Consider the following 72,089-nt stretch of genomic DNA (forward strand, 5'->3'; position numbering starts at 1 on the left):
TTTTGACCTTGGGTTTCTTCCGAGCTCTTAGCCTCGAGTCTGCTTTAGAGCATTTTTGCTCCTATGCGTCTTCTGGGGTGTTTGCCTTGGACATTAGTCCGAGCTTTTTTGCTCCGTGACATCTTCTGAGCTCTTGGCCCTGGGTCTTCATCTAAGGACTTTGGCTCTTAGGCATCTTTCGAGCTCTTTGCCCTGATTTTTTCGCCTAAGCTCTTTAGCTTTCCGGTTAGCTTCCGGGCTCTTAGCCTTGATTTTTCCACTTGAACTCTTTGGCTTTTTGGTCGGCTTTCAGGATCTTAGCCTTGATTTTTTTATCAAGGATTCAGGCTCATGGCCTTACTAGTGACTTTAGGGACTCAAGCTCATGGCCTTACTAGCGACTTTAGGGACTTAGGCTTATGGCCTTACTGGCAATTCCGAGATTTAGGCTCGTGGCCTTATTGGCAATTTTGAGATTCAGGCGCGTGGCCTTACTGGCAATTTCGAGATTCAGGCTCGTGGCATTACTGGCTATTTTAAGATTTAGGCTCATGGCCTTATTAGCAATTCCGAGATTCAAACTCGTGGCCTTACCGGCTATTCCGAGATTCAGGCTCGTGGCCTTATTGGCGATTTCGAGATTCAGGCTTGTGGCCTTACTGACAATTTCAAGATTTAGGTGCGTGGCCTTATTAGCGATTTTAAGATTCAGGCTCGTGGCCTTACTGGTGATTTCAAGATTCAGGTTTGTGACCTTACTAGCGATTTTGCGATTTAGGCTCATGGACTTACTGGCGATTTCAAGATTTAGGCTCATGGCTTTTGTAATATCCGGCTAAACTCCGGCATCGGAATTCCAATCTTCCGACGGAATCCCCGTTAGAATCCGGAATCTCGATGCTGGAATCTCTTAGAAGGGTAAGTTAAGGTTTTCATAAAATGAATTTGAAAATTTTTTTAGAATTGTATTAAGGAAATAAAAGAGAAAAGAGTTTAGAGGAATCCCTAGGTTCGGCCGCCGAACCTTCAAGTTCGGCGCTGAAGGTGGTTCCTCCAGCCGCTTATAAGAGGTCTTCAGCCTGAAAATGAGAGAGCTTTCTCTCCATTTTCGGGCAGAGGTAATTTCATGCCCTTCCTTTGATGTTCTTGTCGAAATTCATTCAAATCTCTTAGAAAATTCATGAGTTCTCCTTTATTTTTGAAGATTTGAGTTTGAATTTAAAGTTTTAAACCTTGGAGACTTCTAGATATTGATTTCCCTCATCCCCAAGTTTGGGTTGCTATCACCTTTGTGTCTCCAAGAGGTAAGTTTAAATCTTTGCTTTGTAAGTTTTAAAGGGGTTAAGGGTTATTGATGCATGCAAATTGTTAAATTTGAAGTTTTAGGGTTTGGGTTAGGGTTGATGATGAATGTTTCCTCTTGTGTTGTTATTGATACATGATGGAGATTAGGCAAGCCTTAAGTGCCCCTTATACGTGTTGAGTATATATGGTTGTTTTTTTAACTGTGTGAGAAATGAAGCTTTTGGTGGCTCTATCCATAAGGCAAAATCGGGTTTTGCCTTGCTGGAGAACCCAGGTTCGGCCACCGAAGCAAGGTTTGGTCGCCGAACCTGCAAGTAGAGGCAGCCTTTTTGGCCGTCTAAACTGCCCCCGAAAGTATTGACTTTCAGATCTGTGAAGGGGTTTAGGTCGCCGAATCTACCCCCGAAAGTTACTAACTTTCGGATCTGTGAAGAGGTTTAGGCCGCCGAACCTGCCCCCGAAAGTCCTTGACTTTCGGATCTGTGAGGGACCTTCGGCCGCCAAACTTGCCGCCGAAAGTCCCCTGTCCAGCCTTTTTCTGCTTGCTTTATATATATGTTCTGGTATGTTTCTAGGGGTTTCTTGGGGAGTTGTTTAGAGTCTTGTAAAAGTTATGTTTGGTCCCTCATTTGAGTCCATCTGTGTAGGATCGAACTTGGGAGACCGTAGAGGCCTGCAGTGAGATAGCCGAGTCAGTGTTAAGTGAGCGTCGGCCAGAGGTGAGTAGAACTGAACTGATCTATTACTTTAAAGGAATCAAACTTTTTAAGCATGCTCATGCATCACGAATGCCATGTTTATGTATTAGGTTGTTTATATTAGAATTCACGAATATGATGCATTACATAATTTATTGTTGTTTGTGGATGGATGTTGGATGACCCACTAGCCCTCGAGTATGATATGTTATGATGGATATGGAAAGACCAGGGCTTGCCCATTCTACGCCCCTGGCACTATGTAAGGAAAAGACCAGAGTTGCCCATTCTACGCCCCTGGCATTATGGATATATTATGATATGTTTAAGAGGAAGTCCTGAGGAGCACACGTCGTGGGCTAGGCACTATTGGAATTTGTAGAGAGTTACTGGTGACAAATCCATCTTGTTGTGAATTATTTTTTATTAAACTGTTTTTATGTTCTACTCACTAGGTTCTTGTAGCTTATTCGCTTCCCCTAACCCCAGGTTTGCAGGGTCAGAGTTAGCTCGGGGAAGTCAGCTGAGTTGCTGGTATAGCCTTTTGTAATAGCATAGATGTGGACATGTATTATTTTATGGTTTTAGAAATGTGTTTTGCCTTAGTTTTTGTCCTTGTAATCCCTGTTTACATGATTCTTATATAAAAGTTTTAATTATAAGTTATGTGTAAACTAAGCTTGAGGCATGTGATATTTACCATACTGGAGCATTTAATGAGGGCTCTAGTATGAGTTTATGTTTTCAGTTTGATAAATGCACAGGTCGAGCTTTGGTTCATGGAATGTTTATATTTTTGTCATATTGTGTGATCATGTATGGGATTTTATTAGGTACACAGGATGTATAATAGGCTTGCTACGGGTTCCGGCGACCTTAAGTCGATATGAACCCTAGCACCGGTAGCAGTCTAGCTCCTGGGTCGTTACAGCTTTACTGGCGATTTTGGGCTTATTAGCCTTTCTCTTTTTTTTTTTTTTAAATTTATCTGCAAAATAGAACTTGCACAAATTATATGTAATGGGAATGCTCATTATTAGTTGAGTAATACGCATCAATGAATACTGTGGCGTGCAAGATACTTAACTTTACATTTCAAATGGTTGTAAATATTAATTTTGTACAACTATATTATCTCATACGATTCAATGAATCCAATAAATATGTTTTTCTCATGCATAAATCACTTTACAGCTTTCAAATTATATAGCAGCATGCTTTAAATAAATAATCCTTTTCTCAGTGAATTCATGCCAATATTAATCATAGATAAGAGCTTTTTAAGCTATTTCAATATACTACCATTTTCGAGTTTATATACACAAGGCTTTCGTCTAAGATTTTAAATTTTGTAACTAGTCATGCTAACAAAAATACTTTGGGCTAAAGAAGTAACTATTCAACTTAGTTAACTTGTGCACGTCACCTTTCTTCCATGATTGATGGATCGCCTTTATGTTGCGCTTTCTTCTCACATTAGCATCTTCCTCTATCTGACTTTTATCGTGTAGCTTTAGATGCAGCTGGTGATTTTTGGGTCTTTCACCATCTCTCTTCCCTTTGGCCTTTCTTGTTGCCAGTTTTTAGTTTTTCTTTGTTTGCCAAGTGCATCTCAATGGGTTTTGTTTGAAAATTCCAGCAATAGGATAGTCTCTTTCATTTCTCACAGACGATGCCAATTGATAATCTGATATTCAACGAGAGAGAGAGTGTAATACCCGGCTAGACCTCGGCACCGGAATTTCTACCTTCCGGCGGAATCTCCGTTGGAACCCGGAATTTCTCGGATGTCGGAGCCTTCTAGAAGGGTAAAATAAAGGTTTTCTAAAATGTTTTCATATGTTTTATGGTTTTGATTAAGAAAGAAAAGTGAGTTTTGAAGAGAAAAAGAAGTTTTGAAGGGAAATGCCAGGTTCGGCCGCCGAACCTAATGTTCGGCCGTCGAAGGTGGCTCCCTTTTGCTACCGCCGAACCTCAAGTTCGGCCGCCGAACATGGTGGAGTTGTGGAAGCACCTTTGGCCTCTAAAGGTGGTCTGGCCAGCCACCTATAAAAGGCCCCCTGTCCGAAAATGGGCGAGTTTTTCTCTCTATTTTCGGGCAAAGGTGAGTTCTTGACCCTCAATGGTTAATTTTATGTTTTCCTTCAAACCTCCCAGAGTTTTTATGAGTTTTTATCTTGTTTTTTAAGATTTTTTAAGTTAAGATCAAGGTTTTAGAAGCTTGGAGACCTTCGGAGCTCGTTTTCTCCTCATCTCCAAATTGGGTCACGCCTACCCTCATTCTTCAAGAGGTAAGTGTAGATCCATACATTTTTACATGTTTTAAGTAAGTTTTAAAGGGGGTTAAGGGTATATGATGCATGTTTTAGAGTAGATCTAAAAATGTTAGGGTTCATGTACCATTTATGCTTAATGTGATGCCATGTTGATGTTTGTTGGGGTTTAGGCTAGTTTTATGCCCCTATATGCTTGAATAAGTGTTTATGCATATTTTGGAATAGTTGAAGGCATGTTGTGTGGTTTGGGAGGCTACATGTGGGATGGCAGAATCGAGTTCTGCCACCTAGAAGGATCCAGGTTCGGCCGCCGAACCTGCCAGAGGAGGCAGTTTTGGCTGCCTAACCTCGCCCCCGAAAATCTGGACTTTCGGCTCTGGAAGGACTTTCGGCCGCCGAATCCTGCCCCCGAAAGTGCTTGACTTTCGGATCTGTAGGGACCTTCGGTCGCTGAACCTGCTGCCGAAAGTCCCCTGTCCAGCCTTCCTTTGCCTGTTTTCAATGCATGTTTTATGATGTTTTAGGGGATTTTTGGGGAGATGTTTAGAGTCATGTTAGAGTATGTTTGGTCCCTTATTTGAGTCCACCTGTGTAGGATCGGACCTGAGGAACCGAGATGATCAGCAGTGAGATAGCTGCTTTAGAGTTAGTTCAGAGTCAGTCAGAGGTGAGTGGAACTAAACTAATCCCTTATTTGAAGAAAGCAAATGTTTTAAGCATGTTCATGCATCATGATATATGATAGGTTGTTGGCATTAGAATTCACGAATATGACGCATTGCATTATTTATTGTGGGTGTGGATGGACAACAGGACGACCCATTATCCCTCTAGATATTATGTTATGTAATAGAAGTCTTGAGGAGCCCCACCGAGGGCCGGGCACAGAGCTTATGTATGTAACAGAAGTCCTGAGGAGCTCCACTAAGGGCCGGGCACAGAGTAGAGGGATTTTTGGGTCAGTCCATTCGTGATGTGAATTGTTTGTACTGTGATGCATTTCATGAAAGTATATGTTTATTATGATGTTTTTATAGTTCTGCTCACTGGGCTTTTGTAGCTCACCCCTCTCCCCTAACCCCCAGGTTTGCAGGAGCACAGGTAGCTATAGAAAAGCCAGCAGAGTTATGGCTATGGTTATGTTTATGTAACAGTCTAGTAGTGGACATGAAATGTAAAATGGTGTATTGTACAGTAATGTAATGAGAATTAGTATTGTGCTTGGCCCTAATGTATGGTTAATCCCTTTTGGTACATGATCTTTATGTAAATGTTTTAATGATGAGATATGTTGAACCAGACTTGACATATGAGATGTTGACCCAACTGGAGCATTTGATGAGGGCTCCATTAAGGGGTTTTATGTTTATAGTTATGGTGCATGCACAGATCAAGCTTGGTATATGTGAAAAGTTTAAATTTTTTATGAAAATGTATGATCATGTATGAGATTTTATCAGGTACATAGTATGTATAGTAGGCTTGCTATGGGTCCCGGTGACCTTAAGTTGATCTGGATCCTAGCGTCGGTAGCGGTCCGGTTTCTCGGTCGTTACAGAGAGATTAATTCCTTGGGTTAGTTTTGGGGTATATATACTCTAACTAGCTTAATTGATGACCTCTGACGCCAAGTCCCATCAAATTGGACATGACACCCTTTGGTAGGTGTGTCAAGTGACTCATAAATGGTGGGCAAGTTTAGCCCATACCTTGTCTATTGTGTATGTCACGTTAGTTAATCTTTCTGCACGCGCATATAATACTTCAGAGGGGCCTAGAGGGGTTGACCATTGTATTGGAGGTTAGCACCTTACCTTGGTTTCACCAGGTCGTGCCTAACTCATCCGACCTATATAAAGGTAGGTTTCTTCTGGTCACTAAGGTCGATTGTGCCTGTATTCTATTGCCTTTTTGTAGTGCGAGCTTTGAAGGGATTTGCCAGCCTGCTCCGGCTTTGAAGAGGTCGGTCAAGATTTGTACTTTATCTTCAGATTGTGTTAGATCGTACTCGGTCTTAACTGAGATCTGCAGTCTCCATGTTTAATTTCCATTTGTGATATAAGTCTTAAAGTTGTCAACCTGTTCGTTCCAGGTATTAGTAAAGTTAGGGGTGTTGGTGGTCTGATCTTCATACTCCATAGGTCGGGCTTTCTGCTGCCTAGTCGGATCGAGCGGAAAGATTTGCGTGTCCCTTCCATATCCCGTTTCCCTATTTCCCATATGTTATCAATATCTTTAAGAGAGTTGAATATTGATTCTATATTGGAGGAACCCTCTATTTCTTCATTGAATTCCTTATCCTTATTGTCAGAGAAAGAGATCTCACAATCACTTTAACTATCACTTCATTCTGTGGATGCACACTCTCATTTCTTGTGGCCCTATTGTCCTTAACAACATTAGTGCAATTGCCCCTTGCATCAGTTCTCCTATTTCCCCTCAAGTTATTTCCTCTATTACTATTCTCACTACTACACCTAATGCCCCTCCCAATGCTACCATACGGCCACTACCCCTTCCACCATTGCCTAGAACATCTTCCTTTGGCAATGCACTCTTGGATCTTTTAATAGTCTCATACTGAGTTGATAGAACAATATTCTTATGTGCTAAAGCTTACTAGACACAGGTGAAAGAGTACATGGTGCAGTGTTAAAGGTCCTGCATCACCTTCTAGACATTTACAACTCTGGATCCTATTCAGCCTATATGTATGTTTATTTCGCATTCCCATAGACAACAAATCAGGCTACAAAATAGTGATAATTGCATGAAACTAATCATTCCCACAATTATTGACACAACATTTATAATATTCTCACTAGGTTTCTCAATATATAAAGCCTCAAACTGTTTGAAAATATTTAATTTAACAATTGAATTATCCTTATAGGTGTTTAACACTAACATTAAGTTCAAGTCATCCTTAATTTTCATTCAACTTTTAGTTATAAAAACCATAATTTCATGTTTCATACCAAACAACATGTGCACATTAGATAAAAGGCTTATATAAGAGTACATCTGTACACAAGCATTTTTAATTTATGCATGTGTCTCCTCATATTATAATTTCAAATTATATTGTGTACCAAACTATAAGCAATCTTGAAATTTAAAAAAAAAAAATACACATTATATTGTTATTATGCTTGAATTAAAAAAATATATATATAAAAAATTATACTATTGAATTGATAATAGTCTAACTCGTGACAACAGAGGTCCAACTAATATTATAAACCCAACAACACTCTTCATCACCATTAAAATATTAATTTAAATATAATATAATAATCTAAATATTAATCTAAATATAATATAATAATATAATACAATTTAATCCTTAACATTTGAAAAAAGCTACAAATTAGTTTCTACCCTCAAATTCTCATATAATCTGCCGTTTACTTTAATAAAAATGACTAAAGTACCCTTTATTATATATTTTTAATCTAAAATAATATAATTCCTAAGATTTTATTAAATTTACAATAAAGTCTCTATAGTTTTTCAAATTGATCCTTATATTTGGTGATTATTTAGAGATAAAATCTTAAAATTCACCATAAATCCTTATATTTTATAATTAAATTCCTAAGTATATTTTGAAATAAGTTGTTTTAGTTTTATAATTTAATCTCTAAATAATTATAATGTTTAGAAATAAATTTCATATTTTATGTGAATTGAACTTTAATATTATAGTTATTTATAAAATAAAACCCTTATACTTTTATAAATTAATCTTTAAATATTATGAACATTTACAAATACACCTTTATAACTTAATAATATAGAAAATCAAACTAAACTATGTCATATATATTTTAAGTGGAAATATATCATAATGAAAAAATTAGTTTAACCGGTTAAGGAAGTATTGAGCATGGGTTTGTTGTGTGGTGGGCTTTGATTCCTATTAAATGCAAATATATTTTTTAATTAAATGAGAAAGTTTTGATTCAAAAAAACCGAATTCAAACTTTTTGGTTTGCATCGAATTAATTTAGTAATTATGGTTTGATTGGATTTTTTTTACTTAAAGTTTTTTATAAAAATTAACGATAAATTAATTCTAATTCTAACGGTCGGGATTAAATTATAATTTTTTCAATTATCAAAAATTAAATTATAAACTTTTAAAAAATTAAAAATTAAAATAAACATTTTATTAAATCAAAGAAACTAAATTGCAGTTTACTCTTTTTATTGTCTTTTCTTTTTCTATGTTTTCTAATATTTGAGATACTTTCTGATTAATTTTCTATTTTCTCTCATTTTATTTATATCTTTCCTCTCATTTTATTTATATCTTTTCTCTCATTCTCTTTTCCCACTCATTTTCTATCTCTCATTTTATTCATTATTTTTTATTCATTACAATGCATTTCTAATAATTATTGAAAATAAAAAAAATCATATTTACGATAAGAAAAATAATTTTAAATCTACTAAAATTTAATCTAAAAGATAGTAACAAAATTTATTATTTTAATTAAAAATATATTTTTTAAATTTTTTAAATTATCAACATATTTAAATCATTTAGTAAATTATAATATATTTGAAATGCATAGATAAATTTACTAATGAATTAATATTTGATATTTTTTAATTTTAGTTTTATTAATTACAAATAAAATTTTAAAATTCATGATAAATTTAAATAAAAATTTATTAATAATATGTTAGTTTTGGTATGAATAACAATATCTGTATTCCTAGGACTACGGATTGATTGCATGAGCATGTACCTTGGATTTCTAGAGTACTTAATTTGTTCAATTAAAGGCATCTCACTCAATTTTGTCTCGTTTTCTCTAAGTGAATTTTAATATTTGGTAGTTGGTATAATTAAAAAAATATGTATCTTGGATTTGATTAAATTAATTGTAGATTTTAGGGGGTGGATTTTGGATTTTGAATAAGATAAATTATGAATTTTGGATTATAGTTACTGCTTTTATTAATGATGTTGCACCAGCTTCGTTAATGGGTTTAGTTTAGATATGTAAAACAAGTAAAACACCAAGTGGTTTGGTAAGCATTTTTGATACTTTAAGTTAGTAATAGTCTTGACGGTGTAATCAGTAAAAAAATGAATAATGAGATAGAAAACATACTTATAGGTTGCTCGTATTTATAGATGTTGGAAATCAAATTAAAAATAGAAAAATTCTAAAATTAATAACTAAACCAAATTGAACAAATCAGATAATTGAACCAAATGGCTCGGTTCAATTCTATTTTTTAGACCAAAAACTACACAATCCTATATATCATTAGTCCCAACTATGTGAATCTTAGGTTTACTTATAAATTTGATTTTTTTTTTGTGGACATGTGTCGTCAAGAGAGTGGACCACGTGTCTCTAATCAATCTCCCTTTTAGGATGAGTTTTTTCTTGATTTGATAGATTTATTTGACAGTTTAAGTGACATTTTATTAATATGGCACTTTGTTTTTCGGTGTAACAAATATTATTCGTTGAAAAAATGAAGCATCCCCTAATAAATGCATCATTTGAGCGTAAGACATAATGATTCATCTCTTGCTCCTATATCTCTATATAAGCGGGGTGTGGATTTACTTTTAGCGTTTCAAAATTATAGTTTTTGTTTATGTGTTTCCACTAGGGGTGAGCATTCGGTCGGTTCGGTTCAAAACCGAACCGAACCGAATAAACTGAAAACTGAATTTTTAGTGTTTATGAAAATCGAATCGAACTGATTTTGGTCAGAAACTGAATCGAATCGATTTTGGTCAGAAACCGAATCGAATCGAACCGGTCTGATTCGGTTCGGTTTAATCGGTTTCGATTTTTAATAATTTTTTTATTTTTTACACTTTATTTTTAATATTTTAAAATTTAATTAAAATATTTTAATTTTAATATGATTTAATTTCTCTATATTATTGAAAAAACATATTATTATCACTAATCGGTTCAGTTCGGTTTTTTCGGTTTTTTTCTGATCAAAACCGAACCGAACCGAAATAACCAAAATTTTTAAAATTAAAAACCGAACCGAAATGTATAAAAAACAGAACCAAATTTTTAAATCGGTTCGATTCGGTCGGTTTTTTCGGTTTGAACCGAATACTGCTCACCCCTAGTTTCCACACTTTGGTGTTTTTCATTTTTGGCCTTTGGTGTTGCAGCATTACTGCCTTAGGTGTTTCAATATTTTGGCCAAGACATTTTTATTTTAAGTTTTTTGAAGTTTTATTGTTTCGTCAATTTGGCCGTGGATATTTTGGTATTTTGGTGGTCGTCGTATCTTCTCCTACATACTCTTAAAAACTATCTTTCCAGACCATGTAAGAAACACCAAATGGCTAATGACTTGGTCATTAGGAAGAACTGTGCGGTAATTTTTGAAGAACAGTTAAAAGTTCGGCTTCGTATTCCATTGTTTCCTTTCTTGTTAAGGTGTTAAAATTATTTGGAGTGTGTATTACACAACTTCATCCCAACACTGATAATATTAGTGGCTTTTTAGTCCTGCTACTAGATTCACAACATTGGAGCATTCACATGAGTATTTGCTTCTATATATGGTTTGATGTATCGTGGTATAGAAGCCTTTTACTACTTTGTGTCTAAAAGGGATGTAACCTATTCGATGGACTTCTTTCCTCTCTTAAAAAGTGGACATCAATTTTTTTAATGATTTAACATTCTATTGCCGGTGGTTGGGGTGGTTTCCCATCATCGAGAGAAGGGAAAACCATTACAAGTCATTTGTTCATAAAGAGTCGAAATTCTTTTTTTCTTCTAATAAATGTCCTAGACATTAGAGGACACTGAAAATGGTATTTTCTTAAAAACCTTATCTTTTGGCTTCTTATCTAAGTTAATGATTTTTTTCCCTGTCTTTGCAAAGATAGATGGAGACAACACTTCGTGAGCAATAAGGTGAAATGCCTAAGACTGTTACTAGGACTTTTACTCCATATGTCTTCATAGAAATATGTTTCGGGAGATTTATCTTCATTTTCAATTAAAATAGGACTTCCTTCAAAACTTTGATAGATTACTTAGAGGGCATAATATGTTGGCTGGGTATTACTATTTGGTTGAAAGGATTGCCAAGAAAATGACTTTGCCCGCTGATTGAGAATGGTTTTCTAATGAGAGTGATGATGAGGTCTTTTGCATGGCATGTCTTTAATTTAAAAGCGATGGTCGCCCTTTAAGTTGGCCATGATAGGTTTCGGTAGCTTTTAAGGTTATATGGTGAATTATAAACTCAAAATATCATGTTGACTTATAAGTTAAAGAATGTTCAAGGTCTCAACAAGAACCTTGATATTGAATTGGAATAAATAATCACATAATTTATATTCTTATGATAAAATAGAGTTTTCCATAAACGGTGCTAATGATATTATACTAGCTTCTTTGACAGGTTTGGATATGCAAAACAAGTAGAGTATTGGGTGGCCTTTCTCCCCTATTTAAGATGTCTTTTTCCATGGCATGTTTTTGAATTTGGAAGCGATGACCATTCCTCAAGTTGGCCATGAGAGGTTTTGGCAAATTTGAGGGGATATATGGTAAGTTGCAAAATAAAAATATCGTACTGACTTTTGAATTGAAGAATGTTTAAGGTCTCAACAAGAACCTTGATGTTGAGTTAGAACAAACAATCATAGAATTTGTATCTTACGATAAAATAGAGTAAAATCTTGGATATTTAAGTCAATAATAGCCTTAACAGTGTAATTATTGAAAATAGTTATTAATGAGATAGAATATTATTTGAAGACTACTCATATTTATAAATATTAGGAATCCAATTCTGATAAGACTTGAAGATTGTGATATAGAATTGATGGAATAAGAACACTCTGTTTGATTATATTTAGGTCTTCTATATTTATAGGAGTTATATTTAAATTAGAGCTTAGTACTAGGGTTCGAGTAAAATGTCCAGATATGCACCTTATCTATTTCAAATTTCAACCCATAAAATATTTCGGACTTTCAGTATTGGAACTTTCAGATTTAAGACTTTTAAATTTTCAATTTTATGTATGTGTTAATTAATTGGCCTATTTTCTTTTAGAGATTTCAATTAATTTTAATTTTAAAATTCACTAGTTAAATAAATTTCAAGCTAAAATTAATTTAAATATAAACAAAATTTAATGATGTTTTCTTCTTTTCTCTTCAATTTCATATCTATTTTTAATGGTTTTTCCCAACAAATACATTAAAACATATTACCCAACTCATCTTGCTTATTGACTTAGTAGGGGATAATTACAGAGTTGAATTCACTAAGAAAATATTCTAAATTTTCCCATTTAGAACATCATTAAAGAAGAAACAAAATAAAATTTTTCTAAAAATAATTAAGGCAACTATAAATTTGGAAATTTGTATACGAATAAGATTAATATAAATCTATAAATATTAAGCACATTTTTTTATGTATAAAAAACAAATATTATGATATTAAACACATTTTTTTATAAGAAAATAGATATTAAATAATAAAATTAATATAAATATAGTATATTTTTATAAAATTAATTTTAGTAATATTTTCATTTCATTTTAACAAGTTATTTTCACAGGTTCATTTTTCAAGCTAAGTAAGTCTTAAAAATTACTTGATACTTATATAAGTGAATAATAAAATCAACGGATAATATTCATTCAGCAGTCTCACAATATGCATTAAAGCTAAAAACAGAATATGAAAATTCATTAATATATTATTTATTTTATTTTAAAAATAAAATACTAGTTATACATTGTTTCGACACAATTGTTACAATAATTCTCACCTTCTTATAAATAGGGGACGACGGTTTATAAGCGAAAATACAATTCAGAAACTCTATAGGCTTACGTTAATCAATCAATTGGGTTCAACCTTACTGATAGTCAACTAATCATTCTCTTAAAAAATAAAATATGTCTCAGCGAAATATGTCTCAAATGACACATACATAAATAAATAATATCTTTTTTTAAGTAAGAAGAGAGAATACAACGTGTTGTTTATATCCTATCTTATACTCAATGTTTATGCCTCCAATAAAAAGAAAAACAAGTTTACCTACTAATATTATTGCCTGGTTCATTATATGTTGATGTATGAGATTATTTTTAATATATTATCATTTGTAGCAGAAAATTGGACTTTATTAATTTAGTTTAAAATAAAATATGATAAAATAAATTGAATTTATATAAAAATAAATAATTTACAATATGATCCCTAAAATTTAATAAAATGTACAATTTAATTCCTATATTTTTAATAATAAACAAATTTAGCCCCAAGTTCTATGGGAAACTCTTATATACAGGGGAATAGTTGGTATAGATGTGTAAATAGTGAAAAGGTTGGGGATGAAAATATGAAGGGGAAGACGAAGGAGGATGAAAGAAACGGAGTTGGTTCATCCTTTGACAGTTCCACTCTCATGCTCATCATTCACTGCTCCAAACCAACAAATTTTAATACATACATCTCTGTCGAAACTGAAATTAAAAGGAAATTATGTTTGTTTTTTAATTTTTTTAAATTAAATAATCACAGACAATCTTGAAGAGAAGAGAGGAGGAGAGAAGAGAAAACTGCTGTGCAAGGTCAGTTTCATTTCATTTCTTTATATGTTGCTAGAAGATTAGGGCTTTCAGTTTCCAAAGTTTTTGGTTCATTAATTCCTTTCATCTCTCTGTTTACAACGGATAATGATTACTGAATGAGTATTTTCATTGCTGCGACGCCAACATTTTTACATTTGCCTCTTCTACTCTTTATTAAGAAACCCAGGAAAAAACCCCCCTCTGCCGGTCATATGTTTATTTGATGATTTTTTTGGTCTAAAATTTATTTTCTTATCGTTTTAGATGGAATGGAATGTAATTCAAACTTGATTTTGCTGAATGGTGATGGAAACCCAATATCAAAGTTGCTCCAGATTGACTAACATGCGACTTTGTCTCATTCTGGGGGAGATTGGCTCTGCAAAATGCTTCCCGTTTAATGGTGCTTTTCTGCTATATGTACATATATTTTCTTTTTGATATTTCATATCTTCTATATTTTTTCAGTAACCCCATCTCTATGCATATATCTTATACATAGGTTAGTTTGTGATATGCAGGTAGTTTATAGTTCTAGACAAATTGAATAAGTATGAAGAATAAGCTATAGCCTTTCCGGTGCAAACAAAGTTCGTTTCATACCCTACACTTATGGATGTTGAGGTGGTAGATGTGGAAGGGAGAAAAGGTGACAATCATATTATGGTAAATGCTGATTCCAATAAGTCTGGGAAACTTAATGTAACAGAAGATTCTTCGGAAGTAATGGTTAGAAATCAGGATGATGATGGAGGTGCTTTACCACATGTGGGTATGGAGTTTGAATCAGAGGATGTTGCCAAGGCATTCTATGATGCATATGCCAGGCGTATGGGATTTAGCACTCATGTTGGTCAATTTAACCGTGCTAAGCCTGATGGGCCAATTGTTACTTGGGATTTTGCATGTTCCAGAGAGGTACTTAAAAGAAGGAATTTTGAGTGCTGCAATGCAATGCTTAGGATAGAGAGGAAGAATTCAGACAACTGGGTTGTGACAAAATTTATAGAGGAGCATAACCACTCTATGACAGTTCCTAGTAAGGTTCATTATCTTCGACCTCGTAGGCATTTTGCTGGGGCTACAAAGAATGCGACTGAAACACTGGATGCCAGTGCCACTAGTGATGTTTATGTTCCTATTGATGGGAATCATGCATCTTATGAACAAAATCGTGTTAGAAATGTATCCCTTGTAGAACCTAATCACCCAGTTAGGAATGTTGTGCATGCACCTATGAACTATGTGAGTCCTCCTAGCAGAAAAAGGACCCTCGGAAGAGATGCACAAAATCTTTTGAATTATTTCCAGAAAATGCAGGCCGAGAACCCTGGCTTCTATTATGCAATACAACTTGATGATGATAATCGCATGACTAATGTCTTCTGGACTGATGCAAGATCAAGGATGGCTTATAATCATTTTGGCGATACTGTTGTTTTTGACACCATGTATAGACCAAATCAATATCAGGTCCCATTTGCTCCTTTCACAGGTGTTAATCATCATGGTCAGATGGTATTATTCGGCTGTGCATTGCTTCTAGATGAGTCTGAGTCTTCCTTTACTTGGCTATTTAGGACGTGGCTATCTGCAATGAATAACCGACCTCCTGTTTCTCTTACCACCGACCAAGACAGAGCCATACAAATGGCTGTTGCTCAGGTACTTCCAGAAACTCGCCACCGCATCTGCAAGTGGCACATCTTGAGAGAAGGCCAAGAAAGGTTGTCTCACATATACCTTGCTCATCCATCCTTTTATGGAGAGCTGTATAGCTCCATTAATTTTTCTGAGACAATTGAGGATTTTGAATCATCATGGGGTAGTCTTCTGGATAAATATGATCTCCAGAAGAATGAATGGCTTCAGGCTGTGTATAATGCTCGCAAGCAGTGGGCGCCAGTTTATTTTCGTGGCACTTTCTTTGCTGCAATTTCTTCAAACCAAGGGTTTAGCTCTTTTTTTGATGGGTATGTGAATCAACAAACCACAATACCTCTGTTCTTTAAGCAGTATGAAAGAGCTCTTGAGCATTCTCTGGAAAAGGAAATAGAAGCAGATTATGATACAATCTGCACCACTCCAGTGCTTAAGACACCATCACCAATGGAACAACTGGCAGCAAACCTCTATACAAAGAAAGTGTTTGCAAAGTTTCAGGAAGAACTAGTTGAAACTTTTGTATATACAGCAAATAACATAGAAGATGATGGAGTTGTGAGTAAATATAGGGTTGCAAAATATGAACAAGATGACAAGGCATACATAGTGATTCTGAACATTTCTGAGATGAAGGCAAGTTGCAGTTGCCAGATGTTTGAATACTGTGGCATTCTCTGTCGGCATGTACTAACTGTATACACTGTAACCAATGTTCTTACCCTTCCATCCCACTACATATTGAAAAGATGGAAAAGAAATGCCAACTCTTGGGTCGGGACAGAGGAGCAAAGTCCAGACCTGCAAGCTATTGAATCCTTGACCTCACGCTTTAACAATCTATGCGTGGAGGCTATTAAATATGCAGCAGAAGGAACAATTGCAGTTGAGACCTATAATTTGGCAATAAATGCTTTAAGAGAGGGTGCAAAAAAGATTGCTGCTATGAAGAAAAATGTTGCGAAAGTTACACCTCCTAGCTCTCAAGGCAGTGGTAACAGTCTGGAAGAAACTAACAAGAAAACCCCCTTTTCAGTTCCTGAAATGGTCCCATCAGTGTGGCACTGGCAAGATGCTATGCCACATCGGTTTAATCTCAATGATGTAGGAGTACCTGTTACAGATTTGAACCAGCCTAGCACGGCTCCTGTGTCTATCCATCGTGACGGCTGTCCTCCTGACAACACAGTATGGATCACAGCTAATTTTTTTTATCATTTATTGATCTATGGTGTTATTGGAGAGAATTGTTTTAACGTGTATCTGAAAAGATGTTGGTGATTATTTTTGAATGACGTAGGTGGTTCTTACTTATTTCAAGTCCATGACTTGGGTAATAGAGAATAAGACTTCAACGCCAGCTGGAAAAGTAGCTGTCATCAACTTGAAGGTGTTTATGTGTTTCCTTTTTATTGATAATTTTAATGACCATGCCATTTGAAATATGCTAGTCTTACAACTGCCAAATCTATTAAACACATAATGTTTTTAGCATCCACTGACACTTCTAAGATTAGTTAGCTTATTTATTCTCTCCTTACTTTTTTCAAAATTAAATTATTTTAATTGACTGTAAACGTAGGTAACTAAAAAAGTTTTCCCTTGGGTAATGCATAGTTGCTACATCGAGTATGTGAGCCTTTATTTTTCTTAATTTTTTTTAACATTCATTATCATTGCTGTAGCTGCAAGATTATGGCAAGAATCCATCAGGGGAAACAGAGGTGCAGTTTAGGCTAACAAGGATCACATTGGAACCAATGCTGAGATCCATGGCTCATATAAGTCAGCAGCTTTCAACACCAGCCAATCGAGTTGCTGTCATTAATCTAAAGGTATTTAGACTGGGAATTTTCAACTTTTTTTTTTTGGTAATTTCTTTTATTATTGTCATTTCCTTAACAATTCTAGGGTAATTATCAGTGAAATTTCATCTGGTAAAGTCCAATTACATTTAGTTAGTTATGATCTCAGAAAAATTGGTGATTTACAAAGTCAGTTTTTTTCCCTTGAATTTTTTACAGCTTTCTTTAGCTTGCAATATATTTAGGCTGATGTAGAAGTCACCAAACTGGCCATGTCATGCTAAGTGTAAGCTGGCTGGCTTTTCACGTTGTAATACTTGATGCAAAATCGTACAGCCTATCATATGTAATAAAAACTAATCCTTGAGCTTCAAGCATTGATTGGATATTTATTCACTTTAAAATCTGGGTATCTTGTTTTATGTACTTAGGAAGTTCTTAAAAGGGTGGGGCTGTCATGATTTAATCCTGATCTCCTTCACAACAAGGCAAGCACTCGACCACTAGACTATTAGCCCAATGGCTTAAAATCTGTGTAGCTAATACTCCGTTTTGAACCACTTTTGTGTAATTATCATTCAGATAATAAATTGTATGACATACTGATCTAGAACACAATAGAACCATGGAAAGAAGCAGCACACCTAAGAGAAAAGAAAATCTAAGATAAAAAAGAGTCTAATGTAATCATCTCAGGATTCAACGCATCCAAGTCTGCAGGAATTGCACTGTACTCTGATTTGTACATTATTCTGCTCATACATAATTTATTATGTGCATCTGTGCCAACCACTAAATCTCCTTTACTTGATTACTTTCCTTCAACTATGATAGTTGGGGCTGGAAATTTTAGACAACTTGCTAACACAACATGAAAAAATAGGATTAGGTCTTATTCGTATGTGTTGACCCACTTGAAATGCACATAACCATGTTATGTTGTAGGTTGACCTGTTATCCCAATTTGACACGTTTCATTTCTCCTGTCAAGTTTCAATATGTGACCTGCTAACTCACAAATGACATTATTAGAAAAAGTTAAATTAGTAAACATAAGCTTAATTATTTCAAAAATTAATTTTCATAATTATTTATTTTCTTAAATTTTATCTTGCAGAAGCTTAAGTTTATATTTAGTTAACATTATTGAAGCTTAAGTTTGTATTTTGCAATTTTCTGACATTGTTTTTTAATTATTTATGTATTTGCCTAATTGCCTAAAAATAATTCCAAGAATAGCTACAAATAGGAAAAATAAACTATATATTGCATAAATAATGTAACATAACTTGTAATTTTTTCTTCATCAAATGAGATAAAATACCACCAACACATACTAATAACTCAATCTCTGCAAAAATTTGAATGTAAAAGTGTTGATTTTCTTTTATTCACTTCTAGAACACCTTATCTATTTGATGATCTAAGCTTTTGAAATCAAAAAATTGTAAAGAAATTAAGGATTTCACTTGATTGTGAAGAAACATGAGACACAGTAGCAAAATGCATGGAGATAATGTGTTGAGGAGCTGAATGAATTAGCCAACATTGCCTTCTCAAAGAAAAAAAAAAAAGAGAGAGAGAAGAAAAGAGCCTCTTATTGTTGCCTTACAAGATGTCCTTTTAAGTAATGGCTGGTTACTGTCATTACCTTTACTTAATGGTAATTGCCTTTAGCATCCCAATTTTAAAACTCCATTATTTATAGGTTATAACAGTAATGGTAGGCTAAATTTCCTTTAAATAATGGCCGTCATGTAACATAACAATCTTATTTAAAACCATGCCTATCATTCTTGACATTAGTTTTTCCCAGCATATTAGATTCAACCATTTTCTGCAATCTGTTGTAGCTTTCATGTGTTTTATGGTTCTGTGAAGGAACTACTTTTAAATAAGTTATTCATCTCATATGTGTCAAATGTTAAAACGTGCATGTAAGAGGGAGCCTTGAAGATAACAAGATGCTAACGCTGTAACTTCTCAAGCCCTAGATAGCTATATAAGCTACTCCACTTGTGAATTCTCATAGTTAATTCCTCTGAGTGCTATCAAGTAGAAGTTTGCCACATATTTCATAATTTGACATCCCTAACTTATTTATGCTTTTGTACACTTGCTTATGACCCAACAATCACCAAACATGTCCTACATTATGTAGCTTCATGATGCTTAATCAAATTAAGGTGGATTCCAGGAGAGATGTGAATTTTGGAAGATATACTTGATGTGACACCTTTTGAAGAACGACTCTTTTTCAATCTGTTTTTGGAGTTTATCTTTAACTCATAATATTATCAGAACTCTCCATATATTATCAAATAATTCTGATGGCACTAATAGCATTTTAATTGTTTTTTTTTTATGATCAGCTTCTTTCAGATCCTGTCTTCTTCTTCATCCTTTTTTCCCTTCCTTTTGCGGGGATAGTAATATCCAGTCATTTTGGGTATGCTTAAACTGAATGGTGTACTTTTCACATCAGTACTCTTATTTGCCTTGTAATGTTTGACTCATTTTACTACCGAGGCCTTTTTCTTCCCCAGCTGCTTTGCACTACTGATCATCTAGTTCATGCTTTAAGAAGTTCTGGGACTAATTTAAGCCACTGTCAGTGGGAATTGCTCAGCAATGCTCTTGTAAAACCTAAAATAGTCTGTCATATTTGATGTACAACAGTCCTAAAGTTCTAGATAATGCATGATATTGAGATTATGCAAACACAGTGGTAAATGCTAAGTGGTAAAAAGTACACAAAAAAGTGTTTACAGCTCCTCTATTACATGGGAAATATACATGACAAACAGGCTTACACATTATTGGATTTATTTATTTTTTCATTTTATGGCTTTATTATCATACAAAACAGGAATTTAATTATTCTCTAATATTTAATGTGACATCTACCATTTACTAGAGTCGATCATTGACTCACTGTTTTTAGAATAGTGATTCGCCATCAGCTAAAGAACTTTGTTGCTACTTTATTTATTTGTTTGTTTATTATTATTATTTACTTGGCTTTTCTGTTGGCATGAGGCTTTGTCTTCTTTTGTCTATATATATTTTTCAATATTTGTGGTTATTAACTATTTTGTAATTGTGTTTATGCTAACCATTATTGTTGTTACATACAATAACACAATTTTCCCATCTACCAAATATTGATGGACATTCAGGTATTATAATGTTTAGAAGGGAGAAAATTTACTTCCATTATGTAGCCTAGACCTGTTGATTGTACCAATTAACATTTTTTTTCCCAAGTAGTCTAGATAATATTAGTTCACAAGCAAGACAATATTGCTTAAACATTTTTTTTTAATAATGTGCACCCTATTTTAATTTTTTAAACTTGTTTTATGTATTATTACAATTTACACTTTTATAAAATTTTGTTTCGTATCATATTTTGATGCATGACTTCTATAATACTTAATTAAATTCTAAGATTGTGTCATTTATATTTATTAGTTTCAAGCAAAAATATTTTGAAATAATGATTGTTGTGGAAAAGTAAATTTGATTCAATGTTATTCATTAATTGTTATTTTACTATTAATAGAAAATGTTTTGACATTCAGTTATTTAAGTATATTTGTTTGGTTGTATACCATGAAAAACCATATTAGATTATATATGGTACAAATTTTATAATTAAACATTAATTTTGGAAGTATAATTTTTGTATCATAAATTAATACTAGATGTTATATTTTACAAAAGTTATAATATATGTAACTGTACTTCTATAACTATTTAAAATATATGAATTTATTGAGCTGCATTTGCTTTTAGACGTTGCACTTGCATGAACTGGTGTTTGTGCTTTTGTTTTGATATGTGCTTAATGCTGTTTAGATATGTTGGTAGAAATAGATTTAATACTATCATTACAACTCCTCTCTTTGATAAACCAACTTCTTGGATTTTAATTCTCCCACGCAGTTAAGATATAGGTCATTCCTTTATGAAATATGCTTTTGCTCTATTGTGCTTCTGTGACTTTGCAGAGAGGCTATATTGATGACTGATGATTTGATATTTTTGACTTACAATTTGTTTGCTTATACTTTTTAGCTCCAAGATACCAAAACAACAACAGGGGAAACAGAGGTGAAATTCCAGGTTTCTAGAGATACACTGGCTTCCATGTTGAGATCAATGGCCTATATACGTGAGCAATTATGACAACAGTAAGCATACTTTCTCCAGAATAGCATGTTGATTATTTGCAATTTATCAGTCAAATCCTTGTCTTTTTAGCTGTAACTGTGCGATTGCTTTATACATATGAATAAACTGGAGTAGTTAGGACGAGGGTCTGGTTAGTTGCTGTTAAGACGGTTGGAGTGATTCTAGGGGACAGACCATGCAAATAGCTTTGTGGTGTCTGCTGAAAGTTTTTCATGATGCAAGGTTATTTTTAAAGTTATATTGGGGAAAATAAATTGTTATAGATGAGTTGTTACATTAGGTATAACTGCAACAAATATGTGCTCTAGCTTTATTTGTGCTCACATATTGTGTGATGAATGAAACTAATAAGTTGTGTTTGAGATTTGAGCTCGGCACAGCACCATGGTTTATTAGGTGTTTTCCTTAAGAGAATATATATATATATATATATGAATATAGATTCGGGAATGCTTACTCATTTTATCAGATTGATCCGCTCCTTCAGTGCATGCATTTGAGTGTGTATTTGGGTCCAGTTGTTGCATGGTTAAGTAATATTTTACTAACAATTGCTTGTTCTGCAATATGTCTAGGTTTTGCTGATCTCTTAATTGTAATGATGAATTATGTAAGCAAGAGGTATAGTGATCTTTGAATCTCATTTGGCAAGGAAAGCTCAAATAAGCTTCACAAGCTGTTAGCATTATAGGTATTGAAGGCGTGCTCCATTTTGGTAGATAACAGTTGTGTACTATATGATTGTTAGGTTGACATAGTTTGGGTGTAGATTTAGTTAGGTTATGGGAATGGGATCTCTGTTTCATTGATGGAACTGGCTGAGGCTTAGGTATAGCTATTCTTATCTCTAACTTGTAGTTATAGATAGTGCAAAATTCCCTTGTAATTATGTGCTGGAAAGTTCTATTTGTACATGTACATTTCCAACACATGTTTACTCATTCAGCATTGCATATATGTTGTACTTAGCTCTGTTTTCAACCTTTGTGATGCTTCAACTTCTTTGTCTAATTTTCTATTCACGCTCTGCAGAAACCTCATATACCTCGTTTCTTCCTGCATTCACTTTCTGTTGGTTGTATATATTTGTTTTCAAATTTTATGTTGAAACCCACATATCAATACTTTTTTTTAGTTTTGTTTTGTTTTTCTTTTTTGCCGATAAGCATTTAGGGAATGGGGAGGGGAGCGGTCCTAATGTCTCGTGACTTATTTTATTATATTCATATGACACATAAATAAAAACTGTTAGATGCAAAAAATCCAAAACTTCTTGCTATTTTACAATGTAACTCAAAACTTTATACATTGAAACAATTCAACTTAAAATTTCTAAAGTGTGTATTTATATCTTAAAGCGCCGACTTATATTTTGAACAATAGCTATAGGGTTGAATTTGCAAGTTCAATAGCATAATTGCAGACAATGAGATTATAGCTTTTTTTTTTTTTTTCTTTATGGGTTGTAGCTTGTGGCTTCTTTTGATGGCATTTGAAATGGTTAGACAACGATTAAAATAGTTAAAATGGCTAAATGTCTTATTGTAATCGTGTTTGCATTTCAAGATGAAGATGTTAGGATCTTGCGCTAGCTGGTTAAATTTTAATATAATATAACAATAATATTTTCTTTAAAAATATAATAAAAATAATATTTTAACGAATAATAATTAAATTTGAATTTTAAATTTTAAAAAATCTTGGGTATTAAATCTATAAATGTGTAATTTTTATTAAAAAAAGAGAAAAATATAAAATTGAAACAGAGAAGACACAAAGCAATAATTACTTATTTATTTTAATATGGAACTACAAAAGGGAGTTTAATAATATATAAATTAAAGTTGAAAGAGTTTTTAAAAAAATTAATTTTAAGCGATTAAATTGAAAATACAATCAAAGTGAGATTGTATGTGAAAATTAACAAAAAATGATTCATAGATAATATTTACATGATGTTTATTCTTGTAAATGAATTATCATCTACATCATAATGACCTATATAATTTCTATAGGTAAATTGTAAACAATTATTTCATAATTTAATGTCTTTTTTAAATAGTATTATGTGATTTAATTAATGATAAAAATTTTATTATTTTTCACTTCATTAATAAAATAAGATTTTTTTCTAATATTATAAAAAATACTGACATAATACTCAAAAATAGTAATTTTTACACTAAATTACATTTTAACCCTTAAAGTTAAGTGAAATCTATAGTTTGGTCCATATATGTTTAAATTCAGTTCCAAAGTTTTGTGTTATTAATAAAATAGATCTTTTTAGTTCTCATTCATCCCTCCATTTTCACAAATTGATCTCTAATTATTATAATTATTTGTATTTACAAACTAATCTCTCATATTTATTAAATTTCAATACCTTTCGCATAGAAAATAAAATAAAAAATAAAAAATAAAAATGGAATCAATAATTTAGACACAATATACATCACTACAAAAAAACAGGGTATCAGTGAAGTATTTTTCCGTCGCTGAAAGTAAAAAATCCGTCGCTGAAACTTTCAGCGATGGATTTGCGACGGACTCAAGTCCGTCGCTTGTCATGTCGCTAATTTTTTCCGACAGATCGGGCTGCCGTCGGAAATATTAGCGACGGATTTCCGACGGATTTTAACTCCGTCGGAAAAATTTGCGACGGATTTTCCGATGGATAATTCCGTCGAAAAATTTTAGCGACGAATTTTTTCGTCGCTAAATCCGTCGGAATATCTAAATTCATCCTATAACAATCCGTCGGTAATCTGTCAAAAATAATTAGCGACGGAAATTTTCCGTCGGAAATCCGTCGAAAATATTAAGACAAAAAAAAAATTCTTGCTTTTATTCAAATAATTTATAATTAAGAATCATATTGAATATAAATCAAATATTTCATAATACTTAACAATATTCATAAAATTTAAAATAAATCCATAATATTTAACAATATTCATAAAATTTAAATTAAATTCATAATATTTTACAATGTTCATAAAATTTAAAATAAATCCATAATATTTAACAATATTCATAAAATTTAAAAGTAATCTATGAATTTGTTGAACCATCTGAATCTGTAGTTGTGTTATGCGGTGAAGATCTATTTTTGTTCTTCAATGATTTCATCTGATCTTTTATTTGTTTTTCTATCTGCACTCGCATTTGCTTTTGCATTTGCTCTCGCATTTGCTTTTGCATTTGCTCTTGCATTTGCTCCATGTCTTGTTTCATTTTGATCCGGTTTTGCTCTAATATTTGTTCAACCTCCTCTAAAGAAAACATAGTTTGAGAAGGTCCTCCAGGATGAGCTGATGTGCATGAGAAAGATGTAGTTGGAGTTCCTGATTTTGCAATATCAGAGGATCCAAAACCATAAACTCTTCCTTTGCTACTTCCAGAAATTTCAATCCACTTATTCAAATCAAAAGCAGACTGACTCTCACAATTGTTATTCACATTTTCAGCAATTGCACTCAAATAAGCTTCCTAAGTAAAAAAAGAAAACATAATAAACATTTCATGAATCATACACAACTAATGATAACATAACAATTAGAAAAATAATGTGATAACATTAAATAAGCAAAAAGTAACTTACATCAACTCGTCGTGATTTTCCATCAATGTAAACACCTTGACTCCCCTTTTTTGTGTGAGTTGGTTGTCTACCCAACTTCTTTGCCTACAAAAAAGAAATAATCACACAACACAAAATGCACGAATAATTTCTAACCATATATATAAAAATAGAATTGTATAAATAAAAGTAAGAAATAAAAGAGTTATACCAATCTATTCTCATGAACCTCCAATTTTATTGAACTACCAGAGTGTTTCGTAATAGTCCCATCTTTTTCTACGTTTCTATTTGTTTTACCAGCTTCTGATTTCTTTCTCCACTCTGGTGTACTCCAATATGCAACAAGTTCATTTCATATCTCTGTCTCCATCCAATCTGGTCCTAAATTGTATAGATAAGCAACATCTGTCTTCTTGTGCTTGCGCAACAATTCGCTCCTAACTCTATTAAGAATGTCTCGCAGTCTTTCTTTACCTACCTTTTCCCAAGCAATTCGAACCATACCTTCTTCACTCTCATCCCATGCATATCGACTCTACAAATAACAATCAGTGTTAAGTAAATTTAAAAAACTTAAAATGCATATTATAAATTTTAGAATATAAGTTGTATTTACCCGAAAAAGTCCGAAGAGCTCGTCTTTTGTCTTTAAAGGTATTTCTGACCAAGTTTTCCATGGAGCAGTATAGCGCATCTTAATGTCATTAGTGATTGATCTAGTAACCGTAGAATCTAAAAAACTGCAATATTTTTATATATAATGAGTAGTTTTAAGTAATAATACATATTAAATCAATAGCAAAAAGTTGTATATGACTTACACAGTTCCTTTCAATCTAATCAATTGTCGATCAGACGGGTTTGATGGGATAGGATGTCCCAAATTCGGACCTCTAGTTCGAACTGATGATGATGAGGATGCGTTTGCTTGGCCCCCTAATGCTTGTGGAGTGTGCTCCAGTATTTCCTCCTGCACCTGTACTGCCTCATCTATTTCATTCATAGACAGATGCTCGCTATGTTCTCTACCTCTGGATGATACTGCTCTTCGAGGCATCTGAAAAAATAACTGTCCATAAGTAACATATCAAAGTAGAGTTGAAAGGAAGGCATGTAAAGCAAACCCACAAATACTATTTTAATTCATGTCTTTAATTAACTAACTACTTTTAAATATTATTATTTTTTAAAAAAAGTTAAATTAATAGATTAGTTTGTTAATCCATTCATTAATATACTAATCAAATCAAATTAATTTCTGAAATTTATTTTTTTATTCTTTTTTCTGTAATTCCTTAATCACAAGAGTCTTTGCTAAATCCAATATTGCTTTATTAGACAAAAAGGAAAAAAAAAAGCAGTTTAAATGATGACACAATTAGATAAAATAAATTATTATTTGATTTATTGGCCCACAATTATTATTTGATCTCTTTTTTCAATTAAAATTATATATACTTTAAATAAAAAATTAAACCCACATTAACTACAACAGCAGCCAGCATGCTGCTGTGCGATGCTATTGGGCAACAAGCAGCTGCTGCTGCCAGCAGCAAGCAGCTGCTTCTGCCAGCAGCAGGCAGCAGCAACTGCTGCTGCTGCTGGCAGCAGCAGCGGCTGCTTGCTGCCCGCAACGGCTGCTGCTGCCAGCAAGCAGCAGCTGCCCAGCCAGCTGTGGGAGCAGCTGCTGCTGCTGCCAGCAGCTGCTGATGCTGCTGCTTGCTGCCAGCAGCTGCAGGCACGCAGCTGCTGGGCAAACCGCAGCTAGCTGGGCAGCTGCTTGCTGCCAGCAGCTGTAGGCACGCAGCTGTTGGGCAAGCAGCTGCTTGCTGCGCACAGTAGCAAGCTGCTGCTGGGCACGCAGCAAGCTGCTGCGTGCCCAACAGCAGCTTGCATGCTGCGCAGCAACAGCTGCTGCTGTGCTTGCTGTTGCCCTCAATTTAATTTTTTTAAAAAAATAATTAGTAAAACTAAAAATAAATTTTGATTAACACAAATTTATAACTAAATGAATAATATTTTCACTATATCATAACATATTCAAAAACTCTAACTCAAAATTTCAATAATATAACAAAAAGAAACTAAAAATCAAAGTAGACACTTACTTGATAGGCAGTGGCGGAAGTAGCGGCAGTGGCGAGCGGCAACGCAGTGATGGCAAGAGGAGCGTCCAGCAGCGGCGACAATCACGGGATCAACGGCGGCGGCGATTGCGGCAAGGAGAAAGATGTGGCATCCAGGAGAGGAGAGGAGAGGAGAGGAGAGGAGAGGAGAGGAAGTGGGCGGCTAAAATCAGAAGTGAGGATGAATGATTAGGGTTTTTTTTTTTATATGATTTGTATTTTCTGACGGATTAGCGACGGAATTTATTTCGTCGCTAATATTTTTATAATCCGTCGCTAATCCGTCGGAAATCTGTCAGAAATGTCAAAATGCAATATTCGTCGCTGATAGTCTTTTTTTTGTAGTGCATTTAGATTCTAACTCAAAAACCTCTTTTCCTGTTCGCCTTTTAATATATATATATTTTTAATTTAATTAGGGTAAAAAGGAGATTGCTGATCTTTTATTTGTATTTTTTTTTCTTCTAATCTATAAGATATTAAAACTTAATAAACAATGAGAGATTAATTTATAAATATAAGTGTTTAGTCGTAAATAATTATAATATTTAAGAATTTATTTATAAAAATATAAGGGATGAACAGTAATTAAAAAATATAGTTTGAATTAAGGGACTTCTACAAAATAGATAGATTTCGTATTCTGCAAAATAGATAATGATAACTGTTGGATTTTTGACATCCGGACTGAAGATGAGTCCGGGAGAAAGAGACAGACCCAAAGCCCATTAGAGCTCGCTAATTAGACCAATCCATCAACACATCATCCAATTCGCGATTAAAACAGGCTGGGCTGACCGAGGACCCAAATTTACCAGAAGGGAGCCTAGCTCGTCTGATGTGATGGAGAGTAGGAGAGCAGACCCAGCTACGCTGTGATCTTATCATTACATGCGCCGGAGGAGAATTAAATGGCTGCCTGACGAGGATGGGCAGGAGGGTACGTCTGTACGAGGATGGGCAGGCGGGTATGTCCGTACGTACGGTTCTGCATGACAGAAACAGGTGGCAGTTATGCATCATTAGAGGACAAAGGAAAAAGGAATAAAAGAGGAAAACGTAACCCCTCCAGACTAAACTCACAGACACATTTGAAAATCCTATTTTCTTTGGATCTCAGGACATTAGATAGTCTATGTAAATATTGTGTTTAGGTGGATGTATTTTAAGAATGACCCTACATATGACTATGTATGTGATATTTATATTCATATAGAGTTATATTTTAATATGCATGGGTTAAATTAGCTAATGTGCAAAGTGAGACCTACTAGTAATTTGATTAGTCAAGAAAATCTTCCAACTGAATAATTAGACTAGTCAAGAAAATCTTCCACCCGAATGATTGACATCTTTGACTCTCCACTGAGGCAATTGTATAAGGGTTTTCAGGTGCTTATGTTATCGGCTATGTATTCATAGGGATATTGACTTAAATAATCTTCTTGAGATAATTATTAAACATGCGATGTTGTGGGGTACTTATATGAGAGTATTAAATAATTCTATACATTGTACTTGAGGTCTTTAATTAATATTAGGAGCCAAGGTTATTAAGCCTTGTATGTAATGCCATGAGTAAGGTATTGCTCACTCAAAAATATCATGGATCCAAGAATGGATTTATTTGATAATAACAATTTAATTACTTATTAGAAATTCATTCCAACTAGAATTTCCATTTTCTACCTTGGAAAGTGTAGGATCCAAAGATAAGTTTGAGAGTCATAGACGCATGTCAAACAAATTATTAGGCTCATTGAGTAGTTTGAGAGTCATAGACGCCATATTACAACAAGATTGATCTAGTAGTCATTCTCAAAAAGTTTTGGTAATTTTATTACCAATTATAATATGATGAAAATGAAGTGCACCTTAAAAGAATATACATAGCCATAACGGAAACAAGGTGGCTCTAGTTGCTAGTTCCAGTAAGACTGGAAAAAATAGCAGTAACAAGAGCAAGAAGAAACCCTCTATCCCTTAGCACAACCATACAAATCCAAAAGAAAAAGTCTAAGAAGATGGTGGTAACTAAGCATGAAGATAGAGGAAAATATTTCCATTGTAAGAAGGATAGACATCGAAGAAGAAATTATCCTAATTACCTTGATTATCTAAAGAGTAAGAAGACTAAGCCTTCTGAAGATATGTCTACATGAATTATTGATATTAGTGCTAGTACTCACATTTGTAATAATTTGTAGGCACTAGCAGATAATAAGATCTTACATAAAGATTATATTAGACTGAAAAAGTTGGGAGAGCAAATGTTGTTGTCAAGGCCATAGGATTTGTAAATCATTTTGTTAATGATTTGGTAATGTTTTTGGACAATGTTCGATATGTACATGATGCCTATGTAAACATTATACCTTATTTCAAGTATGACCTTGAATGGATATGAATTTCGAAATATAAATAATATTAACAATATTTATTTTGGAAATAAATTAATTGGTAATGATTATAGGAAAAGTAGATTGTACCATGATGATAGCAAAATATTACAAATATTTCCAAATAATCTAAATGAGATAAATGTTTTAATGAAACTAAATATAAACTAAAATAGTTTCGGCACTTAAGATTGAGTCATAGAGCCCAAAATAAGGGTTTTATTTTCGTTAGGTTGTGAACCTACTCCATTTTGTGAGACTTGTCTAAAGGGTAAATGATACGGAGCAACTAGTTTTGAAATTTACGGCAGATTTGGACCGGATATAATTTTTGCTGTTAACGTCCGATGGAAATCCATGATAGCTTTTTAGAAAGAAAATTTTGAGACGCACGACTTCAAAAGTGTGACTACTTTCATAAATTTCGAAACGAAAATTCTATCGTTTAAATGGTCAATTTTGCATTTTAATTATTTTTTAGATATTTTTATAATTTTGCATATTAAATTTTTTTCTATTATAAATAACCTTTTCTTAATCATTTGAAACTCATTTTTTAGTTTTTTGAAAAATTTCAATAAGATTTTTCGGTTTCTAACTTATCGTCTCTTTTATATCATTTTAGCCAAACGATATTGGTTAAAATTCTTGACGGAATCTAATCGGTAAAATGACTCGATCAACTTTTTTTTGAACAAAACTATAAAGACAAAGAAGCTTTAGAAATTATGCATAGTAATGAATATAGACCATAGAGGAGGTTACATCTACTTTATTACCTTTATTAACAATATATCAAGATACAGATATTTGTACTTAATGAGGTACAAATATGAATTCTTTAAAAAAATTCAAAGAATTCAAATTCTAATTAAAAAGGAAACAAAGAAAAGTATTAAAACTCTACGATAAGATCAAAGAGGAGAATATTTGAGTATTGAGTTCAATGTATATTTAAAAGAGCATGGCATTTTATGTCAATTGACATCTATTGGCATTTCACAATTAAATGGAGTTGCACAAGTAAAAATCATACTTTATTAGATATGGTGTATAATATGATGAACTGCTTTACCAATCTTCCTATGGGATCCGCAATTGAAATAAGTTTATGCCTCTTAATCAAGTTCTATCTAAATTAATACCAAGACCGGTCTTAATTATATTATAAAATATGGGCTTGTTCTACCCATATTAAAATATTGAAAGCTGATAAGTTAGAAGCGAGGTTGTTAATGAATAGTTTTGTTGGGTATCCAAAAGAGAACTTTGGATACTACTTCTATCTTCTTGATGATTAAAGGATCGTCATCAATAAATATGTTACTTTCTTAGAGAAAGGAGTTCTTGAGGAAGGAGGTAACGGAAGGAAAATAGAATTAGATCAACAGTCAACTGGGCAACAAAATGAACAAATGGATTTAGATCCACTCCTGTTGAGGATGCACTCAATAATGATGAATTCACTACACTCGATCCAACTCCATACGGGTCTAGTAGGATCTCGATCACCTAAGACATACAAATTCTTTCATATTAGTTGATGTTGTGAAATCCAGAAAATAGGGTTTATAGTGGTTGTCTAAACTTAGATGGAGAGGAAAACCTTTATCCCCTTTTACTCATTTCTTTTGTCTGCTAGTGACGTTGAACGGTCTCTCTGTAAGTACGATGTGTCAGACCCCTCCCCACATTAAGCGGTCATTTAATTCCTCTTGGCACGCATGCGGGCAGGGCTGCGAGGTGACTGAGTCTGCCATCTTCCCTCATGTCACATCAGCGGACTGAATTCCTTCCCGCTGGATCTGGGCCCGCTGGACCTGGACTCACAGGTGACCCGATCTGCCCCGCGCGTCTGGGTCATGACCTGAAATACTGAGTAGGTCGGCCTAAAGAGTTTCGCGGACTTTGGACCGATAAAAGGAATAGATAATTTGGATAATCTTATTACCTATAAAAGCTATATCCATTATAAATCTATATTATATATAAAAGAAGAGGGGAATAACGAGATTATCGGTTTTACCCTTATATTATTTAATTATTTACAATTGACTTTAAATTTTTAAAATGACTAATAATTTCATTAATTAAATAAATTATAATATTTAATTATGTAAAATTAACTTTAAATTTTAAGATGGATAATGAATTTACAATTTAAATTAATTTAAAATTAATAATATTATGAAATTTAAAATATATATAACTAAAAAAAATTAAAATTTTTGGGATTTTCCATAATAACCTTAAGTTTTTAGATAATACAATAGTATTTAATTTAATTTAATTTTTAAAATAGATGATAATTTTATTTTTTAAATTAAATTTAATTAGTTAAGGAAATCATAAAAGATATATAAAAATATAATAAGATTAAATTTTTAAATATTAGAATTCTAAGGATAAATTTTTATTTTTTTTAATTCAATTACCATTATAGGTTTGAATTTAAAAATATTAAGAGTGTAATCGAATCCAACCGAGTCTTGAAAAATTTACATTTATTTATTAAAAATTTTAAAATTTTGAGGTCAAACTCGACTCCAACTTTAATATTTAGTTCAAATTCGACTCAAAAATTAAATATTATAATTGAATTCGATTTGAGGTCGACTCGTGAGAAATTCGTTTAAACTAATAACGAGTCTAATTCAAATTCAATCTCGAAATCTCAATTAAAAATTTGATTAATAAAATTTAATTAATTTAAATTTTTAAATATTAAAATTTTAAATTAAAAGGTTAAAAGAGATTTTAATAAAATTAAATATAATTTAATTAAAATCTATTGTAATTAAATTCTTAATTTAAAATACAATAAAAAGTAAAATTTTTATTTGTAAAGTAGCTTTCACCATGTATTTTCATAAGTTTTCGATTTGGAACGGGGAGAATGATTCAGTAAAATAATGCCTAATGATTTAATGAAAATGGATTGTGGTTTAATGAAAGTTGACTTTTATAAGATTTTAGTTCAATTTCCATTGAGAGTAATTAATTAAATTTTTTTTAAAATTTTTTTATTATTTAAATTTTAATATTTAAATATTTATTTATAACATCAAATATTATTTATTATTCAAATATTAATTATAAAATTTTTAATTAATTATATAAAATATATTTAATATAAGATCAACTATATAATACTAAATTTAATAATTATTTATTTAAATATTTATATTACATGAAAAATTAATTGAAGTATATATGATAAATATATAAATTTATATATAAACGGTTGAATTTGCAATTGATTAAATTTTTTTAATTTTTTTTATTATTTATATTTTAATATTTAAATATTTATTTATTTATTTATAACATTAAATATTATTTATTATTTAAATACTAATTATAAAACTTTTTATTAATTATATAAAATGTATTTAATATAAAATTAACGATATAATATTAAATTTAATAATTATTTATTTAAATATTTATATTACATGAAGTGTATATGATAAATATATAAATTTATATATAAACTATGTGAGGAATTGAGGGAGTTTCTATTTAAATTACATAATTTTAATTAAATCTATATAATTTTATTATTAGTATTCATAGACATTTTTATATAAAATTTATTAATATATTATCATTAATTATTCATATGTTATTATTTGATTATTTATATATTATTATTTATTTTTATTTAAATATATGATTTATATTAAATTATTTTATATTATATAAAAAATACTATATATATAATATAAATATAAAATATTACATAAAATAAATATATTAATATAAGTATAATCAATTTAAATTATATAATTATATATTACATTATACTCAAATTTTATAAATATAATCATATTGATTTATATTTAAATTATATAAAAATTTTAATTTATAAAATTAAGCAAATAATATTAAGTAGGAAAATAATCATACAAATATATATAGTAAAAGAGTGTCCGCTTAGAAAGATATATAGTAAAAAATAAATATATAAATTAATAATATAGTTATATAATTAAAGGATAAATATATATAAATTAACAATATACATGATAAATAGATTAAGTGGTTAAAAAATATATATAATTAATTTATTTGTAAAGGGTGTAATTGAACTGAGCCAAGCCTAACGAGCCTGCTCGATGAGTATCTTAACGAGATTGTTCAGAACCTCTTAATGAGTCTGCTCACGAGTCTCTTAACGAGTTTGCTCATGAGTCTCTTAACGAATAAGCTCGCGAGCCTCTTAGCGAACTAGCTCGCGAGCCTCTTAACAAACCAGCTCGTGAACTTTAAGGAGTCGAATACTACTAAACTCAAGTTTGCCTCGTTTAACAAACGAGCATAAAAATTAAATTTGAGCTCAGCTATTTAGAAATCGAATCGAGTCCAATCAAATTTTTATCAAGCAGAGTCTTGAATAGCTTACGAATAAGTTGGTTCGTTTACGGCTCTAAAAAATATTAGAATTAAAGTTATACTTAACTTCTTTTAGTTAATTTTTTTATTATGATTCAAGTTGTTAAAAAAATTTAAAATTGACTAAAATGAAAATTTTTACTTTTTCAAACTTCACATATTATAAAGAGTAGTTGATTTATATTAGATTTAAACTTAGAAAAAGTCCACTAATGCGGTTTTGTCTTATTAAATTGGAGCTTTTTTGTGTCTTTTTTTTTTCACGGTATTACTTTCTTTATACCAATTTAATGTATTAAGGATAATGTTATTAAATCAAGAGAATCTTTTTTTTTTCATATATTAAGGAAAAATAAAAAAATCTTTGTATTTCTTTACTTCACTTCATAAATAAGTTTAAGAAAAATTAAAAAATATATATAAATTAATGAAATTAACTTATTGGATACTTTTGCATATCACTTGCAATTTATCATTATTTTTTACACTTTAAAATTTTTCTTCTATTAAATCATTTTTAATGCTTTTTCTTTTTCGTCTCAATAGATTAAATTTAATTATAAATTGACTTTATTTATTTTTATATCGAAATACAAAACTGCTCACATTATCAATAAACAAAGGTTGTCTTATAGGAAATGAATTAACTCCATATAAATCAACTACTCTTTTCTTCATTAGTCTTCACCCGATATGGATATATCAATTTTTCAATTTGTGATCTTATCTCAGTTATAATCAACCACTCTTTATAGGTAAGGGATGATAATATTATAGTTCATAGCATGAAAATCCTTAGTAAAAATCCAGAATTCTAAATTCTAGTCTATGTCAGTCTTGATTTATTGCAGAAATCAATACAAGAAGCAAACATTTTCTAGTGAGTTTTCTAAACACCGTCTTTTCTCAAGACACCATTTTGTAGTTTACATATAGAAGAATTTATCCTTGAAAGTTTCTTCAAAAAGGAGTCCAACAAAAAAAACTTTTATAATTTCTGTAAAAGGCAACAATAGATCAATCTGAATCAAGTCCACTAGAAACAGATATGATCTCTTTACAAATTTAAAATACTTGCTAATATATTCCTCCTTCTCATGGTACACTATTTCTTAACAAAAGAATAACGGTGAAAAAAAAGAAAAAAAAAAAGCAACCAATCACATTTTTGCAGAATATACAAAGATTCTTCGCATGATAAAGAAAAAAAAGAAAAAGAAAAAAAGAGGACTCCAAAGAAGAAGAAGGAAAAAGAAGCAAAAAATTAGCTCATAAAAAATGAAGTGTTTTTATGGACATGAAGGAAGATGAGAAGACTGAAAACGGCAAAAGAAGAGGACAGGAAAAGGAGAAGGAAACGACACTGTTTTGGCTAAGGGAGAAGGGCAAGAAAGACATTCCCGCATCCCAAACAAAAAGATCAGATGGGCTACAAATGTAGAAGAAATTCGAGGGATAAATTTGTACTTCAACATCCCAAATCAATTAAAATTAATTTGAAATTAAACGGCGTGCGGAGAACTGCGTTTTATATTATAGAAAATTAATATATTAATATGAAAGAAATAATGAAAATATAATTATAAATTTATTTGATCTAATTATATGTATATACGTATTTTTCTCATCATTTATCTAAAAACAATTTAATGAAAAATTATAAAGTTAATTGGTGGAATTTGCGTTTAAACTAAAATTCTGGAAGGTAACTTGTATTTAAAAAAATATTTTCAATAGAAAATTATTTTATGTAAAAAAAAATATTTTTTAATTAAATAATTTATTTTTTTATTATTTAATTTTAATTTAAAAAATAAAATTTATTAATAAATTTATATATATAATTCTTAATAAAAATTTTAAAGTACGAAAAATGATTTTTTTTAAAGAGAAAGTTATTTTTTTTGAATTAAAAAATTATTTATATTAATTAAATTTTTTAAATGTTTTAAAAGTTAGAAAATAAAAAAAATATTTTTTATAAAATAAATGGAATTTAAATATTATTAAATAAAATCATAACTTATGTTATTTAATTTTAATTAAATTTATTTAATATTTTAATAATAGATATAATTTTCAAGATAAATATAAATTAAAGAAAATTTTATGTTTTAGTATTCCTCGTCCAATTTAGAAGTAAATTTTAATTTTTGTAAAAATTATAATATTTATCGTGAAACATGACGTACTGTAATGTAAGTATTTTTTTCAGACAATTATTTGATTTTTTTAAAAAAAATTAAAATACTATGTTATTTTACTTTGAAAAAAGTAAGGTGCGAAAGGCCACTAAAAAAACGATGAACATATTCCAGTGAAAGGTCATGTAGGTCCCCCTGAGATTATAACCGTTGCCCACGTACCCTCCTTGTCTCCCACGTGTGCAATCACCATTATTCTGTCTATACAACGATTAATTTTATTCTGTGGGAAGATAGGTTGTAGATGCTTTTATTCTGAGCTTAGCTGTACACGATTTCTCCAGGTCCCCACTTTCTATTCTTCGAATTTTAAAACAACGGCTTTATATAAAGCTGTTGAAACCCCCAATGTGATTAAAACTTCTCAATATTTGGCAAAGCTCTGCTTTGGTTTCTCAGATTTTCAAACCTAAATTAGGGAAGAAAGAAATAAATGAAGGGCATGAAAGGGAAGTTATTCAAGAAGCTGAAATCAATCAAGCCATTTGGTTACGTGAAGCAAGATCGAATTCTTCTGGTGAATGCAGCAGATGGATTCATTGAAACATTCCCGAAAAGCCCAGGTATCGATTCTCCAGCCCAGTTCACACCCAAAGAACCAGACCAAGAAAAGGTTGAAGAAGCGATGGTGATTAACCAAGAACCTGATATTATTGATGTAGCAGAGCTAATGAGAGGTCTTGAAGACGATGAAATGGAAATTGATGATGATATTTGTGATAAGGAAAATATTGGACCACCAATTGAGGTTGAAGATAAGCTGAAGACTCCTTTTAGACGACAAACACCATTGTCAGAGATTGACATCTCATCTTTCCGGCGACCGGAATTGAGTTCTGGTACTATTCTCGTCCCGGACCTTCTGGCAGCCTTTGGACAAGTGGTGAAAGAGCAAGTTACGATGAGTGAAGCAGAGAGCCAAACAAGAACTGAAAATGAGAATCTGGAAAGAAGGGAAACAAGAAGAGATCTAGAAAAATTTGAAGGTGAACCTCCATTGAAAACCCGAAGAATTCAAGATGAAGATGATGATCCTTTATTAAGCTTTGAAGAGAAGTGCCCTCCAGGAGGTAACGACTCTGTAATTCTCTACACAACAACACTTCGAGGAATAAGAAAAACATTCGAGAACTGCAACAGCATTCGAATAATTCTAGAGAGTTTCCGGGTGATATTCTACGAGAGAGACGTGTCAATGGACAAGGAGTTCAAGGAGGAGCTATGGAGGGTTTTGGAAAGCAAAGTAAAGCCTCCAAGGCTTTTCATTAAGGGAAGATACATAGGTGGAGCAGAGGAGATTCTGAGATTACACGAGCAGGGAAAGTTTAGAATACTATTTAAAGGGGTTCCAATAGATCATTCCACACGGCCGTGTGAAGGATGTGCAGGGTTCAGATTTGTGGTTTGTTTCCATTGCAGGGGTAGCCATAGGATTGTTGAAGATGATGGATTGTCCAGAAGATGCCATGATTGTAATGAGAATGGTCTCATAATTTGTCCTCTCTGTTGTTGAAGAGTATTTGGAAAGCTTTGCGTGTAATGCTTGTGCAGAAGAAAAGATGGAATCTGCGAATATATTGTAGTTGTTTGTGGATTGGAATAAGCTTTCCCATATTCAACACTTTACTTTTTCTAAGAATACTGTTTTTTTTTTCTCTCTTTTTAAATTTTGATAAATGCAATTTTTTGAAAGTTAGGTATCTTAATGTCCAGATGAAAAAGTTCAAAGTGTTTTTGTGAATTTCCTACTATATCCAATTTTTAAAATTTTGTACATGAAGTTTAATATTTTTAATTTCTTGCAATTAAAATAAAAAATATATATATAGAAATTGAGATTCGACAAGCGCTGTACTAAAAGGAGTTCAATTATTTGTTATGGAGTTATAGTTTTGCATATCATCTTGAAATTATTTTTCAAATTTATTCAGCTTGTTCTAGAATTCTGATAATTGAATTTGTTCAATTTGCTTGTCGATTATTCTTTCAGATTGCTTAATTGTTCATTTATCTATTGTATAACCACAAATTGTAAATGCGAACTCATAGAGCTTTTTGCCGAAAGCTCACTCCTCTCAATTCTCTGTGGTGCAAGGTATTTGGTGTAAACGGATTGATGATTTTAGAAGTTCTGAATTGTCTAAGTTGGAGTTGGAATATATGTATTTATATATTTTTTTTTATATTATATATTATGAAACATGAGATATTTATATTGGATTAAGTTATATGAAAAAGCTTACTGCAGACTTTGATAGCTTTAAATTTAAACTAAGTTTTAATGTCAGTTTGGATAGTAACAAATCTCATAATATTATGAGACTCATTATTTTATTTTTACTAGTATCTAATGCTAATATATGTAGATAGATTAAAGTGATAGTCTAACTTGACCGATTATATTTAATAATATATCTTTGATTGTAGAGATGGGTAATATTCGATTTAAATCGAATAATTAATTAAATGGATTAATTTTGATATTTTAATTCAGTTTTATTGGTGATTTAGTTTGATTTGTATTATATTTTTAAAAAATTGATGATTTCAATTTGATTTAATTCAATTTTAATTAGAAATTTTTTTATTGAATCGAATCAAATTGAAAGAAATATAATACCGTATTAATATGCAGTCTGTTACATCATCAATTTTTATTAGTTTTAGTTCTAGAAACTGAAATTCCTCTTCTCATACGTATACATCATCAATTTTTATTAGTTTTAGTTCTAGAAACTGAAATTCCTTTTTATTAGTTTTAGTTCTAGAAACTGAAATTCCTCTTCTCATACGTAGACGCAACGCAAGACACAAATAGATTACACCATTGTGCTGTCATGTGTCGTCAGTTGCTCATGAGCCTCTCACAAAGTCACTCTCTCTAATCTCCTCTCCTCCTTTCTCACTAGTCATGCCATCTTAGATTATTCTCCGAAAAGATCAAGCGGTTTGTTTTGTTGTCCGTTCTATTGTCGTCAATCGTCAATCGTCACCCCTTTTTTATTGGTTGAGCTTCTCATGGTCTATTATTTTCCGTGTTATCGTAGGCTCCTCCATCACTGATCAGATCTTAGTCGGACAATTTTTAGTCCCGTAATCTTGATCGTACAGTCACGCAGTACTAAATCCGTATGTTAATAATTTTAAATTAAAAATATAATGAAAAAAATCATTAAAAAATCTAAAAATCGATTTAACTTATCTAATTGAATCAGATTAATTTAATTTGATACGATTTGATTCAATTTAAAAAATATTTTCAATTTAATTTTAAATCGAACTAATTAAATACTCACCATATTTACTGTAAATATTTTATAATATATTACCAGTATATTTTGTTATTTATATTCTCAAACTCTTGAGAATAGGACTATCACCACGAAGCTAATATAATCAATATAAGATATATATATATATATTTCTTATATTATCATTATCATTCAAGGAATAAAATATTATAATTATAACCAAAACATATGGCTCTAGGGCCCACTATTAACATCTATAATTTGTTCTCTCTGTTGTTGAAGAAAGATTGTATTTGGAAAGCTTTGTGTGTAATGCTTGGGCAGAAGAAAAGATGGAATCTGCGAATATATTGTAGTTGTTTGTGGATTGGAATAAGCTTTCCCATATTCGACACTTTACTTTTTCTAAGGATATTGTTTTTTTTTCTTCTCTTTTTAAATTTTGATAAATGCAATTTTTTTGAAAGTTAGGTATCTTAATGTCCAGATGAAAAAGTTCAAAATGTTTATGTGAATTTGTACGTAAAGTTTAATATTTTTAATTTATTGCAATTAAAATAAAAAATACTAAATTAAATTTGAAAATTTTAAAACAAATTACAATATAATTCTTCAACTTTGTAGGTTAAATTTCTTTTTAAATTAGAGTTAATTTCAGCAAATATCAAAAATCCCATTTAATATATTTAAAAAGTAAAAATATTTGGTATTTATATTTGTTATTTAAATAAATATGGATGGTAATGAACGGTGAGAATGAAAGAATGGAGAGATGGACAGCTGTGATTAAGTACTAATTAGTTATTTTTTTATTTAAATAAATACTTAATTAAATTGCACTTAATTGATTTTTGCATACTTAGTTACTACTTTGATCGAGCCCAAATCCTTCTTTTATTTATAATTTTGCCTCTGTTTTTTAAAAAAAGAATATATTAATGCATGATATGCTAAATTACAAAATACTACCGTTAAATTTTGATAAAAAAAAACTATTTATTTAATCTATTTCCACTTGTTCTATTAAATTTTATTTTTCTTTTTGATTGGTTATTTTAAATCTCTAAATTTTTATCTTACTTTTAATTTTATTAAATTGGTGAAAATCATAACATTTATTAAATCAAGTATGATTTTATGTTATTTATTTAACTGTTAATCTTTCATAAATTAACACACACTCACCACTCACAAATTAAAGTTCATTACTTTTATTTTAAACCGATTATACGTTCAGAATCATATTGAAACGTAATATATTTATAAAAGGTTCAAAGATGAGAGACTCAGATATCATGTTAAATTTGAATCAAGCATAACTTACTCTAAAATTTAATTCAAATGAGAGGAGTATCTAACACCCTTATAAAAAAAATATTATTTTTATCTCAAATCGATATGAAATTTAATTTGATTTTATTTGTGATTTAGTTTGATTTGATTTGTATTTTAAAAAAATTATAATTTCAATTTAATTTAATTTAATTTTGATTAAAAAATTTTTAGTTGAATCGAATTGAAGAAAATACAATACTGTATCGTTTTATTGAAGACACTAATATGCAGCCTATTGTATCATCGATTTTTGTTAGTTTTCTCATACATAGATGCAACGCAAGACACAAATAGATTATACCATTGTATTGTCACGTGTCGCCGTTGCTCATCACCCTCTAGATTCTTCTCTCTTCCTTTCTCACTAGTCACACCATTGTAAATTACTGTCAAAAAGATCAAGCAGTTTATTTTATTGCCCCTCTATCGTCATTGATCTGTCACCCCTTCTTTACTAGTTGAACTTTTCATTGTCTGTTATTTCCCATGTCATCCTATACTCCTCCATTGCTCACTGGATTTTAATTGGACAGTCTCTAGTCTTACCATAAGTCACCTAACACTACATCACTACATCTATACGTCGACTTTAAATTAAAAATATAATAAGAAATTCATTAAATAAATTTAAAAATTTATTCAACTGATCGAATGGAATCAAACCAATTTAATTGGATTCGATATTTTAAATCTGTTGAATTCAATGTAGCTGTGAACATTTTATAATATATTACCAGAATATTTTGTCTGGTAACCAAGAAGCTAATATAATCAATGGAAGAAATATATATATATATTATCATTATCATTTAAGGAATAAAATATTATAATTACAACCAAACATATGGCTCTAGGGCGCACTATTAACATTTATAATTAAAAAAAATTGAAAAATTTAACTTTTGTTCATTTCTAATATAATTTGAACATTCCATATAAGTTGTACAATTTTCCCATACATATGTAAAAAACTAATAATACGATCCAAGAAAAATATTTCATTTAATTCACAAAATAAATATTAATATTTTTCAATCAACTAAAATAATAATATTTTAAAAAATATTTTTTGAGTTTATTTTTTCTATTCTTGAAGTTTGTTAAAGGGTGTTAATAAATTATGTTTAACTTGCACACCTGGCTAAGCATTCAGCACTAGGCCTGGCCCAGCATGCACACAACTAAGTGCAATGCATAGGCCAAAGCCCACATGCAGAAATCTAGATGCATAGGCGACCACCGTCAATCCTCTCTTGCCCCTTCAAAGAAGAGAGGGCCATTCCCTCTTCCTGCCAATCGTAAGCCCATCTCATTAATGTTGTGCGGGTGTGAATATTTTTTGTTTCATTTGCTCAACAAATAGATGCTTGAAGAGGCGAGTTTATAAGAGATCTGTCATTCTCTGGTTCAACAAGCGTTATCGTGGAATGCATGCAAGGCCTGAGGAATTTTTCAACTCAAAGATGGTGGCCTTAACAGTGGAAGCGTATTTTGGATGCCTCTTCAGTTGAAGCTACACGTTTTCTTCTTCCCTTTCACCTGCATGCTTGAGATGAGGAAGACCTAAGATGTCCAGAACTTCCATCAGTCTTCATCTAGCAAGTGGACCTTGGTAGCCTTATAACTCTAAAATCATTCAGCCGCAATTCTTACTTGCTTGGTCCTCCAGCCATTTTTCGGGTCTCCTCTTGATTATTCAACTCTGCCCTTGTCTTTAAGTTTCTAACCATGGCTACCATCTCTTGATCTATCTATTTTGGGTGTTGAGTGCTTTGTGGTTGGATTTTTAGTGCATCAAGCATATTTGTTAGCCGTCAGCTACATGGGTGACAAGCAAATGAATCATAGGCAGGAAAGCATGACATCCTAATCAGCTTGGGTTGGGTTGGGTTTGGGCTTGTTTCTTCAACAAGTTTTTCTTTTAGTCCAATATGTCTAGGTCGTTGGCCAACTAGGCCCATTTTTTTATTATTTTTAATACAGCTTTTATCTTTAATTAAAAAAGAAAAAGAAGAAGCATATTATATACCTCCAGAAAGAAGGTAACATCTATTTTCATATGACATAAGAAAAGCTTAATCTAAATCTCAGAAATCCCATCCATTTCATCTCTTAAAGAATAATCTGAAAGAGGGAAAAAAAGCCCATCGATGACATCACACTGTCGACCGCTTCATTTGTGAAGGAATTGGTCAAGGCTTCATCACACCACGATGACTACAGTACACCATTATCCTTGTTACTGCTCCATTATACTTTCAATTTAAATTCACGGGAAATAATTTTTATTTTAAAAATATTTTTTATAAAAAATATTTTTAATAAAATAATTTATTTTTTATTATTTAATTTTAATTTAAAAATTAAGATATATTAATAAATTTATATATAAATGTTAATAAAATTTTTAAATTGTAAAACATAATTTTCTTTAAAATAATATAAATTTTCTTTTAATGAAAAAAATATTTTTTATTAACTAATTATTCTGAATGCTTCAAATAGTAAAAAAAATTTAAAAATATTTTTATAAAATAAAAGGGCCCTACAAACAAAACCTTTTAAATTAATTAATTAAATTTTTTTTTTTATGCTTTGCTTTTCTGTGTTTCTACTTCAACTGCGCTATGGTTGCTCAGCATCTGCTAAAGCTCAAACTCCTCTTCTCCAGGAAAAACAAAAAATCCGAAAGCTGCTCTCTTCTGGTACTCTTTCTTCCTCTTTATCTCATCTCAAGTTATAATTTCTGATTCTTTTGCAGTATGGATTGTCATCACAATGACCATCCACAACCTAATCAACCACATTCTTCCACCAAGAAATCAAGACCCTTTTCATTTTACATATCGTCAATGTTAATTCTCTTTTTAGCTATCTCATTTAGTCTCACCAAAACCAATTACATCAAAATTCAGCACCTTAGGTCAATCCTTTCATCACATCCTTCCTCTTTTCAGAAAATTTTAGGGTTTCTTAATGGATTCCAAAAACCCATCAAAACCCTTACAACAAATCCCAATTCTTTTCCCTCCCACTGTGTTTTATGGATGGCCCCCTTCCTTTCTGGTGGTGGGTATAGCTCAGAAGCTTGGTCTTATATTTTAGCTCTTAATGAACATGTGAAAGAATCAAGATTTAGGTTAAAAATTGAGCAACATGGTGATTTAGAATCTTTAGAATTCTGGGAGGGTTTGTCTAATGATGTCAAGCGCTTGGCGTTTAAGCTTCACAAAACAGATTGCAGAATGAATGAAACTGTTGTCCTGTGTCATAGTGAGCCTGGTGCTTGGTACCCACCATTGTTTGAAACTTTTCCTTGTCCACCAACTGGTTATAAAAATTTCATGCATGTAATTGGTAGAACCATGTTTGAAACTGACAGAGTGAATATTGAACATGTAAGGCGTTGCAATCGCATGTACAGTGTTTGGGTTCCTACTGAATTTCATGTTTCCACATTCATCCAAAGTGGGGTTGATCCATCCAAGGTTGTGAAAGTTGTTCAGCCTATTGATGTTGAGTTCTTTGATCCACTTAAATATAAGCCCTTAGATCTTGCCTCAATAGCTAATCTGGTTTTAGGTTCAAGAAACATGGATTCTAATTCCAAGAAGGAATTTGTTTTTTTGAGCGTGTTTAAATGGGAGTATAGGAAAGGATGGGATGTGTTACTTAAAGCCTACTTGAAAGAATTTTCTGGGATTGATGGAGTTTCTCTGTATCTATTAACTAATCCATATCACTCCGAAAGGGATTTCGGGAACAAGATTTTGGAGTTTGTGGAGGATTCTGGTCTAGAAAAACCAGATAATGGTTGGGCTGCCATTTATGTGATTGATACTCACATAGCTCAAATTGATCTGCCAAGAATGTACAAGGCAGCCAATGCATTTGCTCTTCCATCAAGAGGGGAAGGGTGGGGGAGGCCTATTGTGGAGGCCATGTCTATGTCTTTGCCAGTTATTGTAACGAATTGGTCTGGGCCAACGGAGTATCTGACCGATGAGAATAGCTATCCGTTGACGGTGGATGGGATGAGTGAAGTTATGGAAGGACCTTTCATGGGGCATCTCTGGGCTGAACCTTCTGTTGATAAACTTCAACATCTGATGAGGCATGTCATGACTAATGTTGATGAAGCTAAGACCAGAGGAAGGAATGCAAGAGAAGACATGATTAGAAGGTTTTCTCCTGATGTTGTTGCAGGGATTGTCAATAACCAACTGCAAAATATACTTGATAAGATTGTCTGAAAGTTCTGTTTTTTTTCCTCCCTTTTTTTTGTTACGGTGAATATTATTGTTATGAATAGGTGATATGCTGCATTTGCAGCAGAGGTTAATGTTCATACATACGGTTATCAGATGTCAAAATAGGTAGCATGAACTGAGTGGCTAATACTTGGTTCCAGATTACTTCTACTCCCTCTATTTTATGATTTTTTTCTATTTTACTTCTTTTTTTTTTTTACAAATAGTTATTTTAAAAAATGCTAAGTAATGGTTTGAATTTAGTTTCATAGAGCAATTCAGACTGAATTAAAATTATTATTATTAACATATGGTTTGAATTAAAATGCTAAGAATTATCAATCTTGTAAATATGTTAATGATTTATTTTACGAAGTTTCATAGAACAATTCAGATTGAGCTTGGTATTAGTTCAAAAACTGTTCAATTATGCTGTGGACGTTGGGACAATACAGTGAGATGTGAACAATTGGTATTTTATGGGGCTGACGCTTAAAATTCATTGGTGAATGTCATTGCGATTTCCATGGAGAAAAAGTCATTCTTTGGAATTTGAAAGCTTCGCATCAATCAACTTGCAATTTATTGAATAAATGAACCTGTAACAATCGGAACTGGAAACCTTCTGCCGGAAATCTCAAGTCTCTCGGTAACATTTCCTGCAGAATTCACGCATATGCAATTATTTCTACTAATATTAAATTCTGGGAAGCTTGCCAAAAGCCCATCACTGTCTGCAAAACATGTAATGACTTGTTTCAGGAAGAACACAAAGACACCTTTTTCTGACGTTTTTCCTGCAAATTTTCATCTGATCTGTTTTGCTAGATCAAAGCACAAATTCTTGCATCATCTTGTCAGAGTTAGCTTCTTTTGCTCCCTTAATTCTCCTGGTTAATTTTTGAACAATATGAAATCTTAAATGGGCACAACCTGTACTTGAAACAAGATATTTCTGTTTTGGAGGATTTGCAGAAGCCAATTTCCAAAAGAAAAAAAAAATCTGCATAAACGAGTTCCTGGGCAAAAGTTAATTGGCAGCTGTCACATATAAAGAAAATATAGGAATAAGTAGGCTAAGGATTTGGATGGAAAAGATGTTAAGTGAGAATATAGTTGTAGATTGTAAAGTTAGTTGTAACTACCTTCCAGCTACGGTATAAAAGACTATAGTTGAGCTGTATTGATCATTTTCCAAGATCAATGAAGCATTATTTCTCTCTCTTTCAAAATACCTCTCTTCTTCTTCTTCTCTCTCTATTATATCTCTTCTCCCCAAACTCTTCTTCTTCTTCTTCTTTTTATGGTTACCGAGACCCACAATTAGGGTTTTTGTGACACTAGCCTATGCACTTCAGAGTGCATAATTTGTTTCATCAATTTGGTAGCTAGGCAAAGGAAATGTGATTCATTGACAAATAGCATGATAGAGATGTGTAGTCTGATTTCTAGGATCAGGTTTTGCTGTCACAACTTTATTTAGATTCATGTGAGCAATGGACAATTTCTTGAACAATAACAAATAAATACAAAGAGAACAGGACTAAAAAAAAAAGATTAAATATTGATTCTCATAATCCTGCCAATGGGGTCCTTCAACACATCTTAATAAAAGTTGTCTTGCAAAAATTTTCATCAAGAATAAAATTTAAAACCATTGAATTCCACTAAAAATTCAATAACCAAATGTATGGAAAGTTCCTCTGCTTCCTGTAAATTTAACAAACAATATGAAATTTCCCAAATAGTAACCACCTCAGTTTCCCTAGTTAATCGCAAGAATATCAAATCGTTAAGGAAACTATATCCCCAAACACTGTTGCTTATTTAATCAAGTAGTTTTCAACATTGAAAGTAATATAAAGTCAACTTTCCCGTATGAATCTATTCAAGGTAAGGAGCAAAAACTGTCAAAACTTCCTTGTAAACAGGTTTCTTGAAATCTACAGCCTGCAAAGCAAGAAATTTTTTTTATCAATAATAGAATGATAAATTTATTAAATATTTCCTTCAGGCACCTATGAAGCTCTTGAAATCTTTAGACAACTTCCTCTACAATAGTACCATGAATAATTTCCTTTATTTTTCCAATCTTTCTCTCAACAGCACTCATACAGAGTTGCGAACTTGATGGGGTTTCATGGACCTATGGGTGTGCATGAGAGGAGAAGATCCCAAAGGATTATCCAAATCATGCATAACTTTCTTTTGCACAAGTGGATGTTCGGAAGCAAGGGAAGCAGCATGGAATTAGAGCGTGAGGGACAAAAGCGGAGGGAGAGAGGGGAGGGTGTGGTGGAGAGAGAAAAAAAAAGAAGAAAACAATTTACCAAGTATACCAGAAAATAAATTATTCTCATTCTAATTGATTCACTCCATCCATCACACATTCTAGTTGGTTCACTTCATCCATCACACATGATAATAACTCCTCTATTGTTGTTTTACATGCTCTCAAATAAAATAATATATATTTTTTTATTTCTTATACTCATTTTTTAAATATAGCAATATATATTTTTTTATTTCTTATACTCATTTTTTAAATATACTTTAAGAAATTTAATAAACTAAAGGTGGTGAAACGTTAAGCCCGATTTCTGCAGTTATTCTGAGCAATGGGTTAATCCATAGTAACTCAACCACGCTAAAAGACAATATGTTGTGAATGACAAAATTAACAAATGCTTTAAATAACTTTCTTTTTTCGACTTTAGCAATTTGGTTTGAATTGTTTTTTTGTTTCATACTTGCTCTTTTTCAACTCAGTTTTAGTCCTTGCTAATCTAGAAGCGGTTATTGATATTTGCTCAACAATTTTTGTTGCTTCTCTCCTCTCTTAGAGAGAGTTGCTAACCACTAATTCCATGGCAAGGTACTTGGAAAGGATTATAATGGTTACTACCACCACTTTCATAATGAGTATCTCTCCTTCTAGAACCATCTTCATTAAATTGTCGCATGCTTTCTCATTGCGATTTCTAACTCAACATCTTCTTCATCTGAATTTTCAACCTCCATCATCTTCATTGTTTCCTCTTCCAACTCCCTTCTTCTTTTTGCTTTATCTTTTTTTAGCAACTTCAAAAACCCCTCTACATATTCGCCATGTTTTTTAACTTGGGCAGAAAATTTTTAACAACCAACAACTTGCCCTGGTATATTAGCCAAATACCACTTCAAGCGAGTTATTCCTTTATTTGTTTTTTTTACCAAAAAAATTACATGCCATATCCTCTTCTTGGTGTTTTCAAATTATCAAATAATATGTTGTAAAACAAATAACATATTATCAAATTAATATGCAAAATTAATTTAAATTATGCAAAATCATTTTCGTATCTAATTATTTATATTGATGTTGTCACTAAAAACCAAAAGGTTTCTAAAAAATATCTAGAAATTATTGAAAAAATAATAAAAACTTAAGTTCTAAAATTTTAATCAAAATTATGTAACATTCTAACTTCTAATTATTTTTGTCTTTGCATTCATTAAAAAGTAAAAACTAAAAGGTATTCAATAAAATATCTAAAAATTATTGAAAAAACTAACTTTTTTGCATAATTACTTTTGAAACCATTCCAAAATGTGAAGCTCTTGATTCTTGATCACAGAAATTTGCAATTCTTAGAAGTGAAATTTAGAGAAATTGAGAGAAAGTTGAGAAGAGAGTTTGAGAATTGAGAGAAATCTGAAGTTTTTTGAGTTTTGGCAGTTTGGCTCGAGAAAATGAAGTAATAAGACCGAAAAGCGGGTCTTCAACCTTCAAATATTCAAACCTCACATTAAGAAGGCTGTCTCCTGCAGGAAGACAGCAATTTCTACAAATTCCTGCGAAGAAGAATGTAACAGCATGTAATGACCGTGAACATTGTGTAACAGCCGTTACTCATACAATTTTTTTCTTACTGATAATATTAGCTTTTAAGGACATGGCCTCTTTCAAAACCTATAAATAACGGCCATGATGTATCATTGTTTAAAGCCATGCTTGATTGTAATTCTCCCTATTTACTAAAGGGTGAGCTTTTTGTCTTTGTTTTTGGTATTTTTGCTCATGGGTTGGAGGAAATTTTAGTTTATATTAGTTTTTTTTATGAAAATATGGAAGAACATTAGTTACCAAATTTATAGGTTATTGTATTTTCTTTTGTTATCTTTAATTTTGAATTATTTTCATAATTATTTCAAGTAAAATACATAAGTAATTAGAAAAAAAATTAAAAAAGTCTAAAAATGATAGATTTACTGTCTTTACTTTCTATATAGTTATTTTAACAAACTTTCTATATATCTTAGTTTTACTTGTATCTCTAAATAATATTTGTTTCATAAATTTGCAAATTTAAAAAAAAAATGCATAACAATAGGCCGTCACGTTATGTCAAGGCTTGTTTACATTAACCATGTATACAGCCATGAACAGATTTAAATCCATAACAGGCGTCAATTTCACTGCAAAATTGGTGTTTGAGAACAGGCCCAAATTGGTTCAAACCAAATAATTTAGTTTGGTTCCATCCTATTCAAAAGCTTCAATATGATTTTTATATTTGAGTATTTTGGTTATTCAGTTAATTTGATTTAGTTTGGTTCAAACTCCAACGAATAGTTTGCACACCCCAATGGGCAACAACCTCAGGTGGTCATCAGAAAAAGACTAGAACTAAAAGGAGATACAATTGGAAACTCAAGTATGTAAAGTTCTATTTTTTATTTGATGGGCCTTCTGATCAAATCAATTATTTGACCTTAAATATATTAAACTTTTAACCAAATATTTTAGGTTTAGATTCCATCAAAATCTTCAAACTCCATTTGTATAGGTCTAATTTTCAAATATGAGGTATTTAAATTTCACATAATGTTGAAAATTTTATGGTTTTTTCCACTTATCCACATAGCCATATGGAAACTTGTATTCTTCCAAAGGACATAAGTAGAAAGTTTGAGCTTATATGAGAATTCAATCTCCCCCTCCCCCCCTCCCCCGTCCTAATCAATAAAGGAAAGCATGTTTGGATCTCAAGCTTAATTGAACACTTAGGTCACATATAACCACTTGCACTTAAAAGAAGAAACATCCACTCACATGTTCAAGTATTTGTTCAGGTGACATCCATGTCCATTCACCAAACTCAGGTTTCTCGGTGCCATCGCCCAAAAGATTGATTTCTTCCTCACTCCCAGTGAACTTAAGAAGAAACCTGTGTTAGCATTTGCATATTTAATACGATTTTATCATAATATGGCACAAGTCAGATTTTAAAAAAAATCCACAAGAATATGAACTTAATCTACATTCACACATTTAGTTAGACTAATAATCTGTGAATTACCCGTGTTAAACTTGGTCCAGAATTGTAGCAAACCATAATTTAATTTAATTGAGATACCAAGTGTAGATAGTACTCCATGCATCTTAATAATATGGGTAAGATATACTTGCCATTTCTGCGCTTGACCTTTCCAGTCAGATCCCCATTGAAGTTTAAGTTTTTCCCTGACTTCAGGTGGGAAGTCATATGTCAACCAATGAGGTGCCTGCATAATATATTCAGTAATGATGGGAGACACTACTTGAGAAGAACTCTAGCCAACAAGATTGTAAAACAGAATAAATATAGGAGTCAAAAATGGACGCAAAACAAATACAAGACCTAAGCTCACCTAGACACCTGTTATGTATCTACCACAGCTCAGATAACAACCAAAAGTGCACATTCACTCATGGGCACCCACAAGTACACATACAAAGAAGGAGAGCTTTACGTTTATTGCTTCTAGCATATAAGGGATAATTCTCTCATAATGCTAAAATTTAAATCAAATCAAATTAGATCACGTTAACAATTGGCACATAGAATTCATGGCCTATAGTTCAGTTCTCAATGAGGAACTAAGTAAGCCAAACTAAGACAAGGAACATGTGAAGACAAGAAGCACATGGAAAGTGTACAGCTTACTAAGTTGCCATACAGGAAACAAAAATGACAGCGTTACTTTAACCTAGCCCTGATATGGAACCATGCCCCATCTACAACCTGAGGGAATCCCCATCCTGCCAGATGTGACAAGGAAGGAAGATTTTAAGTTGCCCAACACCACCACATCCCAATTTTATATATAATTCCAAACTTACATAAACACATTTGTCATTGAAAATAAATATTTTATTTCTTATGGTTATTTATTTCTCAAATATTAACTAATTCCATATAAAAAACAATATGTAATACATATATCATTTATTTCTTATATATAAAATATGAATTTAGTCATTCATAAGATTATTAGAAAATGAAGAATTTGAAAGGAATTTTTTATTCTATTCTGATTGAATTAATCTTTACAAGGTTTGAGTATTTATATATTGATAATCAACCTATATTAAAAATATTTACAATAAGAATAAAATTTCTATAAGCAAGCCTAATTAGGATCCCAAAATCCGAATCCTCCTTATTATGAACCTTTTTTATTGGTCAACACTTCCCCTCAAGTCGGTGCATAGATATTACGCGTGCCCAACTTGCAAACCAAGTTGTGATAGGTCTTGTTGCTGAGCCATTTTGTAAATATATCAGCTAACTGCTCATTGAAAGTCACATAATCTAATCTGAAAACACCATTTATTAACTTCTCTTTAATGAAGTGTTGATCGATCTCTATGTGTTTCGCTCAGTCATGTTGAACCGGATTGTGAGCTATACTAATGACAGTTTTGTTGTCACAGTACAAGAAAAATTTATCGCTCTCTAACAGTTTCAATTCTTCTAACAATCTCTGCAACCATAGGAGTTCACAAATACCTTATGCTATTGTTCTATATTTCGTCTCAGCACTTGCTTGAGCAACAACACTTTGTTTTTTACTTCTCCAAGTAACAAGGTTTTCTCCCACAAGTGTGGGAGTAACCACTAGTCGACCTCCTATCATCAAGGGATCTAACCCAATCTACGTCTGTGAATGTGTATATGCGAAGATGACCATGTTTAGAGAATAAGAGACATTTTCCAGGAGTAGACTTCAAATATCACAAAATACAAAAAACTTCTATGAAGGACTCACAAGGATCATGTACAAACTAACTGCCTAAGCTGAGTGCATATGTTATGCCCGGTCGAGTATGGGAAAGATAAATCAGTCTGCCTACCAACCTCTAATATCTGCCAATATCCATTGATTCACTAATCTCTGCTTGTAGTTTGTGATTGCTCTCAATGAGAGTTTCTGCTGGTTTGCAACCTAATATACCAGTTTCTTACAAAAGATCCAAAATGTATTTTTTCTGAGAAATAAGGATTCCCTTCTTTGACCTGGCAACCTCGATTCCCAAGAAATATTGTAGTTCTCCTAAATCGTTAATTTTGAACTCCTAAATCAAAAGTTTTTCAGCCGAGTCATCTCTTCAATGTCATCCCTGTCATTACAATGTCATCAACATAGACTATGAGAAAAGTAATTTTACCTTTGTGATGTCTTTGTGATGTCTGATAAATAGGATATGGTTAGCATTGCTCTGTTGATAGCCGAAGGAAATTATAACTCTGCTGAATCAATCAAACCAAGCTCTAGGTGACTACATATACAAAGCCTTCTTTAGCCTGCACACCTTTTCTTGTATTTTTTCTTCAGCAAATCTAGAAGGAATTTTCATATACACTTCATTCTCCAAGTCTATGTGGAGGAATGCATTTTTCACATCAAATTGCTGTAGGTCCCGGTCAAGGTTGACAGCGCAAGATAGCAATACTCTGATTGAGTTCATTTTGGGGCAAACGTCTCCTGGTAATTCACTCCATAGGTTTGAGTGTATCCCTTGGCAACTAGTTTGGCCTTCGATCTTTCAATTGATTCATCTGTTTTGTGTTTCACAGTAAACATCCATTTGCAACCAACTGGTTTTTTTTCTAGTGGAAGAGACATCAACTCTCAAGTCTCATTTTTAGATAAGGCTTTCATTTCTTTGATCATTGCTCTCTTCCAATTAGAATCTTTGAGAGCTTCCTTCTAATCCTATGGGATAGACACAGAGTAAATAGATAAGACAAAGACTCTATAGAATGGAGACAAAGAATTATAAGAGAGAAAGTTAGAAATAGAGTACTTTGTGCAAGATCTAAATCATTTTCTTTGGGCGATTGGTTTATCTAGATCATCAATGGACTCAAGGTTTAGGGATGACTCACCAAATGGAGAAAAGGAAGATTCATGATACTAAGTAAGCTGCACAATGGCTTTTTCTGCTTCTATTTTGTCTTTTCTTGAGTATCTTCTTAAATTTGATTTATTCAAACACCTAATTTGGTCACCAATAGCCTCCCCCTGCATAGTAGTCTCCTCTAGAGTAAAACGTTTTAGAGTTATAGGACTAGTCATCATCTCTTTTCTCTCATTGTCCTCCCCTTGAAGAGGTGATTGGGCAGTACTGAAGTAAGATTCAGTCTCTCTAAACGTAACATCCATATTGACAAAGTATTTTCTAGATGGAGGGTGGTAATATTTGTAACCCTTCTGTGTGAAAGAATACCCAACACACACATTTAAGAGCCCTCGGATCAAGCTTCCCACAGGTCCTAGTATAAACAAAACACGTGCATCCAAACAGAACAGTATAAGAATTTTTCCCTTGCAGTACCTCTAAAGGGCTTTTAAAGGCAAAAGTTTTGAGAGGCATTCTATTAATGAGATAAATTGCAGCTAAGATTGCATCTTTCTAATAAATTTTTGGAAGATTCATAATGAAAATGAGAGATCTGGCTACTTTCTGACAGATGCCTATTTTTCCTTTCAGCAACACCATTTTGAGCACTAGTGTAAGGACAACTAGTTTGATGTAATATTCCAAATAAGCAGAAAAATGTCCATCCATGTACTCTTGTGCCATTAACGGTTCTCAAAACTTTTATCTTAACATCAAATTGAGTACAAACCATCTTATGAAAAGATTGAAAGCAAGAAAACACATTACTCTTTGCCTTTATTAAATCACTCAAGTCATACGAGTGCAACAATTAATAAAAGTAACAAACTAACAATTACTAGATAATGAGACTATTTGAGTAGGTCCCCAAACATCAGAATTGATGGTCACTATTGTTACTTGAGGGATAAGAGGTTCTTGTATACTTAACATACTCACAAGCATCACAAACTAAAGAGTCACACTAAACATTGAAAAATAAATCAGGATAAAGTTTCTCTAAAACAAAGAAGGATGGATGTCTTAACTGTCGATACCACTATATGATTGGTTGACATCTCGATTTCTTCCAAAGAGAGCCCAAGGTGAATTCAAACTCAGATTTCCTTCCAACATATATAAGCCATCATGCAGTCTACCATTACTAATCATCTTCCCAGTTTGAAGATCCTGAATAACACAATGGACAAAAAAAAATTCAATTTTGCAGTTAAGTGCTTTGGTAAGAGCACCACTAACAGAAAACTTGGAACATGAAGAACAAATGATAGCTTGATATTTGGAGTACAAACAATAAAACTGATTCCAGAGATAGGAGTGGAAGAACCATCTGTAATTCTGATAGTTCTCTTTGTAGACATGGAAGATAATTAATAAAATCTTCAGAAGAGGCCGTTGTATGTCTATTTGCACTAGAATTAATAATCCATGAAGCAAAACCAAGAGACGAAACAAAAGTATTGTCAGAAGTCCTTACATTATCCACACAAGTCACTGCCATTTCCACAAAAAAAAAATTATGTCAAAAACAGTGGAAAATTAGGCAGATCAAATGCGCGACTTGAAGACGAGCCTACCGGAAAGAATCACTACCGGAAAAAACTACTAGAACAAATTTAAAAGACCAACAAAAATCACCAGTAGAATTAGTAGATCAAGAGACAAAATTTCCAAGTGATAGAACACTCAAACAGTAGCCAAAGCCAAATCCAAAGCTACTAAGGCTAATCACCTTAAACGGAGTACCAAACCTCAAAACATCACCCAAGGTTGCAATACGACGAAAAGCAAATATGAGATAACAAATCTAGTTTTTCACTAAGATTTCGCTAAATCTCGCCGGAAAAGAACACACGCACTGGCGCGTGGCGTCAAAGCGAAGAGAGGGGAAGTGGGCTACACGCACTTCGTCCAGTTGCCGGACTTGGACAGAATGCCAAGCTTGGCCGCGATTTTGATTGGTGGAGGTGGTGATACAAACAAGTCACCCTAAATGGGTGATTTAGAGACGACAGATTTGAGACCCAAGAAGCTGCCGAAAAATTTTAAACCAACAAACCCAAGGAGCTGCAGATCTGAGGAACTAGGCTCTGATACCATGTTAAATCTAGGTCATGCCTAACTCACCCTAAAATCTAGTTCAAAGGGAGGATTGCCTATAGCCCATAAAAGGGGCACATCACCCCTTTCCCAAACCAAAACACACCCCTCACGCCCAGGACCACACTGGAGCGTGATATATTTATGGGAGATCCAGCATTTGGTAGGGAGGCTCTGATACCATAAAGAATTTGAGAGGAATTTTTTATTCTATTCTAATTGAATTAATCTTTACAAGATTTGAGTATTTATACACCAAGAATCAACCGAAATTAGGAATATTTATAATAAGAATAAAATCTCTGTAATCAAGCCTAATTAGGATCCCAAAGATCCAAATCCTCCTAGGAACCTTTTATATTGGTCAACGGGAAAAAAAAATAAATTGAGGATATTCGGACTCACTCTGCATTGTATTTTCCCTGCTCTAATTCCTAATAGAACAGGGATAGAAATGCCAAAACTTGCCCTGCTACCCCATTGCCATTTCTAATAGGAATGACTAATGTGACATAAGTAACGTGGATGTAGAAATAAAAATGCTACAATCTAGTTGTCCTAGCATCCACAAAAAGATGGTAGATAAGAACATATTTTTAACTAACCATTAAGACCATGAGGTTGTGTCATAATAAAGGAATATGGAGGCATTTCTTGCCATTTGAATTAAAGTTTGATACTCTTTGTTTAGGAAGCTAGCTTATCCATAAGAGAATGAAGCTATAAGATGGTGTGGAGTAAACAAAAGAAAACTGGGAAAAAATGGTGACAATTCATAAATGTGTGTGTGCGCGCATGCATGTAAAGGCCATTCCTTTAGAAACATGGAACAGGAGAGCTTTATAGTGAGCAGAATAGAACTTTGGTTGTCACCGTTAATCACATGTATATCCTATATCATGTAGGAAGTGCTATATTTAACCCAGAAAATGAAAACCGCAATTGAACATCATACTCTTTTTTTTTTCAACACTTCCCTAAAATGGAATATAACTATAATGAACCTCACAAAAACACAGAAAAAAAAAAAGAAAAAAATTTTAAGCCAGACCTCAGTAAGAACTTCTGCCGAGCTAATCCCTGTCTCCTCTTTTAATTCCCTAATGGCTGCAAATTTAGGATCTTCACTCTCATCTATACCTCCCTGTTTCACAGATTGTTTGAAACACTTTCAGCATCTTGTATAAATAAATGAAAAAATCTAAAATTAAAAATTCTCAAAGGGGATGTCAAGTTTTATAACCAAATCAAGTAATAATAGCAGGGTTTGATTCACATGGTTGCTCTGCCAGAATGCAGCCTACATGCATTACTGATGTCCTTCTAAATTTCACATATTCAATTAGAAGAAAGAGCCATGGTGTCCTTGTGCTCTTCTTAAAGCAAGCAATAAAATATTTAGAAAATAGTTAAAACCAAATACGCATAAAGAGAGATTTGAAACATGCAGAATTTTGCATTTTCTACTCCATAATGTTAAGCTCCAAAGCAAAGAACCAAAATTCAAGCACCAAAAGGAGGAAGCTAATAGTAAAAAAAAAATTTCCCTAAATTTTGATCTGCTCATAAATTTAGGATTAAATTTAAACTATTTACAAAATGAATCAACTTCCACTTCAAGGCAATTAGCAATAAAACTTCCCCATAAATCAAACATGCTTCTAAGCATAAGAAAAAACATAGTACAATTACCCCAATTTCTCAATGGTAAACTTGTCCTAATCCTTCAAAACCAGTGAGAATTCAAAAGATGGTTATGCATGGCAAGAGCAGAAAACCAAAATAAGAAAATAAATCCAAATAAAGGATAATGTCAAAATTACCTGAGGCATTTGCCAAGCATTTGGTATGTCCAGCCTTGAAGCAGCAAAAATCTGCACAATTAACATACCCAGGAGTTAAGAATCTACGCGTAAAAACACATATAATACTAATTCAATGTATACTAACCTTTTTAGATGGATTGATGAGACAGATACCCACATTTCTTCTGTAACCTTCTGGAGCAGATTCCATGGAAGACGAAGAGGAGGAAGAAGAGGATAGGCACAGAGTTCTTGAGATTATTGCACTGTGAGAGTGCCTCCGTGGGTTCTGGTATAAAAATAGCAGCTTGGTGAGTCTAGACAACTTATGAGGGTTGATGAAGAAGGGTGAAGTGGATTTAGAAACAAGGCGGAGCGAAGCCGAAGGCGAATAATAAAGAACAGATCGGCAAACTGCCATTTCCAGGCTTATTCTCGATTGCAGGATTTAAGGCGTTCGGAAAATTATTATTTAATCCCTATATTAATTTTAACCTCAATGTTGGAGAAAACCGTAAAATGTTATCAATTATTTTGATTATTCACCTAATAAAGAAGAATAGTAAAATTTATTTAATAATTTTTTATCTCAAAAAAATATTATAATCTCTCATTTCACTGAATTTTATTATAAATTAAAATAAAATTTTAAAAAATAACTAACTAAAATTTAAAAATAAATTATATTAAAAAATCATATGAAATAATTAAATAAAAAATTAATAAAAAAATCAACCTTTAAAATGATGAAATAATTAAATCAAATTATAAATTCATCAAAATTTCATTTTAAACTCATAGAGATTAAATCAATAATTTCTTATATTGATCATTTCATTATACTAAAACTTAGCCATTTTAATAATACTTAATTATAAATACTTTCAAAATCTCAAATTGAATAATATTTTTCCAGCAATACGATTTTTTATAATTATATAATATTTAAATATTTTATTTTATTAAATTATTTTATTATTCTCTTACTTTAAAAAGTAAATATAAAATAATTTAATTATATTTTTTAATAAAAATATTAAAAACCTTCTATCATTTTTATCTATTTTATTTTTTCACATATATTAAAAAAATAATTTTTTATTAACTTTTCAATTATATTTATTTTAAAAATATTAATTTTTATTAAATATTATAAAATATTTTGAAAATTTTTTAAAAATGAGATAAAATTAAATAGTTTGTAATAATCAATTCATATGTTATTATAATGTAAAAACGTTCAGTAAATAATAATTTTAAGATAATAAAAAAATAAATAAAAATTATAAAATAGGAAATATATGGTTATCATATTTAAAAAATTACTTATTAATACAATTTTTTGAAATTCTTCCTCGTCAAAACCCTTTTAACAATATATTTTTTATTAAAATTGAAAAATAATATTATTTAAAATAAATTCAAAATGTAATAACCTAACTGATATTTTGAGATTTAAATAATAAGATTTTTGTGTGTATATGAACTTGATCCATAATAATGTTTGTTTCTATCAGACTGAGCTGTACTATCAATTACCATATCTATATCAGGCAGCCATTTAATTTTTCTCCGTGCGTGAAAGAATAGGACTTGCTCATTTCTTCCCATGTCTCCTTCTTTAACCGGCAGCTTTCTTACTAGGTTTGGACTCGCAGATGACTCGGTCTATCTTTCGGGCTAGATCTCGGGTTGGAAGCCACTGGACAGACCTGTCTAAGGGCGTTCCGAATTCAAGGTATGTTTTTGTAGGCTCTAATTCAGTCCAAAGAGAATGCGAGACCCGACGATTATCACTAACCATATATAATTTAGTTCGATATAAAAGACTCTTGAAACTCTTAATAAATTTTATTTTATATCATACTTCGACAAATTAAAATAAAATAAAATATAATTTTAAATAAAGTCAAATAATATAAAATAAAATAATTAAATTATTACCATATATATTAACTTAATTTAGTTCACATTTCAAAAATAAATATATTAGAAAATCATTAATAATCCATTTTAAATTTTATTCTTTATAATATTAAATAATATAAATAACATAGGTACAATGGAGTTTTAAAAATAAAAAAATATAATAATTAAAGTAACTAATTTAACAACGTAATACCGTATAGAAAAAAAATACAGTTTAAAACTATGAAAAAAATTGCTTCTCCTACTGTTTAGAAAAAAATATTTGAACATAAATGAGTATAGTTTTTTTTTTAAAAAATGGGGATGGGGGATTGGAGGATGGGAGTAGAATTTGATATCTCTCAGATTTATTTAGATGCACTTCTTACCATATTAAGCCTGAGTAGGGGTGAGTATTTGGTCGGTTCGATTTTAAACCGAAAATTAAAATTTTAGTATTTATAAAAATTGAATCGAATCGATTTTAATCAAAAATTGAATTAAATCGAATTGATTTTAATTAAAAATCGAATCAAATTGAATCGATTTGATTCAGTTAATTCGATTCGATTCGATCGGTTTTGATTTTTAATAAATTTTTTATTTTTTACAGTATTTTAAAATTTAATTAAAATATTTTAATCTTAATATAATTTAATTTCTCTATATTATTGAAAATAATAAATTATTATTACTAATCGGTTCGATTTAATTTTTTTAATTTTTTTTTATCAAAATTGAATCGAATCGAAATAATCAAAATTTTTGAAATTAAAAATCAAAACGAACCGAATTGAATAAAAAATCGAATCAAATTTTTAAATTAATTCAGTTCGGTCAATTTTTTCAATTTGAATCGAATAGTGCGTTTCTACATGTGAGTACATAAATAAATATAATTTAAATATTAATTATAATCATAAATTTTATAATTATTTATTATTAATACAATCCAACTAATAAAATTACATCAATCAAATAATTATACAATTCATACGATAAATTAGAGCTAATCACACACTAATTTACAATAAATATTGGAGTCGATTTATATATTTATATTATAATAAGTTAAAATAAAATATATTATATTGTAAATATATTTAATTTATTAATTATATAAAAAATTAATATTCCGTGCACGAATTTAAGCTTATATATAATGAAATTGTGGTAAACCAATTAGATTTAAAACATATCAATATCATTTTTATCTTTGAATTTTAAAATACGCTTTAATATCAAAAAAATTAAAACGTTTTCATCAATTTTAATTAATTTTTTTTAATTAATTTTAGCCTAATTTAAAGTTTTGACGTTAATTATAATCTATAGTCAAAATTAAATTTGAAAATGCTGATATGGTTAATATTTTAATCATTATTATTGATATAGATAAAAATATTATAATAAAATTTTTTTAAATTTTTTTATTTTTATCAATTATAATTTAATTTTAAAATTTTATTTCAAGTACAATCAATTAACTGTTTAATTTTAATTTAAATTATTTAAATTTAATATTTTATTACTTAATAAAATAAAATTTTAATGTATTTATTTTGTCTATATTATGCTAAATAAATTAAATAAATATAATTTATTATTTATATTGGTACAATTAATTCTAATATAATATTTATGATTAATTATATTTTTTTCAAATAAAATATGTATTAACTGATAATTATAATATTTAAATATAGGGAAAATTACTTTTTAGTCCCTGAGGTTTAACGTAATTAACACTTCTGTCCCTCTATTTTGGCGACCCAACACTTAAGTCTCTCACTTTATTTTCTGTCCAAATTCGTAGTCTTTCCGTCCAAAACAGTCGTTTGGGACACGTGAATTGACAAAATTAACCCTCACTAAACCCAAACCCAAATGCCTCCTCTTCTTCTTCTTCTTCTTCTTCTTCTTCTTCTTCTTCTTCTTCTTCTTCTTCTTCTTCTTCTTCATACTCTTTCTACAACTTCTTCTTCTTCTTTTTCTTTTTTGTAACTAATGATCCGGAAATCGGACCGCTACCGGCGCTAGGATCTAGATCGACTTAAGGTCGCCGGGACCCGTAGCAAGCCTAACATACATCCTGTAAACCAGTTAAATCCCATACATAATCAAACATAAACATGAAACTTTAAACTTTTTCTTTCCTTTACCAAGCTTAACCTGTGCATACACAAACCCATAAACATAAAACCCCTCACTGGAGCCCTCATCAAATGCTCCAATGGGGCAACATATCATACATTAAGCTTGGTTTGCATAAAACATTATTAAAACATTTGAGAAAGATCATGTGCTAAAAGGGATTAACCATACAAGACTAGGGCAAAGCACAACTCTAACCATGACATGTCATTACATATCCTTACATTTCGATACATACTTTTACATCATTATATGACTTTACAAATACATCATGTCCACTGCTATCCTATTACATAATCATGACTCTACTCCTGCTGACCTCCTGGTCTACCCTGTACTTGCAAACCTGGGGGTTAAGGGAGAGGGGTGAGCTATAAAGCCCAGTGAGCAGAATAAACAAACATTCAATTTAAATTTCATGCTTTCATGAAATACAACACATCACAAACAAATCACATCAATGATGAATTTGTCACCAATAGCCCTCTATATAGGAATCTCATATCATAACAAGATCAGCAATACTCTGTGCCAGGGGCGATACGGCCACACCTGGTCTTCTCTTACTCTGTGCCAGGGGCGATACGGCCACATTTGGTCTTCCATCTCATATCATATCATACATATCATATCGTATCATTTCATAACATGTCATATCATATCATACTGAGGGCTAAAGGATCATCCAAAATCCATCCACATCATCATCATTGTATTATGCAATGTATCATATTCGTGAATTTCTAATGCAAATAACCTATTACATAACATGGCATTCATGATGCATGAACATGCTTAAAACATTCGATTTATTTAAAAAAATATAGTTCAGTTCCACTCACCTCTGGCTAGCTCTGGACTAACTCTGAAGCAGCAAACACTGCTAAACACCTCGGTTCCTCAGGTGGACTTAAGTGAGGGACCAAACATACTCTAATAGGATTTTAAACATCTCCCCAAAACCCCCTAAAAACATCATAAAACAATCATAGAAATCAACCAAGAAAGGGCTGGACAGGGCACTTTCGGCGGCACCTTCGGCGGCCGAATGTCCCTTCCAGAGCTGAAAGTCATGCAGGTTCGGGGGCACTTTCGGCAGCCGAACCCTCTCTCCAGATCCGAAAGTCAGGCACTTTCGGCAGTCGAACATCACCTTCGGCGGCCGAAAGTCTGCTCCAAATCCAAAACACAACTTTCGGGGGTAGGGTTAGGCGGCCAATCCATGCATCCATAGGCAGGTTCGGCAACCGAAACTACCTTCGGCGGCCGAACCTGAGTTCATCCAGAACTCAGCCTCTTATGCATACAAGCCTCCCAAGCCTTCCAAACACCCAAAACATGCATTCAACTTCTCAAAAACATGCATAAATCCTTAACCATGCATAAAGGAGCTTAACAACTAGATTAAACTCCAAAAACAACATCAAAAAGCATACATAAATAGCTTATGACTCACATAAGCCAAAACCATTAAAACAACCCATAATCTCACTTGCCCTCTCCCAATCATGCATACACTCTCCCACATGCATAGAGGGCATAAATACTAGTTCAAGCCCCCAACAATCAGCACATAAACATACATTGGGCATAAAACCCACATAAACCTTAACATGCATATCTACCCATACTCAACCATTAAAACCTCTTAAAACTTCATTAAACACAAAGGGAAGCAAGGATCTACATTTACCTCTTGAAGATCGAGGGTTGGTGCGATCCCTAACTCGGAGGTGTGGAGGATCCAAGCTCCAAAAGCCTCCAAGCTCCAAAACTTCTATTTAAGCTTCAAAACTTCAAAATAAGGGTAGAACTCATGAAAACTTGAGGGATGCATAGAGAAAGCATGAAAACGACCAAAGGAGGACAAAAACTCACCTGAGCTCGAGAATGGGGAGAAAACTCACCCATTTCCGATCTGAGGGCTTTTTATAAGTGGCCTGGTCAACAACCTTCGACAGCCTAACGTGCCCCCTAAACTCATGCATGTTCAGCGGCCAAACTTGAGGTTCGGCGGCCGAACCTTGGTTCGTTAAAACAAAGCTTTCGGAGGCCAAAAGCGCTCCCGAAACCTTCCCATGTTCGGCGGCCGAACTTCACTTTCGGCGGCCGAACTTCACTTTCGGCGGCCGAACCTGGCAAATGCCTCCTTAGTCTTTTCCTTTAAAAACTCATTTCTTTTCCATTAAAAACCATAAAATCGTGTGAAAACATTTTAGAAATACATTTTACCCCTCTAGAAGACTCTGGCATCGCCAAAATTCCAGATTCCAACGGAAATTCCGCCGGAAGGTAGGGATTCCGATGCCGGAATCTAGCCGGGTATTACATTCTTCTTCTTCCTACACTTTCTTCTTCTTCTTCTTCTTCTTCTTCTTCTTCTTCTTCTTCTTCTTCTTCTTCTTCTTCCTACCCTTTCTGCAACGGGAGAAAACATGAAAGAGATAAGGGTATTTTTGGAAAAAATTATAATCTCTCACCTTTGACTCTTTGACCAAACGGTTTAAATGGACGGAAGGACTACGAATTTGGACGGAAGAGAAAGTGAGGGACTTAAGTGTTGGGTCGCCAAAATAGAGGGACATAAGTGTTAATTACGTTAAATCTCAGGGACTAAAAAGTAATTTTCCCTTAAATATACGTATTTCACATGTTGTATAAGTGATTTATACATTTAAATATCAGTTGAAGCTCACTTAGCATTAGGGCTGTCCAATTGGTCGGTTCGATTTCGAATCGAACCGAACTGAAAAAACCGAAAACCAAATGGTAAAAATATTAAAAATCGAAAAAATCGATTATAAAAATATAACTAAATTGAATCGAATCGAAAAAAAATCAGTTCGGTTCGGTTCGATTCAAACCGAAATCTATAATTTTTTTAATTTTCTACTTTTAATTTCAGTAGAATAATTTAATAAATATTTTATATAAATTTACCAATAAATATTATCTGAATACATAATGATAATATTTAAAAATTTCATAAAAATCCATGTAAAATTTTAAAATACATATAAAATCAATGTTTCACATAATAAAAATATATATAAAATTGGTCATTCAGTTTGTCGATTATTTAACACGTTTAAATCGATTCGAACCGAAAATCGAATAAGATGAAAAATACTAACTGAACCGAACTGAATATTTCGATTAACTGAACTATTAAATCGAAATTGATCGGTTCAGTTCAATTTTTCAGTTCAAATCAATTTATGCGCTCTCCTACTTAGCATGAATACTAATTCTTATTTGGTTATGTCTTTTTACTGTTGTTAAATTCTGTTATTTTTTAAGATAATATTAAAAAAATATAAAAATATTAAAATTAATCTTATATATATACACTTTGATATTTTTTTATTATTATAGCAATTAATTTCGTTTTATAGAATCACAATTTACACTAAAATTTAAAAAATATTTTATATTTTAAAAATATCAGTTATATATGACACTCAAATTTTAAGAAAAATAATTAATTTAAAAAAAGTAAAAACTACTTTAAATAATATAATATTAATTTTAAATAATTTAGATTAAAATTAGTTAATTGGCTATAATTAAAATAGTAATTTAAAATTAAACTATAATTGATAAATATAAAAAAATTTTTATTATAAAACTTTTAACTATATCAACAATATCAAATAAAATATTAATATTTATTATATATTCAATTTTGAATATAAATTAAAATTAGTATCACAAGTTTTAAATTAGACTAAAATTAATAAAAAAATTCACTAAAATAAAAAAAAATAACTGAAGTTTTATATTTTTTGAGACATTTAACCATTTAGAATAATATTTAATATCATTTAAAATTAAGTTTTTGTCCAATTTATTTAATTTTAGAATTAAATTTGCCCTTTCTTTCCAAAATGTTAAAATAATAATTTTTTAAAAAATTTTAATATAATAAATATTATCTGTTAATATTATATAATATTTTATGCCAAAAATAAATTTAATTGTAAATTAAAAGAATGAATAAACTAAATTAAAAACTTAATTTTAGATAAATAGAGCGACCTCGCTAGGGGTAAAAATGAGATTCTAAAAAAAAAAAAGACTTTCAAATTGAAAAATGCAGACACCTGTGAAAAGACAATCTCCAGCATCTGTCAACCAGTTTCTAGCCCTCCTTCTTCTCAATTTCCTCTTTAGCCTAAATTCTCTCCATCTGATCTCCCTCTCATTTCTGCTAAGCTGGAGCAGGAAAGAGAGAAACAAACATGGTTGTTTCAGTGACGGGCATGGATTCGCTCAGCGACAGAGCTGCGAAGATGAGGGAGGCTCTTCAAAAGAGCCAAACCATTACTGATAACGTTGTATCCATTCTTGGGTCCTTTGACAGCCGCCTTTCCGCTCTTGAGACCGCTATGCGTCCGACTCAGGTGCCCATCAGCCCCCTCTTCATTCCTTGCAAAGATCACTTTCTGTTTGGTTCTCATGAAGTTGATTGCAACTATTGGAATCTGGGTTTTTTGATGTTTCAAGGGGAACCCAGACGACCCGTTCAAGATTGAGTCAACTTTTTTGTTTTGGTTTTCAAATGTGAAAACGCAAATCTTCTGCTTTGAGGCATTCTCCTTAGTTTTCCGTGTTTGCTTAATCAGAACTGGATCCGGTCATTATTGTTTAGCTATTGTTATTTTTTACATTGTTTCTCGGTTTTGCTGTCTGATTTCCTCGAATCTAGAGGAAAATTGAAGGAATCTGATTTTTAGCATTAAAGTAAGCCCACGAATTAAAGAATACTGTATTGAATGAATAAATAGGCTACTCCCAGATTTATCACGACGCCCCATCCCTTATGGATAATCAATATCTGAAAAGTATAACGGAGTAAATGAGAATTTGTTATCTTTATGTTTTCCTTGTTCATTAAACAGAAAACTTATGCCATATGATCATTGATTTCATGAAGTCTTTGGATTGTTTTTGTAGATAAGGACACATGCTATAAGGAAAGCTCACGAGAATATTGATAAGACTCTAAAGGCTGCGGAGGTTATATTGGCGCAATTTGATGTTTCTCGGCAGGTTGGCTTCATAGGGTACTAGAATTTTGCATTATTGTGTTGGCTTTAATGGATTACTTATTTAAACGCTGGCCTTCCTTTTTTCCTTTGAAATATGTTTAGTTATTTCAATGACTTTAATGCAACTTACATCTTGCTTGCCCATTGAGATTAATTTGGTTGACGAGTTCTTTTTCTTCTATGTTGAACATAATTATTATTTTGTTCTTCTATATTCAACAAATTTGGAATCAGTAACAATTCTAATCTTGCCCGATTAAGTTGATCCCTTATCTTCCAAATGGTCTTATCTTTTCAAAAATGCCTTTGTATATAATGTTGGTAATCACTCAAACTTATTGTTAATAAGTGTTGTGACTTAAGTAGTTGTATTACAAATATTAAAGTATAAATTGTAAAATTAACTTTCTCTCTCTACATGGTGAAAAAGCATTCATTTTTTTTATAAATTATGTAAAATAAATAAATAATTATTTTTGGTAGGTTTTGATTCATAAATATAAGGAAGAGATATAGGAAGAGGCATGAGACTAGGAGAGGAAAGAGCTATGATCGGAGGAAATCAACTTTTTTTGATCGGAGAGGATCTTGACTTCTGAGTGAAAGTTAGGGAAGTAGAGAAGCTGTTGAGTCTGTTAAGAAATTGGAGGGAAAAGTTAGCAATTGTCACTAGTAGTGTAAAAGGGAAACAATTATAATAGAAGAGATTCTTAGACAAGATTAATGGAATTACCTTCTTCAGTTCTTCTTATGAGATTTCTACAATCTTCTCCTCTCTTCTCTACTCTAAATCTTCTTTCTTCTGTTTTCTCAACTTACTTCTAACTCTTCTTCTTCTTCTTTAGTTTTTATCTCTTAAATTTTCTTGATCTAGGAATTTCGTATCTATGGTCTTGGATCTTTGTTTATAGGGTTTACAGTATCACAGTGTACCATTTATACGAGAACATGAAAAATCCTATTAGCAATTTGAGAGTTTTAACATATGTCCATTCTTGTTCTGTTCCAATTTACATCATTGCAAAGATCTTGTTTACAAAATTGAATTTGTTCGCTAGAATTGCAAATTTGACCAAATATTTGGATTTTTTGGATCACTAACTCATACATGTACTTAATGACATTTATATACACGAGATTAAGTCTTTTTCTCTATAGTACCTAATAAAGAACTTTTCTCGGTACTCTATGATGTGTCTTGTATAGATCAATCAATGCCATGCTCATATCCTTCTTCCTTTCCTATTGAGTTCCATTAATATTCTTAATAGAAAGATGAACTCAGTTGTACATATATCCAACATAAAACCAAACCAGTTTTTTGATAGCTTAGTAGTGTCCTTAAGTGTGCATTCAATCATTTCTCCCATAGTTTCATTGTGTAACTCATCAGTTTAATGCCTTGGTAGGTTTTATGACTTTGGATGTCTTTTGTTTTTAAGGATACGAACCAAAGTGTTTTTCCTCCACTTATTTGGCTGGTGTCTTTATAGATTTTAGCATGCGTGCCATTAAATAGCTTGGTTAGTTATGCTACTCCAAACTTCCCAAGGCACTTCCATGCTTATATAGGCATACCATTTAAGACCGAAGCTCACTCCTTTTTTCATAATCTTCATAGACTTCTTAACTTCAGTACATCTGATTTTACAAGTGCAGTTAAGGTTATCTTTATCAAAGGAACATTAAGGCAGGTAATCCTCATGAGTTGCATTAAACAACTATTCAAATTTCAAAGTTGCATCTTTGTACTTGCTGATTATCATTTTTATTGTGCTTGAATTGTTTTAGATCTTGACCTTCCTTCTCTTTAACCTGTGCTAGCATGTGCTTCTTATTCCCCTCCTGTGTCCCTAACTTTTGGTACAAATCAGCTATACATACATTTATCATGAGTTTCGCTAACTGCTCCCTTAGCTTCTCTCCTTACCAATTTTGTATTTCACGATGGCCTCTCATCTTTTTTGCATTAGTAACTTCCTATGCTATTCTTTATTCATCTTAGTAACTTTGAATTTCCTCATCCACCGCCAAGACTCTTGTGGACATGGTCTTTTACCTTTGGCTACATGAGTATATCCACTGTTACTCTCTCAGTATAGCTTGCTGCCCTCCATGTGATATTAATATTATCATCGAATTCCATACACTTTCTATCAATAGCTTCCTTTGATGCTATTTGGTTTGTGCATTTGAGGTCCCACTACTAAATTCTAGTACATAAAACTTTTTTCCTTCTTTACTTTTTAGGGCCGGCCACGGTCTAGTTTGGACAGGTCAAATGGTTTCGATTCCTGAACCGGACTGAAACCACCTATTAGGGGTGTTCAGTTCCAGTCCCACCTCCTTGAATCAGGACCGTAACTTGCTGGTTCGAACTGGAACAGTCCCAATTTATTTTTTCTTGCAAAGAAATTTATGTTGGTCATTTGATTGATTTGGTTCCCTTCAGTTTTTTTACTATACATGAATAAATGATGATAAATTAAAATTTTAATGAATTTATATATTATAACATATAAAATATTAATATTATTGTAGTTTTGAAAAAAATCGGACTGTGGTACTTGGAATGGAACAGAACCTCTTTGAACATAACCATTTTCAAACGAGACCATTTGAAACTAGGACTGTTTCCAACTAGAATCATTTCTAATCGAAACAAGTATGAACCAGCTGTTCCAACCCAAAACTAGACCAGGATCGGCCTGTTTACTATGTTCTTTGTCTTCACATCTTGGAAATTATTTTTTGCTGACAGTTAGAGTCTCAGCAAGGATAGTCCAAATTCCAATTAGATATGTCCTAATAACAATTTCTAAATAGGGAAAACAGCAATTCTAATAAACAATTACATCCAATATAATAATAAAATCCTAACTATTCAAAACATAAGAAATTCATATGGAATTCTTAATTAGTAAATTATTTACAAGAAAAACCTAAAAGATTTAAATTGATAACTAGATAGCAGTAGTTCTAAACTTTCCTTTTCCCAGTTTGCATAACCCTTTGTGTTATAGGGAACACTCGTTCTAACAACCTGTACCTATGAAGAAACTTCATGATATACGAGATCTTTCTTTTGGAATATTCTCTATGGGATTTTATTTAATGCAGAACCATAATCATACTTTTTATCTTGTTTTTTTTTTTGGTTGTTGCTGTTGTAATCATTAGGCAGAGGCTAGAATACTTAAGGGACCACATGAGGACTTGGAAAGTTACCTAGCAGCAATTGATCAACTAAGAAGCAACATTCGTTTTTTCAGCAGCAACAAAAACTTCAAGAGCAGTGAGGCAGTGCTTAATAATGCAAATAATTTACTTGCTAAAGCTATTTCAAAGCTGGAAGAGGAGTTTAAGCAGCTACTAGCATCTTACAGGTATGTACTGTGCTAAATGTTGCTTTTCATGCTGTATGTCAGGTACTTCTCAAGCTTTTCTTCTGCCTCTTTTCTATTTTACGATCCTTCACTTAAATTGCCTATTTTGTCTAATCCGATCATCATGGCACAGTTATCTGCTTCTATAACTTCCAAAGAAGCTGGGTCCAACGGAACACTATATGCTTAAGCATATCTTCTTGGGCTTAACAAACCTCGTATATTTTATTTGGTTGTTGTAAGGATATTTAGAATAAACCCATCTGGCTATAGGGTGTGCACAGGCATTATGTGCATCTTAGATTGGTATTGGTAGTACAATGTTATAGAATTCAATTGTTTATTAACTATGGCATTCAGCCTGGCAAAATCATTCAAGTTGAACTTCATTTATTTCATTTTAAGTTTCCCTTTTGAGTACGCATATATTTGTCTTATTTTTTTCAGCTATGAAATGACATGTTTTGACATGATGCATAGTTGATATTAGCTTGTCTAATTTTTTGCCAAGTAAGATGTATGGTATATAGTGTTTCTGATATTTGGTTGGTTGTGAATTTTTGATGCACTTTACTCAGCCTTGCAATTTCTAAGCTCTTATATTAATGGTTCTAAGCTTTTATATTAATGGTTTACTTAGTCAATTTTTTTTCAAAAAAAAAAAAATAAAAATCAGCAAGCCTGTGGAGCCTGATCGCCTTTTCGAATGCCTCCCTGAATCAATGCAACCGTCCTTAGGGTCACCTGCAAACCAAGATGGTGGCAAAATTCATTCTGCTCATAATCATTCTGAGCAGCAAACTTCAGAGGGTTACAAAAATCTTACTTTGATACCTCCAAGGATTCTACCTTTGTTGCATGATTTAGCCAAACAAATGGTTCAAGCTGGACATCAGCAGCAGTTACTTAAAATTTATGGGTAAAGTGCCTGCATCTTTTTGGTCCTCATTTTTTTAATATTCATGTATTTTTTTTTATTGGTGTGGTCATCAAGTAAACTTGTCTTTATGAAAAGTATACTAGTCTGTTCTCCCTTTTTTTCTTTTCTCTCATTCGTTTTATTTTTCACAATAACTTTTACTTGAGTTGTAGTCATTGCCAGTTGCATTGTTTTTAGTTTTGAAAGTATTGTCATTAAAATAAGTTAGGAGAAGATTGATATTTTTGGTCAAGTCTGTGTGTATTATTTTTCTTCGTGGGTATATAATTTAGTTTCGATGCTTTGAAGATTCTTAACTTGGTCAATGTGGTTACATATTGAGTCTTGTTCTGAACATATCTTGTAAAATTTATTAATTGTTCCATCAGACTCTCTTAGGCATGTAGATATTTATAGGGTCTATAACATGGTAAAACCACTATAGCTTGCATATGACTCTTAATATTGTCTTTCTGTTGTTTGTGATCTGTTTCCTTTTCTCTTTTAACTATGGTTTTCTTTTAATATAATAAGGCTAAATGACCAAAAAAGGGCAAACCTTTTCATGAAACACCAATTTTAGCAAATTTTATTTATCAATTCTGTCCCCAAAATTTATTATTAGTCTCAATTTTAGCAATTCAATTCAAACTGATATCAAGTGACCAAAAAATCCTTAACCTCTTTGTGAATTATTAATTTTAACTGATCTTTTTAATTTTAGAAATATGTTATTATAATTTAGAAGTCGTTTTGCCATGAAAAGTATGGAAGTCTATTAATCAATTTATATTTGTGGGATGTGCATGCCTTAGTGGTCCATTTAGTTTCCATAATGCTAGATGTTGTTATGGACAAAACTGTATATTATCTTAGTATATTTGTAAAATTGAAAGATTAGCCAAAATTGACACTTCATGGAAAGATATTGACTGTGTTTTGGTAATTTGATATCAATTTGACTCCGATAATTGAATCTAATTCTAAAGGTTGGGATGGAATAATAAAATTACAAGGATAGCCTAGTATTGATAAGTTATGAAAAAATGCTGCGGCTTTTTGGTCATTTGGCATAACAATTACAATATTTGGCAGGTTCCATACTCTATAGGAATTGACCCCTGTTATTGTCAGCTAGACAATTATTTAGTCATGCATGAAAAATGTGAAGTTATTTGCTTCTGGTTTGTCATTTTGTTGCTTCTCATCCAGGGATACGCGATCTTCGGTTTTGGAAGAAAGCCTCCATAAGTTGGGGGTTGAAAAACTAAGCAAAGAGGATGTGCAGAAGATGCAGTGGGAGGTGTTAGAGGCAAAGATTGGAAATTGGATTCATTTTATGCGCATTGCTGTGAGTACTTGCTAAACTTGCATATTAGTTTGTATATCGTTCTTCTTATTATCAAATTTTTATTTTTATTTTTTTATTTTTTATAGGTCAAAGTTCTTTTTGCTGGAGAAAGAAGAGTTTGTGA

General features: G+C 31.9%; 5 protein-coding genes across 10 annotated transcripts in view; 4 read left to right on the top strand and 1 right to left on the bottom strand.

Moving 5' to 3' along the window:
- Positions 1-13,612: 13,612 nt before the first annotated feature.
- LOC110619351 (protein FAR1-RELATED SEQUENCE 3) lies at positions 13,613-22,517 on the top strand. Of its 4 annotated transcripts, none has more exons than XR_002488660.2 (8): positions 13,613-13,872; positions 14,137-14,275; positions 14,380-16,722; positions 16,835-16,924; positions 17,220-17,369; positions 19,712-19,788; positions 21,420-21,535; positions 22,112-22,517. XR_002488660.2 is itself a non-coding variant. In XM_021762737.2 (7 exons), the coding sequence occupies exons 3-6, from the start codon at positions 14,485-14,487 to the stop codon at positions 21,528-21,530; spliced, it is 2,589 nt and encodes an 862-aa protein (XP_021618429.1). In that variant the 5' UTR covers positions 13,614-13,872; positions 14,137-14,275; positions 14,394-14,484; the 3' UTR covers positions 21,531-21,535; positions 22,112-22,517. The 4 variants fall into 4 exon arrangements, 1 of the variants encoding a protein (XP_021618429.1); XR_002488659.2 differs by having other exon boundaries at positions 14,394-16,722; XR_002488661.2 differs by lacking the exon at positions 14,137-14,275 and having other exon boundaries at positions 14,394-16,722.
- A 14,059-nt stretch (positions 22,518-36,576) lies between these two features.
- LOC110618682 (uncharacterized protein At5g39865) lies at positions 36,577-37,901 on the top strand. The gene has a single exon (XM_021761897.2). The coding sequence runs from the start codon at positions 36,680-36,682 to the stop codon at positions 37,757-37,759; it is 1,080 nt and encodes a 359-aa protein (XP_021617589.1). The 5' UTR covers positions 36,577-36,679; the 3' UTR covers positions 37,760-37,901.
- Positions 37,902-43,417: 5,516 nt separating this feature from the next.
- LOC110618570 lies at positions 43,418-45,247 on the top strand. Its single transcript, XM_021761726.2, has one exon. The coding sequence runs from the start codon at positions 43,595-43,597 to the stop codon at positions 45,083-45,085; it is 1,491 nt and encodes a 496-aa protein (XP_021617418.1). The 5' UTR covers positions 43,418-43,594; the 3' UTR covers positions 45,086-45,247.
- Positions 45,248-46,724: 1,477 nt separating this feature from the next.
- LOC110619609 (nudix hydrolase 26, chloroplastic) lies at positions 46,725-57,702 on the bottom strand. Of its 3 annotated transcripts, none has more exons than XM_021763119.2 (6): positions 57,342-57,702; positions 57,215-57,265; positions 56,443-56,535; positions 50,535-50,629; positions 50,178-50,292; positions 46,725-47,032 (listed from the first exon to the last, which is right to left on the bottom strand). In XM_021763119.2, the coding sequence occupies exons 1-6, from the start codon at positions 57,615-57,617 to the stop codon at positions 46,967-46,969; spliced, it is 696 nt and encodes a 231-aa protein (XP_021618811.1). In that variant the 5' UTR covers positions 57,618-57,702; the 3' UTR covers positions 46,725-46,966. The 3 variants fall into 3 exon arrangements, with proteins under 3 accessions (XP_021618811.1, XP_021618812.1, XP_021618813.1); XM_021763120.2 differs by lacking the exon at positions 46,725-47,032 and adding an exon at positions 48,547-48,916 and having other exon boundaries at positions 57,342-57,657; XM_021763121.2 differs by lacking the exons at positions 46,725-47,032; positions 50,178-50,292; positions 50,535-50,629 and adding an exon at positions 53,000-54,461 and having other exon boundaries at positions 57,342-57,657.
- A 7,656-nt stretch (positions 57,703-65,358) lies between these two features.
- Positions 65,359-72,089, top strand: part of LOC110619304 (exocyst complex component EXO70A1) — a 12,961-nt gene continuing 6,230 nt past the window's right edge. The window contains exons 1-6 of the mRNA XM_021762653.2: positions 65,359-65,661; positions 66,215-66,310; positions 69,490-69,695; positions 70,372-70,614; positions 71,827-71,965; positions 72,052-72,089. The exon at positions 72,052-72,089 is cut by the window's right edge and continues 175 nt beyond it. Coding sequence (XP_021618345.1) covers positions 65,500-65,661; positions 66,215-66,310; positions 69,490-69,695; positions 70,372-70,614; positions 71,827-71,965; positions 72,052-72,089 — 884 coding nt within the window. The 5' untranslated portion in view covers positions 65,359-65,499. The remainder of the gene's footprint in view (positions 65,662-66,214; positions 66,311-69,489; positions 69,696-70,371; positions 70,615-71,826; positions 71,966-72,051) is intronic.

Source organism: Manihot esculenta, chromosome 7, assembly GCF_001659605.2.
Source record: "Manihot esculenta cultivar AM560-2 chromosome 7, M.esculenta_v8, whole genome shotgun sequence".
NCBI classification, from domain to species: domain Eukaryota; kingdom Viridiplantae; phylum Streptophyta; class Magnoliopsida; order Malpighiales; family Euphorbiaceae; genus Manihot; species Manihot esculenta.

Bases quoted from the DNA above. Each gene is read 5' to 3' on its own strand.
- LOC110619351 (XM_021762737.2), top strand. From the start codon at position 14,485: ATGGATGTTGAGGTGGTAGATGTGGAAGGGAGAAAAGGTGACAATCAT. The intron at 16,925-17,219 runs GTGTTTATGTGT...TCATTGCTGTAG, and splicing joins TAGCTGTCATCAACTTGAAG to CTGCAAGATTATGGCAAGAA. The intron at 17,370-21,419 runs GTATTTAGACTG...TATACTTTTTAG, and splicing joins TTGCTGTCATTAATCTAAAG to CTCCAAGATACCAAAACAAC.
- LOC110618682 (XM_021761897.2), top strand. From the start codon at position 36,680: ATGAAGGGCATGAAAGGGAAGTTATTCAAGAAGCTGAAATCAATCAAG.
- LOC110618570 (XM_021761726.2), top strand. From the start codon at position 43,595: ATGGATTGTCATCACAATGACCATCCACAACCTAATCAACCACATTCT.
- LOC110619609 (XM_021763119.2), bottom strand. From the start codon at position 57,617: ATGGCAGTTTGCCGATCTGTTCTTTATTATTCGCCTTCGGCTTCGCTC. The intron at 50,630-56,442 runs GTCTGGCTTAAA...TATATTATGCAG, and splicing joins CGGCAGAAGTTCTTACTGAG to GCACCTCATTGGTTGACATA. The intron at 50,293-50,534 runs GCAAGTATATCT...ATGCTAACACAG, and splicing joins AAAGGTCAAGCGCAGAAATG to GTTTCTTCTTAAGTTCACTG.